The sequence below is a fragment of the Podarcis muralis genome, chromosome 12 (genome assembly GCF_964188315.1).
Source record: "Podarcis muralis chromosome 12, rPodMur119.hap1.1, whole genome shotgun sequence".
Classification (NCBI taxonomy): domain Eukaryota; kingdom Metazoa; phylum Chordata; class Lepidosauria; order Squamata; family Lacertidae; genus Podarcis; species Podarcis muralis.
In genome coordinates, this window is record NC_135666.1 from 63170949 (window position 1) to 63242654 (window position 71706).

The 71706-nt window shown below is 48.7% G+C and overlaps 1 protein-coding gene across 1 annotated transcript; it reads right to left on the bottom strand.

Moving 5' to 3' along the window:
* Positions 1-7077: 7077 nt before the first annotated feature.
* On the bottom strand, positions 7078-55428 carry LOC114607218 (alpha-lactalbumin-like). The gene is given in 6 exon segments (XM_077936611.1): positions 7078-9091; positions 44278-44345; positions 47513-47720; positions 48634-48714; positions 48716-49042; positions 55192-55428. Coding segments are annotated over 5 exon segments (549 nt in total). The 5' UTR covers positions 48761-49042; positions 55192-55428; the 3' UTR covers positions 7078-8944.
* Positions 55429-71706: the final 16278 nt, after the last annotated feature.

Genomic DNA, 71706 nt, shown 5'->3' on the forward strand with positions numbered 1-71706 from the left:
TCCTTGCCGAAATGGCCCGCGCTGGGTGCGTCGTGCAACTGGTGCAGAACCTTTGCGCGAAGATCGTCCCCTGGCACGTAGAGGGCACCTTTACGAGTTAACAGCCCGTCGCGTATCTGGAACTCGTCGTCTCTCGTTGTACCTCTGCGCAGCTCTTCCATCTTGGATTGTGCAAACTGATCCGTCTGCAGCGCGCGTCGCACCGCGTCCAGGTCGACGGCGACTGAAGCGCACGCCCACGCCTGCGGTGCGAAAATGTGCTTGGCTGCTACTGTTGCCGCTTCCTCGAGATATTGCGGTTTCCTTGAGAGCGCATCGGCTATGACATTGGAGTCCCCCGGGATGTACTCTATTCGGAAGTCGAAATCCGCGAAGAATTCCGCTCAGCGCATGTGCCTCTGGCTCTGGAGCTTCGCCGTGCGCCAATACTCTAAGTTCTTGTGGTCCGTGCGGACCTGCACGGTGTGCTTGGCTCCTATGAGAAAGTGCCGCCACGCTTTGAAAGCCGCGTGAATGGCCAACAACTCCCTGTCCCAGATGGTGTAGTTTTGTTCCACCTTGCTGAGCTTCCGGGAGTAGAAAGCACAGGGCCTCCAGTGCCCTTGCGGATCTTCCTGCAAAAGGACTGCCCCTACCGCTCTGTCTGATGCGTCCGTCTCAACCCGCATGGGCCTGCCGGGATTCACGTGCAGCAGCTGTTCCTCGGAGGCGAAGAGGCTTTTAAGCTTCTGAAAAGAGCGCTCCGCCTGGTCCGTCCAAGTGAACTTCTTCTTCTTGGAACTGAGAGTGTCCGTGATTGCTGCTGTCTCCTTCGCGAAACCTCTGATGAACTTGCGGTAAAAGTTGGCGAATCCGACGAACCTCTGGACCTCCTTCCGATTGCGCGGGCTCTTCCAGTCCAACACCGCGCGGACCTTGACGCTGTCCATGGCCAGCCCCTTGTTGGACAGCTTGTAGCCCAGGAAATCCACCTCCGTCACATCGAACTGGCACTTCTCCAACTTGGCGTAGAGTCTGTGTTCCCGTAGTCTCTGCAGGACCTCCTTTATGTCTCTCTCGTGAGCCTCCGGCGATTCTGAGAAGATCAGGATGTCGTCGAGGAAGCGCACGCACTTCTTGTAGAGGAGTCCCGCTAGCACGTGATGCATAAAGGCTTGGAAGCAGTGGGATCCATTTTGGAGACCAAAACGCATAACTCTGTATTCATACGTGCCCAGAGGCGTGAACATGGCCGTCTTCCACTCATCGCCCTCACGCATGCGTATGAGATTGTACGCTCCGCGCAGATCCAACTTGGTGAAGATCCTCCCCTTCCGCACGGTCGCTAGGAGGTCGTCAATCTTGGGCATGGGAAAGGCCTTGGGCTTTGTCATCGAGTTTATGGCTCGATAGTCCACAATGAGTCTCTTCTGGGGCGTGTCCTTCTTCTTCACAAAAAACACAGGACTGCCCCCCACCGCTTTGGATTCCCAAATGAATCCGCGCTTCAAATTGTGCTCTATGAACTCCCTGAGTTCTTGCATCTCATCTTCAGACATGGAATACAGCTTTGCAGTCGGCAGCTTCGCCCCCGGCAACAGGTCAATCGCACAGTCGTAAGGCCTGTGGGGTGGCAGCTGGTCAGCTTCCTTCTCGCAGAAAACCTCCAAAAATCCCTCGTACTTGCGGGGGACTGCCTGTACCATGCCTAGTTGCAGTTGCTGCCCAGCGTCCTCTCCTTGGCTGGACTGGATGCAATGTTGAGCACAGTACGATGAGCAAAAGGTGAGCTGTCGCTGGTACCACGCCACTGCTGGACTGTGTCTGTCTAGCCAGCTCATGCCTAACACTATAGGCGTGTCCGATAGGCGGGTGACGTTGAAGCTAATGACTTCTCGATGATTTCCAATCTGCATCACCATGGGAGGCGTCTGTTGCACAACTTGCCCTCCTAGCAATTTTCTGCCATCGACCGTGACTACGTTCAGGGGCGTCGTAGCTGGCAGAAGCGCTATGCGATGCTGCTTGACGAACTGCACCCCCACAAAGTCCGCGTTGCTTCCAGAGTCGATTGTAATGGGGACTTCCAGGGTGGTTCCATTCGGCAACTGGAGTGTTGCAGTGAGCTGCACCGCTGGCTTAGGTGGTAAGGGGTCTGTGTGCTGCAAAATCGCTGGGGACTGCTCTACAGACTCGCCTGGCTGAGCCCCAGCATCGCTGTCTCCAGCCAGGCACTGTCGTTTCCCTGAAACTGCTCTTCGTGAAGTACGTCTGCTGCGACCGTTGCTAACGCTGCAGTGTGTTTCTGGAGCCTCTGGGGACACTCTTTAGCCATGTGCTGTGCACTGTCACAGATGTAACACTTCCTGTTCCCTCTAGGAGGCTTCGCCTTGACTGCACCGGACGTTGGGGCTCTGGCTGCTGTCTGAGCTCTAGCACCGCCAAGCTCCATTGGTTCCTCCCCCTGCCGCATTAGAGGCGAAGGATGCGCCTGGCCGGGGAGAACAGGGAGTTCCCTGTGCCTCTCTCCCTGAACTCCTGACAGTTGTCTTCCATAAACACGGTTTTTAACAGTGAGTCTGTAAGTGACTGTGGAGGCCAATTCTGGATCCACACATCCTTCCACAGTGGGGAAATAGGTTTCTGGGTGGGAGGTGTTCATGGTAAGGATTTGTCAAATGTGCCTCTTAGCACATTTCTCCCTTTCCAAGGGTGGGTTAATCTTTGCTGTTGGTCATTTGTCAGAATAAATATAGAGCCGTACTTGAATAAAATACAGAAATCACACTCCATGAGAGAACAGTGCTGTCAGGGGCTCAGAGGCAGAGCCACAGGGGAAAGAGGAGTTGGAGAGCGAAGAAGAAGGATCTGAGGGGAGCTTAGGAGGGTATGACAGTGACCTGGGAGATTCTATGAGTCTCTCCAGCGAATCAGAAGATTCCCAGAAAGAGGCGCCCAGGGTCAGGGCAAGGGGGGCCAGCGGTGAGTCCCCAAGCGGCAGCTGGAGATCAGGGCCAGCTTCCCCGCCAGAGCGTAGCGGGGGGGAAGAAGCCCACAGATCAGAACCAGCGTCCTCTCCAGCAGGGAGAGAGAGTCAGAACTGACCACGCCTCCGTCGGAGAGTGGAGGGGCGGAGCGGAGGTCAGTTCCAGCCAGCCCCCCCGAAGGGGGAAGCAGTGACAGGAGCAGTGTAGCCGTTAGGAGGAAAGTGGCCGGCTGGGCGCGCGCGCCAAGTTCAAATGTGCAGGCGCGCGGGTCAGCAGAAAATCCGGATTGGGAGCCAGGTCCCAAAGCCCGCCGGAGACAGGGGGAGGAGTCAGAGGAATCCGCCTCCGAAGAGTCCAGGAAGGGTGGGACCCCAGGGGGCAGGAGGACCCAGAGGAGAAAAGAGCAGAGGAAGAGGTGGAGCAAAGCTCGGGTGTTAAACTGGTGTAGGGGAGGGGAAGAGTCAGACGGAGCTTCGACGGTCTAGAGTTACAGACGTAGGGATGCGCGCCACGGATGTAAAACCAACAATGAACTTCAATAAAGACTTTTGTATATAAAGAGACACTGGCATTGGTCCTTTGTGAGCTGGGACCTGAGGCACCCCTGACAAGTGCGATTCAGTTCATGCTTATGAACCAGGGCTTGAAGTGTTTCCTGGCATGAAGCACATAAAGATGAAAAAAAAGGTAGTAGGGTGGAAAATGTAGTAGGGTGGTAGCAGAGGTCATGCAAGGAGCACACAGGGGTCTGTCATCAAAGCCCACTATTCTGAGCTCTTGTGTCTCAGGCTTTTATAGTTGTCTCTCTGAGTTGTAAAGGGACCCCTGACCATTAGGTCCAGTCGTGATCGACTCTGGGGTTGCGGCGCTCATCTCGCTTTATTGGCTGAGGGTGCCAGCATACAGTCATTGGCCAGCATGACTAAGCCACTTCTGGCGAACCAGAGCAGCGCACGGAAACGCCGTTTACCTTCCCGCCGGAACGGTACCTATTTATCTACTTGCACTTCGATGTGCTTTCGAACTGCTAGGTTGGCAGGAGCTGGGACCAAACAATGGGAGCTCACCCCGTCGCGGGGATTCGAACTGCCGACCTTGTGATTGGCAAGTCCTAGGCTCTGTGATTTAACCTACCACACCAGCTCCTACCTAGAGCTGGCTCTGAAGTCTGATTGTTTGTGAAGTGAGGCACTTGGGGTGCTCAGAGGCCCGATCCCTCCAACAGATGTAAGTTGCAGAGCTGCTGATTTCCATACCCCCTAAGGTACCCATCTCTGCAACTTCACTGTTTCTTCCAAGAAAGTGCCTGGTAGGTTGAGGCACAACCTCTTCAGTTCTTTGCTCTTCATCAAAACTGGCTATCAATTGTATTTAAGGAGGCCATCCAACAGTCGCTTGCCTGAGCTAAGCCAAGCCCCCTTGCCCACCTCACCAGCTTCTTACAGACATTGCCAACCACAGAGATGCCAACTGAGAGTGCCCACAAATGGCAAGTTTAGTTGAGTGTGCTCATACACTATGTCACTGCACTGAATGGTGCCCAAAGCAGCCTGAAACAAAGACCAACTGATTATCAAAACACAGCATCCTTGGAGGTGGCTACTGCTGCTGAAAGCTCTTAACTCTGTCCCTTGATAAAAACAGGGTTATGACAGGAGGGATGCATTCCATTGTCTCTGCAGGCAAGGGCAGAGGAAGGGGGTGCAGTGGTTGTGTGCCACCCTGGGCGTCACCACTGAGGAGGGAGACAAAATGCTGGGAGGCACTCACCACGGGGCCTGCAGCATGCCCAAGCCACCAGTGATCAGGACCTCATTAGCAGGACCAGTGGTCAGGGATGATGGGCCTTGTACTCCCACAACATTGGGTGACCCAAGGTGGAGAAAGGTTGCTCTGCACTGACTGGCAACCACTCTCTATCTCACACAAGGCAGAGATACCTGGGTGCATTGGGTTCGCTGATGTGTTTGGTGCAGAAGTTTCCCCTACGCAGGTTGCTCTCTGTGTGGTCTTTGTGATCTTTAAGAACAGGCAAAAAAGTCCTTTGGCAAACACACATGGCAGAAGTGAAACCAATTGAATCATCTGATGCAAACTTAACAGTAATATAAGGCTATGGCTATATGCACACTAACTTGAAATAAATTTTGTTGAGATCAGTGTGACATTTTGGAACCTGGGTGAAACTATCCTGAAATGGGCAAGTCAGCATAGAGGTTTTTTGTTTTGTTTTGTTTTGTTTTGTTTTGTTGTCTTTACATGGAATGGCTGCAGGTCTGTCCTGCACATTTTTCTGGAAGCAAGTTCCAAATTTATGGGTTCAGGGAAAGGCCCAAAGAAAAAAATCTATGCCAATCTAGGCTATTTGCCGCAGAAAGCCCTTCATTTGGCACCTACACCCAAGCTAAACACTCTGACAGTTTGCCTCAGATTCTAGAGAATTGTAGGCTTCAGAGAGCCCCAAGGGTCATCCAGCCCACCCCCTGCAATGCAGGAAGTACACTTTGATTGCAACTGACACCCAGTCACTGTTACTCATGAGCACCAGAAGCAGGTGTTGTCCCCTTCCAACGAAAACCCACTCTGTTTTTGGAGAGCTCCTGACACACCTCAATGCACACACCTCCTCAGGTTGGGCAGGTGGCCATGTTTCCATTTCACTCTTTCATGAAAAGTATGTGTTGCTTGATTGTAGAACAAAAAACCTTGAAGCAGTTTACAAAACCAGCAAAAGAACAGGCAAGCGCAGCAAAATCCTTGGCAGTGAGCATGGGGCACCGTGGGATTTTCACTTGAGTAAATGCAGGACAGGATGCCAGTATGGCCGAGAAGCATAGCTCTTGCAGGGGGACCTCCTCCATGGACAGATGCAACCTAGCAGGGAATGGGCTAGGCTGGGGAGGGGGGCGAGCGAAGACCAGAAGCTTAACGCTGTGATGCAGCAGCAGCAAAAAAGGCGAATGCTCTTCTCGGCTGCCTCCACAGAAGTCTAGTGTGCAGATCAAGGGAAGTCCGAGTCCGTCTCTTCTGCCGCAATTTAAGAAGGATGCTGCCAAGCCGCAAGGCGGGCCCAGGAGGGTCTGGGCGGCGCTCGAAGGAGGGAGAGGCTGAGGGCCCCTTGGGCGGAGAGCCAAGCCCAGCCCCGTTTGTCCGCCTCCCGCTGCTTCGCTCCCCCAGGGGCGGAGCCAGGATTTCTGTCCGGGGAGGGCATGACTTTCGGGGGGATAGAAGCGACGTGATCGGTCAGTCGTCCCCCCCCCCCCGCGCACTCCTGGCTCCGCCCCTGGCTCCTCCTCTTCTGTCCCCTCAGCTCGGCTCCCGCCGCCCCCTCCGCCCCCTTGCTTGGCTTGGGGAGGGGAGGAGGGGGCGCCGCAGCTCCTCTGGGTCTCGAACTCCTCTCTCTCGGTCCGGCTTCCATTCTTCTCTTCCACAGAATTCAGCTCCTCTGGCTTCGGCAATCTGGGCCTTGGATCAGCAGTGCGATTCTGGCTACCCATAGAAATAAGGTATTCACAAGCCAGAAGAGAAAACCTTCCCCGTCCTAAGGGTTAAAAGCAACGGATCTGCCTTCCTAGAGGAGATGGGAAATCCGGGGTGGGGTGCGGGTCCTCCAGAGCGAAGGTCACCCAAGGAAATCCTCTCGGGATCTGCCTGGGCAGCTTTGGAGAGAGAAAGCTCGGCATTCCAATGGTTAAGAGCAGCTGAGCTGGGTTCCTAGAGGGGACAGGAAACAGTGGAGAAGGAGGAGGTCCTCCGGAGCCAAAAAGGGAGCGCCTGTAGCCTTGGCAACTTCTGCGTGGGCTGAGTCTCCTGTCTCCCCCGCCAGAGGGCGCAGTGGGGAGAAGGGAATCCCCGGGGGGGGCAGGGGACCCCCAAGTCCAGGGAGCAGAGAGACTCTTGCCCCCTTCCTCTCTGCCAAGCCGGGGAGGGGGACCAGGGCATTCCTCGGCATCCCTGGCCCCCTTCAGACCGAGGAATCCGGGCTATCTACTAGCAGACGTCGTAGTGGGAAAGAAAGATTTGTACGTAAAATAGATGCAGAAAGAAAAAAGAAAGAAAGGAGAGCGTGACCCATGCAATCAATTGAGGAAATGCAGTGTAAGCGGTGGAAGTCATTCAATGAAATTTTATTATTATTTGTTTATTGAAATACATGTAGAATAAATTTGGAAGAAATTCTTCCTACTTTCTTCGCTTTCTCTTTTTCTAATTTTTCTTTTTCCTTTTTCTTATTCTTTCTTCTTTTTCATTCTTCTTTTCTATATTTTTCTTTTTTATTAACAGCATTATGGAATTTTGAATATTTGTATGTGATTTATTTATTTATTAATATTGGGGAAATTGCAGGGGTCGGCACACCGGCAGTGCAATAGATGAGCCTTACCCTGGGAAAATCTCCTTCATGATCAAGGTGTCTCCTCTGCCAGGTAAGTATATATGTATGTGATTGTAACACTTTGTTAATTGATTTTGATTTTGTAATAATTATATTAAGGTAATAAAATAAAATTTAAAAAAAGGAATTGAATGTGTTCTGGAGAGTTGTTTTGGGAATTCAGGAAGAAGGGGTAGACCCTGGAGTTCCTTGGAGAAAATGGTGGGAAAGAAATGAAATTAATAAAGAGACGGAGCCCAGCCCGTAATCTGACAGCTGCATTTTGCAGCTGTTTCTGAGTTGTCTTCAAGGGCAGCTGCACATGGAGGGCATTGCAATGATCCCATTGGATCCAGAGCATGGAATACCATGGCCTTGTCCTCTCATCCCAAAGAGACTGGGGCTGGCAAACTAGCCAGAGCTGGAAGGGGGCAATGCTAGTCACTGAGGCCACCTGGGAACCTCTAAGCAGATGTGGTGGTGGGGTTATGCTATGCAACATTATTGTTATTTTAATTATTATAATTAGTAATTACCCATCCTATTATTTACATGCAGTTCACCCTAAGTTCCCAGGGCAGATTTCAACATTAAAACACTATAAAAAAATAGTTTAAAACTAGAGCTAGAAGATTTCTTCTTCTTCTTCCTTTTTTTCTTAAAGAAAGCTCAGAGTCTGGCCTGTGGTGCAGTCCAGTCCTGGTTCCTTCCAAGACTCATCTACACTTGCACAGGGAACCACCTTCTTCTCCTTCCCATTTATCAGTTTTATAACAGAACAGTGTCTTTGTTTCTAGAATTTGCCAGTACCTCTCATTCGTTTGGATGGACAGAACTTAGCAGAAGACCAAGGGGTTCCTTCTGATCTTTTGGAGACTTCCTGATAGCACAGATGGATGAGCAAGACTCAGCTGGCCCTGAAGCAGGAAGAGGCCATGGCATTGACAATGGGAGCAATGGGTTAGCGCCATCGTCTAATGGCGGATTCCCTCTGAGCTCCGGAGGGAATCAGCTCAGCAGGGATTGGGTCCTGTCGCGCCGGCGACGCGGGGACCCTTAAAAACCACGGGCGTGGAAGCCCGTGGACTTGGTGACTCGGTGGGCACCATTAGCGCCCCCCGACCCGCGAAGGAGCCTTTTTTAAGGCTACGGAATGGGGGACGGGGAGCGGCGCGGTGCTGAGAGTCCTCTGCTTCCCCTGCTGAGTGAAGCCGCATACCATGGACGGAGAGCGCTGACTTCTTCCTTTGAACATCTGGATTAAAAGCAACAACCCGTGAGTGATACGGAAATTGGACTTAAAAGAAAAAATTTCTTCTTTGAATTTGGCACGATCGGGGAAGACGCAAAGAGGAAGTCCGTCTCCCCGCCTTGTAAACAACTTAAAGCAAGGACTAGATAACTAAGGTTGAAAGAATATTCTTTCTTTACTGGATAAAAGTTATTAATTTCACGATTGGAAAGTACAAGTAATTTTGCTGGAGGATAAGAGTGGATTTTGAGAACTGAAGTGCAACCCCCCAGGAACCGGGGGGGTCCTTTTCTAACCCATTTCCACATTCTCTATTACAAATCCTTGTTGCTCTTTCAGGAAAAGGATCAGTCAGCAGCAGCGGGTCCTGATCCCTCTGAGGCAGAGAGGACTTCGCTGGACACCAGAGAGAGGCCGCTGGGTAAGGAGGAAGGAGTTGTTTCTCAGTCTGGCCACGTTCTGTTGACATTGGAAGTAATCCCTGGGTTCTTTCAGTATCTGAGGGAAAGACAAGAGATGTATTTTCACATAACTAAAATATGAAATGGGCACAAAGGCCAGAATGCACCTCTGAGAGAAGCACCATGCACTCCTGGCTCCCCTTTGTCTCTTGTAGGTGAAAGAAGGATGCCAGCAAGATCTCCTCCATCTCTTCATCCTGGTGGAGGGGAAACAGTGGCTGAGGAACCGGATCACATAGGGGGAAGGAATCTTGGGGGGAAAGAGGCTGAGGGGTGGGGGAGACAGGGCGTTTCTGGGGGCAAAGGAATCTCCTGCTCTTTTTTCTTCTGTCAAATCTGGAAAACTGGCATGCTTGCACAGACAGAATGATTTGAAGAAATCAACATGGAGTTCCACCCATTTTCCTTAAGACCTGAAAGATTGCTGCGCCATAAATCTTATTAAACAAAGGAGAGCTGGAAGAGAGCCCAGAGCCCTGGAAGATAAAAAACGTGGCCTCGGGGGGTGGGCGGACCACGCTGAAAATCAACCTACGGATAACAACACAGAATAAAATGCTTCTTGCAAGTTAATAGACATATGGATTTGTTAAACACAATAGAAAGTCATATACCAGTGATTGTGATGATAAGACAGTGGGTTAAGATCGGAGTTATGAAATTGGGGGAAAACTTCCAAAAAAAATTCCTTTAAAAGAATCAAGTCTTAAAACAAACAAAAAAGTCCTTAGACAGTATTTAAAAGAATCCTTCCAAAAAAAATTTGCAAAATTGTCCAGTAGCACCTTAGAGACCAATTGGTCTACCTACCTGAATCTGGGGGAAAACAAGAGAAGAACACAGAAACAAGTGAAAGAAACTTTCTCCCGATAGCCAGAACATGGGAAGCCCTCCCAATTTTTTTTAGTTTGGAATGTATTCAATCCATTAATAATTTTTTAGTTCATCTTCAGTGAAGGTTTGCCGGATCATAAATCAGCAAAAATAATGTAACTATAAAAAGAGAACCGAAGGCCCCCCTTCACTTACCTAACAATCCTGTTACGGCAAAGTCCTCTCCAGATCAAAACCTTGGCACACAGTGGCTGATTCATTTAGCAGGTTATCATGTCTCCGTCTTCCAAAACACACCTGTTTCTTAAGTCCAGATTTTTTATCTTAAAAAAAAGAAGTATTCCCGCTCACGGTGGCCACATTGGAGAGTTCTGATTCATGCAGTGCCAAGCACTCAGGGCCCCTGCCCCCTGCATTCCGTCAGAGCGAGAGACAGTCAACGGACAATCCGCCAGTCAAAGCTTGCCCTCCCTGACCCGGGGGGGGGGGGTCACAAGGATAATTACTCTCATATTATCCTTAATTAACTGCATGGTCAGAGTCCGCTTTCATGGGTCCGCTGCACGCCATGGCAGTCCATGACAGAAGTCGCAAATGCAACGTTTTAAGTGCGTTATACAAAGGTGACACTAGATGGCAATGGTGAGCTTATGGCAAATTCAATACATTTTTCAAAATGCTTCTTTTAAAAAGCATTTTCACAGCATTTTTAATATGTGTCTGGATTCCCCCACTCACACAGGGTCAACAGAATTGTTGCCCATCCGAAGATCACAAGGCCTTTTTTGCCTAAATCAACCCCGCAGGTGGTAAAAACAAAGAAGCACAAAATATTTTACACTGTTTTTTTAAAAAGAATTCCAACAATCTGAGGAGCCTTTGCTGTAAGGCTGCGGGGATCTCTACCCATTTACCTGGGAATAAAAGGCATTGAACTTAAAAGAACCTCTGAGTCGATGTGTAAAGGATTGCACTACAAAGGCCTAAAATGTTGAACCAGACTCCAGCTCAGTTGATAGAGCATGAGACTCGTAATCTCAGGGTCGTGGGTTTGAGTCCCATGTTGCGCAAATGATTCCTGCACTGCAGGGGGATGGATTGGATGACCCTTGGGGTCCCTTCTGACTCTACAGTTCAATGATAAGCAAAGTATACATGACTATAACTCTCATAATAATAAATTTTTATTTATACCCCGCCCTCCCTGCCCAGAACTGGGCTCAGGGTGGCTAACACCAATAAAATTACAAGAAAACATAATGGGGGGGCAGTTAATTAAAATAAGGGTTAAAATACAATTTAAAATGTATTAAAGATCTTGTTTGGAGTGTTACTTAAAAAAAAAATAATTGACCGCAATAGATTTTACTCCAAATGATTTTTGCATGAAGTCTATTTCTAGGCATGCAGGTTTTTTTTAGAGAAGACAAGTGGCAAATAAATGGCAACTGTTCTCTGGGCAAGAAACATGACACTTTTCTTCATTTTCTTCCCTTTTCTTTCCGACTTTAAAAGCAGACAAAATCGGCTGCCTTGTCCCAGGATTCAGCCTAAGAGCAGCTGTCCCTGCCCAGCAGAAGACATCCAAGCCTAGACGCGACAAGGTAAGTCCTGAGTATCATAGATGACATGGGGGGGAGGGGGCGGCATACAATCTGAGGAAAGAAGAAGAGAGAAGTTTGACTTTCTTTCTTAGCACAGGCCTTGTACATAGCAGGGAGACACTGAACGAAACATTCAGAGGCAAAGCTCCCTCAGAACTACCAAGCCAATCAGAGTGCAGGCTTCCTGAGTAAGCGTCAGCAAGCAAAAGCTCCACCTTTCCCTCTTTTGGTTATTTGACTTGAACGTGAACACAATTAACCTGGAACGACCTCCTGTTGGAAGCGTGAACTTCGAACAAGACCTTTTCTTGAAGGAGTGCGGGAGGTCATCCCCCCCCCCCTCCTGCTTAGCACACTCAGGCCCTGAGGGACAATCTAGAGGGGCCCATAAAAATCTGGTCTCCAGCTGTTTTTAACTACAATTCCCATTGTCCCTGACCACTGGTCCTGCTAGCTAGGGGTGATGGGAGTTGTAGTCCAAAAACAGCTGGAGACCCAAGTTTGGGAAACCCTGATCTAACACTGTATTGTAAGAAGCTTTAAGGTTCCTGGGGTTCTGTGGGGGAAGCAAGACCATTCATGGGGCATGAGGGTGCTTCTAATGTCTGGTGCAGACGCAACTCCGGTTTCTTCTGAGTTTGAGGGTCCACAGCAATTGGCTCCCCCTTTCCCCCTTTGGGAAAAGAGAGGGGGCAGAGAGTTTGGCAGGTTGACCAACTCTGCCTCTTCTGGCTGTCCTCGCAGGCAATACCAGGAGGTCGTCTGAATGCAACCTGCTGCTCAGGTTTTTTCTCTCTCTCTTGGCAACCAACAACCGTGCTGCAGGTGGAGTGCCACAAAAGAGAACGCCCTCTCCCAATTTCAGTCATGGGGGGAGGGTGGGGAAACCCGTAAGAGGCTGCGGTTGCAGGTATTAGTTCTCTTTGGGTCATCCCCAAAGTACACGCAATACAAAAGTACACTGACCCAAGTTTTTAGGTTAGTTGTCAGATGGTTGGCATTTCTTCAATAGTGGAAGCTAATGGGGGACCCCCAAGGGCCATCTAGTCCAGCCCCCTCCAATGCAGGAATCTTAAGCATCCCTGAGAGATGGCCATCCAACCTCCAATGAAGGAGAGTCCACAGCCTACCAAGGGAGAGTGTTCTGCTGTCAGAAAGCTTTGAATGAAGAACCTCTTAGAGTTTGGAAGACGGGACACCTCTCCAACTGAGGGGAAGGAGCAGAACCCAAGAGAGAAGGCAGTCGGCAGGCTGGGAGAGGCAGAGAGAAAGAGGGGAGAGGTTTCAGCTGCATTCCGGGGCAGGGCAGCTGCCAAATTTGATCTCGTGCAAGGGTTCTTCTGCCTTACGGGAGTGCCTGCTGGTCCCATTCAACTATGTTTTAGAGTAGACCCATTGAATTTAATGAACATGACTAAGTTAGGCCCATTCATTTCGACAGGTCTACTTGAAGCAAAGCATAGCTGTCACTCTCTGTGTTCACCTCCATATATTTGGCAATTAAGCGAATTATTACAAAGGCATAGTAACTGTGTGCGGATCTAACAGTTCCATAACCTGAGGGGGCCTTGGGGTCATGTGCCCCCGACTCTCCAATTCTCCAACCCAGAACCTTTTCCTTCCACTTTTGGGTTAAACCACAGATCCTAGGACTTGCTGATCAGAAGGTCAGCGGTTTGAATCCCCGCAACAGGGTGAGCTCCCGTTGCTCGGTCCCAGCTCCTGCCCACCTAGCAGTTTGAAAGCACGCCAAAGTGCAAGTAAATAAATAGGTACCGCTCCAGCGGGAAGGTAAATGATGTTTCCATGCGCTGCTCTGGTTCTCCAGAAGTGGCTTAGTCATGCTGGCCACATGACCCGGAAGCTGTACGCCGGCTCCCTCAGCCAATAAAGCGAGATGAGCACCGCAACACCAGAGTCGGTAACGACTGGACCTAATGGTCAGGGGTCCCTTTACCCTTTACCTTTAATCCAAGTTTATGCACCAATTACTGGTGCTGAAGAAACTGAAATTGATTAATTCTATGAAGACTTACAACACCTTCTAGAAATGACACCAAAGAAGAATGTTCTTCTCATTATAGGGGATTGGAATGCTAAAGTAGGGAATCAAGAGATAAAAGGAACAACTGGCAAGTTTGGCCTTGGAGTTCAAACCGAAGCAGGGCAAAGGTTAATAGAACAAGCTGGTCATCACAAACACTCTTTTCCAACAACACAAAAGACGACTCTACACATGGACATCACCAGATGGGCAGCATCGAAATTAGATTGATTATATTCTCTGCAGCCAAAGATGGAGAAGCTCTATACAGTCAGCAAAAACAAGACCTGGAGCTGACTGTGGCTCAGATTATCAGCTTCTTATAGCAAAATTCAAGCTTAAACTGAAGAAAGTAGGAAAAACCACTGGGCCGGTAAGATACAATCTAAATCAAATCCCTTATGAATACACAGTGGAAGTGAGGAACAGGTTTAAATTCAAATTTCTTTCTGTAAAAGGGAATTGCAATGAGAATTACCCCTTCTCCTTATGGTACCCCAAATCTTTGCCCTAGTACGGAACCATTGACAACCATCAACTATTAAGAGCCTACCAAGTTCCAATCTAACATGCAAAATTCTTTTCACAGTTTTCCCACTGAGTTTGTCTTTTATCTGGTTGCATTATAGGAACAGCATTCCTGACAGAGTTTTTCACAGGAAATAAAAATTTCCCTTTCAAACAGGATACATGAACCTCTAAGAGAATTCGGACCCACATAAGCAAAATGTTTAATAACTTGCCAATTGTGTTCAAATTAACAAAGGTTTTGTCCCTTCGTTTCTTCCACAGCCAAACTAAATGAAGGAAATTAAATGTAAATGATTATAATATTTAAATGGATGTTATTTACAGCTTCCCAAGAAGAAAATTTTAGAATATTATCTCCTTTCTTGACTATTATCTTCCTCCTTTTAAAAAAAAAAAAACTAATTATGTTTTCAGATCCCCCCCCCCCCCGCAGGCCTATTTTCAAAGGATGCTTTGCGGGAGACCAAATATTAAGACGATCTCCTCACCAGCTAAGCAGCCTGCCAATGCATCACAGTGGCCACAACAATTTCTTCCCATAAGAAGACTTGAGACCAGGCAGACAGATGAAAGACAATATAAGGAATATAATTAATATTTTGGAATATCTGACTGCCAGGAATGAGAAACAAGCGATACTAATGTTTGTGGATGCAGAAAAGGCCTTTGATAATATAGCATGGGATTTTATGTTGAAAAATGTGGATGTGGGAAAGGAGTTCTTTAATGGAATTAAGGCAATATATACAGAGCAGAGAGCCAAATTGATAGTCAATAATGTAATTACGGAAGATATAAAAATATCTAAAGGAACAAGACAGGGTTGTCCACTCTCGCCATTGTTATTTATAACGGTTCTGGAGGTCTTTTTAAGTGCGATTAGACAAAATAGATTAATAAAAGGGGTGACAGTAGGTCAGAATGAATATAAAGTTAAAGCCTTTGCTGATGATCTGGTAATAACGATGGAAGAACCAATGGAGAGTGTAAAAGAAGCAATGGAGGAGATTGAAAAATTTGGAAATATGGCCGGGTTTAGATTGAATAAGAAAAAAACTAAATATGGATCAAAGTATGATAGAAATAATGCAACAACAAACAGAGATGGAGGTGGTGAAAAAGGTAACATATCTAGGAATTTGGTTAACACCTAAAAATATTGACCTGTTCCAGAATAACTATTTCTATCATACTTTGGAAGGAAATAAGGAATGATCTGGAGGTGTGGGGTAGAATGAAACTGTCCTTTTGGGGTAGAATTTCGACGACAAAGATGAGCGTGCTTCCAAAGATGTTATTTTTATTTCAGACTATCCCCATTATAAAGGGGGTAGGGATTTTTAAAGAGTGGCAGAGAGTGGTTATGTAGAAAAAGATTCAAAGTTTCAAACTGAGATAATAAATAATGAATGTAAAACTTTGTCAAAAATGTATAAGATATTGTTGGAATGGTATACGAAAGATGAAGAGGTTAAATCGATAATGATACAATGGGCCAAAGATTTTGGATATAACATTCAATTTGACGATGGGGGAAAATTGTGGAAAGAAAATTTAAAATTTACTGCATGCACGGTGTTGAAGGAAAATATCATGAAAATGTTTTATAGATGGTATATTACACCGGTAAAATTAGCAAAAATGTTTAAGATATGTAATAAGTGTTGGAAATGTAAAGAAAAAGAAGGAACATTTTACCATATATGGTGGGAATGTAAGAAAGTGAAAAACTTCTGGGAAGCGATATATAATGAATTGAAAAAGATGTTAAAATATACTTTTGTAAAGAAACCAGAAGCTTTTCTTTTAGGGATTACAGGAAAGGAAATAAGAAGAAAGGACTGTAAACTCTTCGAGTATACAGTTACAGCAGCAAGAATTTTACCGGCCCAGAAATGGAAACAAGAGGAAATAATGACGATAGAAGAATGGAGAATGAAACTGACAGACTATGCGGAATTGGACAAACTAACTGGGAAAATTAGATACGTGAAAGACCAAAAATTCATCGAAGACTGGGGAAAGTTTGTAAAATATCTGAAAAATGTATGTGATGTGCAAACAACGCTAGCGGGGTTTCAAGAAGCACTGTAAAAGTTGAGATGTATTGTTAAAAAGAAATAGAAGGGGGGGGAGACAAATGGCAATACAAATGAAGGGAATGTGTACTGAAGAGATAAATATGGATGATTGCCAGAGAAGCTGAAGGAAGTCCAAAAAAAGATAATTTGTCAAAATTTGGATAAAAATGTACAATTATATTGGAAAATTAATAAAAATTTATGCATAAAAAGACTTGAGAAACTGACTAATTGAATTTTGAAGGACATTTTATCTCTTTGACCACAACCCAAGAAGGAAAGAACCTAGAAAGCTATTAACATTTCAGCAACATTTGGAAGGGCTCTTAACTTCCTCCCAATGACTCAAAGGCAGGCAAGAAATGCCCTTCTGCCCAAGTTTGGAGATACTTGTAAAAGCAGCAAGAATGGTCTCAAGATCACATTATTCCCTCAAGATATGGTGTAGCATTAATAATTTGTATGTTTTGTGTATTATGTGTTATTATGTAGGAATGCTGAAATGTATCTGATAGTCCCCCCCACAAAGGGGGGGATAAAATTTCTGTGTTAATTGTTTCTGTATAATATAGGGTGCATAACTATGAACAACAGAAGGGTTTGGCTTACACCCCAAGTTTTTTCATGGAGGATTCTCATATATTACATGCTTTCCGATAGAGCAGGCTATATTTAGATTAAGTCAACTGATGATCATATTTGCTTGTCCCACCTGGCACTCTGCAGTGTGCCAACCTTCTCTACCCATTTATTTATTTATTTATTTTAAATTTGTCACCAAAAATATATTTTTTTATTCAAAGGACACAAATAGTGATTTGTTTTTTCTATACATGAAGTTCCCAGAAAGAAATTACCGTATTTTTTTTACTATTTCTTTCTTTCTTTGCAGTCACTTTCTTTCTGTTCCAGAAAACTATTTTGAATCTCTTCTATGACTTCTCTGTATCTCTTGCAGATTCAGTACTGTTAAGTAGCAATTGTTCTGTATTTATTTATTAATCTTGGTTTTCCCGTATAGCTGTGAAATTAATCTAACCACAACCAAGTATTATTCTTGGAACCATATTTTATCAGGTAGTTTTGAGGCAACACTATTATTATTTGGGATGTTTTGATTAGAATGCCAAATGGAAATGGGTGTAGATCATGTCCCAAATTTTATTTATTTATTTGAGGACACAACCACCATACGTGGAATAAGGTTCCTTCACTTTGTTTACATCTCCAACATATTATTCCCCATAATTGCTCTCATTTTTTCATCTCAATTGGACTACCAAATTGTGTGCTTACTCTTCTCTACCGAATTTTGATTTTACCAAGTCCATGAAAGCCCAGATAACAAGAAAAGTGTATATGCCTTGATTTAGCAGGAATGATCCCTTATAGATTTAAATTGACTTATTTGGACAAGTGCCTTATTAAGACTGGTTTTGTTTTAACAGACTGGTTTAGAAAGTTGAGAACCATGGACTCTGTTTGAATTGGGCAAGTGTACCCAGGCTGCAATTAGCTTTTTGGTCCTTTAAGAGCAAGTGAGCAACTTCCCATGAGTACAAGACCAGAGCCTATAATAAAATCCCATAGAAAGGCCAAGGCAAAGACATCTCTCTCATGACGTGTCCAAACCTGTGCCAGCTATGGTGAGTGCCAGGCGACATGGTTAATATGAAAGCCCTAAGTGGATTCACCAAGGATTGCCACTGCTGTACCACTATGCCAGTGTGAGACCAAAGTAGAACTAGCTTGACACCTGAGAACACACAAAAAACTACGCAGGACAAAGCAAACTGCATTTTCAGTCATTAGTGGACCTTCCTGCTAAATGTAAAGCATAGACCAGTATTGAGAAATGTTTCTCCCAAAGAGCTAGAATACAAGTAATTAAGTGCCACTGTATTCTGCTCTGGTCAGACCTCACCTGGAGTACTGTGTCCAGTTCTGGGCACCACAGTTCAAGAAGGACACTGACAAACTGGAACGTGTCCAGAGGAGGGCAACCAAAATGGTCAAAGGCCTGGAAACGATGCCTTATGAGGAATGGCTAAGGGAGCTGGGCATGTTTAGCCTGGAGAAGAGGAGGTTAAGGGGTGATATGATAGCCATGTTCAAATATATAAAAGGATGTCATATAGAGGAGGGAGAAAGGTTGTTTTCTGCTGCTCCAGAGAAGCGGACACGGAGCAATGGATCCAAACTACAAGAAAGAAGATTCCACCTAAACATTAGGAAGAACTTCCTGACAGTAAGAGCTGTTCGACAGTGGAATTTGCTGCCAAGGAGTGTGGTGGAGTCTCCTTCTTTGGAGGTCTTTAAGCAGAGGCTTGACAACCATATGTCAGGAGTGCTCTGATGGTGTTTCCTGCTTGGCAGGGGGTTGGACTCGATGGCCCTTGTGGTCTCTTACAACTCTATGATTCTATGATTCTAAGTAACAAAATACAACAGGTGTTCTTTTTATGTGGTATCCTATATCCAGCTATGTGCACTGCTATACTTGCAAATGACCTTAAGAGGCATGGCTTGGAAGTCCCTTTCAAGTTTACATAAACCCACACATCTGGAACGGTGGATACCAAGTTATTATTTAGTGCATATCTATATAACATACGGGACCAAAGGGGGGTGGGAAATATGTCTATGTCTGAACTGTAGTTAAGTGCAGAGAAAATATTTACGGTTCCTACGGAACCTAAAATGGGACACGGGTGGCGCTGTGGGTAAAACCTCAGTTTTACTTGCCGATCATATGGTCGGCGGTTCGAATCCCCGCGGCGGGGTGAGCTCCCGTCGTTCGGTCCCAGCTCCTGCCCACCTAGCAGTTCGAAAGCATCCTTAAGTGCAAGTAGATAAATAAGTACCGCTTTATAGCAGGAAGGTAACGGCGTTTCCGTGCGCTGCGCTGGTGCTGGCTCGCCAGAGCAGCTTCGTCACGCTGGCCACGTGACCCGGAAGTGTCTCCGGACAGCGCTGGCTCCCGGCCTCTTAAGCGAGATGAGCACGCAACCCCAGAGTCGGTCACGACTGGCCCGTACGGGCAGGGGTACCTTTACCTTACCTGTACGGAACCTAAGCAAATTTATCTCTGAAGGGGGGAAATGTTATGGAAATTACCGGGGGGGGGGGGGGCACATCTTTAAAGTTACATATTACAAATATTATGCCTGAATATATCCTTCCAACTTGACAGCTCAGGGAAGTCACCTAGCTTTAAAAATAATATAAAATCATCTCCTTTACCAGTTTCCTCCATTCCAAAGCTATTTGCCCCTTGAAAAGGGACTCCAGGAAGTTCTCAGAGGTGACAATTGCTGGGCACATTGTTAGCCAAAGGAAGCCAAATCTCATCACCTGGCTCGCCTCAGGCTCCAGACATGCAAAGGAACTTCTATTGTACTTTTGGGTGGTGGGTACTTAAGACATATTTGTCTATGCTAATCTTATACCTGAGTCTTGCCCTGCCATGTCTGCTTATGCTAATCTTGTACCAAGGACTTGTCTGACATGTTTGCCAAGGTTAACCCCTCGCCTTCGAACTGTATTCTGGGATGTGATGGGAAAGTTTTAAAAGTCTTTGTCACCCCATCCTCGGGGTTCAAAACTTGCTCTTTGAACCTATTGCGCAATAAACTTTGGTCTACAGCTATTTGCTCCGGTTGGCTGGACTCCTTCCTTTATTCCACAGGGACCCGCGGGCTCTGCCCGATGAACTGGGTGACTGAGCAGCCTCACACCTAGATTTTTCCCTAACAGTTTGAATGGATCATCTTGTGAAATCAGAGCTGATCCCCACCCACCCCTCAAAAACAATGGAAAAAGAAAAGAGACCAAGAGGAGTTGAGATACAGCCTAAGAAGAAGGACATTGGCCAGAAAATGCAGTCATAAAGATGAAAGGAATTTGGTGGCTGTGGACAAACAGCTGCACAGAGGCTTTAAGGATGGTGGTGAATCAAAAGGAAAGAGCTGCCAGACTACCTGCGGCTACGCTTGAAACAGGCTGAGGAGGAAATGGCAAAGCTTCAAGACTGATCAGCGGGAAGGAGTAGACTGCTATAGTCTGTTGTCTGTCTGGTAGAAGCCAAGCAGTATGGGAGCATTGTGGGATGGAGCTAAACTGAGAAACCTTGAGAAACTCTGGGATTATAGCTCTATCCAAGAGCAGCAGAAGAACCTCAAGGACGTGGCAGCAAACAAAGCCAAGGGTACGAACAGTTGGACATATTAGACTGGCACATGCAGACTGAAAAAAGTCAGAGCTCCTCACTTGAAATTCTTTGAAAAGTGAAATAACATAATAACAGGAACAGAAATCTTTAAGAATGCAGCTGCTATCTAAGTGATTATTATATCAATTGGAATGTAATTAGAAGCTAATAGGAATATGAATCGCAGTAATATAAGAATACGATTAATGCGCTATGGAGCACGGCAAACCACTTTAATTAAATTGAGGTTGTTTGGAGGTTCTAGCAGGGGAGCACAGCTATCGTATACCCTTGACCGAAGAACGGTACACTCCTTCTATCTGGGATGGTCGTCCTCTTCCACGCAACTTCGGAAGGGACACATATGGAGCGGTGAGGAAGGAAGGGGACACCTGCCTAGCCAGCCAGATCAGCCGAATCAACCCTGGCGATCAATGGGGTGACAGATGTCGCAACCAAATTGCCTGTCTGAATTTTGCATTGCTTTGTAACGATTTGTTGGGTCTCTGGACCATAATAAAGATTGATTGATTGATTGATTGATTGATTAAATTGCATTACATAATTTGGAATTAATTGGAATTAATTTGGAATCAATTGGTATTTGTATAATTTGTATAATTGGATTAATATAGGGAAACTAATAAAATAACATATGAAAGAAAAAGGAAGAGCCACCCAGATGATAAAGGAATCTGAAAGCCTTCCACACAAAGAGAGGGGAAGGAAGGAAGGATAATGGGGAACTGGAATTAATGGACCTAACTTAGTCATATTAATTTCAACTGGCTGTGAGTGTCTGGAGGTGGTTGGAGGAAGGATGGTGGTTAACAAATTGAGGCTGAATCCTGACAAGTACTGTTTTGAGGGGATAGGGGGTGGATGGGGGCTAAGACCCTACCTGCCCGCAGACAGAGTGGTCCATACTCCCACTTGGACTTCTGCAAGGCGCTCTATGTGGGGCTACATCTGAAGGTGACTTGGAAACTAAAACCAATCCAAAATTTGGCAGCTAAAGGGTCTTCACTGGCTCACATTTCAGAGCACAATTCAAAGTGCTGGTACTGAACTTTAAAGCCCTCAACAGTGTTGCCCTGTATACCCGAAGGAGCGTCTCTCCCCCCCCCCCCGTTCAGCCCAGACATGGAAGTCCAGCTCCGAGGGTGTTTTGGCGGTTCCCTCACTGTGGGAAGTGATGTTACAGGGAACCTGGCAGAGGGCCTTCTCAGTAGTGGTGCCTGCTAGATGTCAAAGAGATAAATAATTATACAACTTTTAGAAGAAGTTTTGGGAAGTTTTTTATGTTTGATGTTTGATTGTGTTTTTATATGCATTGGAAGCCACCCAGAGTGGGTGGGGTATAAATATTATTAAAATATTAAAATAGTATTAGTAAAGCTAATGAGTCCCACCAGCACAACCGGCTCCCCCCTGTGTGCTCCCGAATTGGCTTGAAGAGATCAGGAGAAACCCCAGGACAATGCATGAGGTTAGGAGAAGGGGAATCATTCCCCCTGACAAGCTGAAATGCATGCACTGATGGAACAATTGCACTATGTTAAATTCCTCCCATAGGGTCCATTCTGGTTATATTCCAACTAGCTTAAGCCTTTAACACTTCTTAATAATAAGAAATAACCTGGTGATCTTGAGTCACACATGGCAAAGGTTTATAAGGAGTCACTTACTATTGCAGGCAATGCTGCATTTGTTCTTCGAGGCTTGCTTCCCATTACTGCACCATTTGGCACCATCCAGTCAGAATAATCCATAGTATGGATGGTCGCCTTCACTTGTAAAGTAGTTGGTAGTCAAGTTACTTGCAAATGTAGCCAAACAGACAACTGGTTATAGAAGCATGGTATAAAAATCAGAAATGTGGAATATATTTTGAATAATAAAGCGAGCTCCAAAACATTGATATAGGATGGGATTTTAAAAATAACTCCAATTTCAGCTCCAGATTCAGTTTAAAAGCTTTAAAATAATTGATATTAACAATTCAGCCTTAACATATGTGATTCGTTCAATCTTTCTTGTTGTAACATTATAAAATAACAAGTAGTATATATCATTTTATTCTATTTGGTTTATATTCTGTCTTTCAAAGGGCTCACAGGGTGACTATAAACATTTCTAACAACTTCTAAAACTTTTCAAATGTTGTGATGCCTCCTTTGAATCTTGCTAGTTTACATTTCACAATTCACAGTTTTGAGAGCTAGCGATTACACAGTTGTGTAATCTTCAGCTGCTGCCCTAAAGCTCTCAAAAATTCACAGTTTTGAGAGCTTTAGGGCAGCAGCTGAAGAAGGAACAAAAAGGGTTTTCTTGTGTGAGTTTCTTGTGGCTGATTAGCTGCTCTCTCTGGGCAAAGGTCAGAGGGGGCAGGGCTTCTGTTGAGGTAGGTGATTAGCTGTGGGAGGAGCTTATCAGAGCTTTAGGGCAGCAGCTGAAGAAGGAACAAAAAGGGTTTTCCTGTGTGAGTTTCTTGTGGCTGTTTAGCTGCTCTCTCTGGGCAAAGGTCAGAGGGGGCAGGGCTTCTGTTGAGGTAGGTGATTAGCTGTGGGAGGAGCTTATCAGAGCTTTAGGGCAGCAGCTGAAGGAACAAAAAGGGTTTTCTTGTGTGAGTTTCTTGTGCCTGATTAGCTGCTCTCTCTGGGCAAAGGTCAGAGGGGGCAGGGCTTCTGTTGAGGTAGGTGATTAGCTGTGGGAGGAGCTTATCAGAGCCTTAGGGCAGCGGCGCGCGCCTAGCGGCGCACACAGTTTGATCCATATTTTAGATTTAGGGGAGCTAGTCGCAAACATTTGTTGGGGGAGACCTAGGTTTTTTGGGAGGGATTTATTTGTCCTGTCTCCACACTTTTTATGATAGAGGACCACTGTAGTCACCCCCAACGACACGTTCCCAAGATGGAGGGTGAGGGAACAGCTGCAGTCGCCTGTGGTTCCTGCGCAATGTTTGCCATCTTGCCAAAGGTTGCAGGCAGCTTTACCTGCAGCAATTGCATGTTGATTGCCCTCTTAAAAGACAAAGTCCAGCAACTGGAGGAACGTGTAGCTACGCTCCAAAGAATTAGAGAGCTGGAACTCTTCTTGGAAGCAACAGAGCACACCGTCTCCACCAAGGAAGAGACAGGGGACTCCCCTGAGAAGGTGGCTAGTTCACCAACACAGGAGTCAGATATATGGAGAAACGTGACTCAAAGAAGTAGGAGGCCCAGGGTTCGCTCTGATTGTTTAGAAATACGCAATCGCTTTGAGGTCCTTTCCCCTAGCATGGAAGACGAAGAGCAGACTCCATTTGAGGATCTCTCCCTCATTACAGTCGATCAGGTATATGAAGACGAGGAGCAAAGGCAGTCCTCTGGGAATGTCCAGGCGACCTTGGAACCGACAGCTCACAGAAGAACCCCGACCAGACCTAAGAGGAGGCGTGTAGTGGTGATAGGGGATTCCCTACTGAGGGGAACAGAAGCAGTGATCTGTGGGCCTGACAAGATGTCTCGGGAAGTGTGCTGTCTCCCCGGGGCTAAGATCCAAGATGTAACTGAACGACTGCAAGGAATCATAAAACCCACTGACAAATACCCCTTCCTCTTGGTTCATGTGGGAACCAATGACACTGCAAGCAATAGCCTCCAGAAGATCAAAAGAGATTATGAGGCTCTGGGCAGGAAATTGAAGCAATTAAATGCACAAATTGTCATCTCATCTGTCCTCCCAGTTGAACGACGTGGCCCAGGGAGAGAGGGAAAAATAGTGGAAGTGAACAACTGGCTTTGCAAATGGTGCAAACAGGAACGGTTTGGATTCTTAGATCACGGAATGCAGTTTCTTGAAGATGGACTTCTGGCAAGCGATGGGCTGCACCTCACAACGGTTGGGAGGAATGTTTTTGCAAAAAATCTCAGAAACCTCATCAGGAGGGCTTTAAACTGACTAATGTGGGGGAGGGAGACAGTGCTCCTGAAGGTAGGAGTCTATCAATTGATGAAGATGATCATCCAAATGTCATAGACCGAATGGAGCAAAGAGCATGCAGACCTAGTGGTGGGAGGAGAAAATCCTTAAATAAGAGACACGGGGGAATGATTAATGGACTTCAATGTCTGTACACTAATGCGCAAAGCATGGGAAATAAACAAGATGAGCTTGAGCTCCTGGTACAGCAAACTAAATATGACATAATAGGAATCACTGAAACCTGGTGGGATAAATCCCACGATTGGAATGTAATAATGGAGGGATACAATCTATTTCAAAGAAACAGACCAGACAAGAAAGGAGGAGGAGTGGCGTTATATGTCAGGGATGTGTATACCTGTGAAGAGATCCAAGATTTAGAACCTCAAAGCCAAAGTGAGAGCATTTGGGTGAAAATTAAGGGAGAGAAGAATAACAGTGACCTCATTGTGGGAGTTTACTATAGATCCCCAAGCCAAACGGAGGACATAGATGATGCCTTCCTGGAACAGATGGCCAAGCATGCAAAAGGAAGGGAGATAGTAGTAATGGGGGACTTCAATTACCCGGATATTTGTTGGATGTCAAACTCAGCCAAGAGCATAAGGTCAAACAGATTCCTCACTGCCCTTGCAGACAACTTCATTGTCCAGAAAGTGGGAGAAGCAACAAGAGGAACAGCCATTTTAGATCTGGTCCTAACCAATGTTGATGACCTGGTTAGTGGGGTAGAAGTGGAAGGATCATTAGGCGCGAGTGATCATGCTCTTCTGAAGTTTACTATATAGCGGAAAGGAGCAGCCAAGCATACTAGGACTCAATTTCTCGACTTTAAGAAAGCCGACTTCATAAAGCTTAGGGAAGTGCTGGGTGAGATCCCATGGACAGTAATACTAAAAGGAAAGGGAGTTCAAGATGGCTGGGAGTTTGTTAAGAGGGAGATAGTAAAAGCACAACTTCAGGCAATATCAATGAGACGGAAACATGGAAGGTGCCTAAAGAAGCCAGGGTGGCTATCTAAAGAACTTTTAACTGAGTTAAGATTAAAAAAGGATGTGTACAAAAAATGGAAAAGGGGGGAAACCACCAAAGAGGAATTCAAACAAATAGCCAGCACGTGTAGACACAAAGTCAGAAAAGCTAAAGCACAAAATGAACTCAGGCTTGCTAGAGAGGTTAAAAGCAACAAAAAAGGCTTTTATGGGTATGTTCGTAGCAAAAGGAAGAACAAAGAAACCGTGGGGTCACTCAGAGGAGAAGATGGTGAAATGCAAACAGGGGACACAGAAAGGGCTGAACTCCCCAATGCCTTCTTTGCCTCAGTCTTCTCCGATAAAGAAAACAATGCCCGACCTGAAGAATTTGGAGCAAATGATTCAGCAGAGGAAACACAGCCCAGAATAACTAAGGAGATAGTACAAGAATACTTGGCTAGTCTAGATGTATTCAAGTCTCCAGGGCCAGATGAACTGCATCCAAGAGTATTAAAAGAACTGGCAGATGTGATTTCAGAACCACTGGCAGTCATCCTTGAGAATTCCTGGAGAACAGGCGAAGTCCCGGCAGACTGGAGGAGGGCAAATGTTGTCCCTATTTTCAAAAAGGGGAAAAGAGAGGACCCAAATAATTACCGCCCAGTCAGTCTGACATCAATACCAGGGAAGATTCTGGAGCAGATCATTAAGCAAACAGTCTGTGAGCACCTAGAAAGGAATGCTGTGATCACCAATAGTCAGCATGGATTTCTGAAAAATAAGTCATGTCAGACTAACCTGATCTCGTTTTTTGACAGAATTACAAGCCTGGTAGATGAAGGGAACGCAGTGGATGTAGTCTACCTTGATTTCAGCAAGGCATTTGACAAGGTGCCCCATGATATTCTTGTAAAGAAGCTGGTAAAATGCGGTCTTGACTATGCTACCACTCAGTGGATTTGTAACTGGCTGACTGACCGAACCCAAAGGGTGCTCATCAATGGTTCCTCTTCATCCTGGAGAAGAGTGACTAGTGGGGTGCCACAGGGTTCTGTCTTGGGCCCGGTCTTATTCAACATCTTTATCAACGACTTGGATGATGGACTCAAGGGCATCCTGATCAAATTTGCAGATGACACCAAACTGGGAGGGGTGGCTAACACCCCAGAGGACAGGATCACACTTCAAAACGACCTTGACAGATTAGAGAACTGGGCCAAAACAAACAAGATGAATTTTAACAGGGAGAAATGTAAAGTATTGCACTTGGGCAAAAAAAATGAGAGGCACAAATACAAGATGGGTGACACCTGGCTTGAGAGCAGTACGTGTGAAAAGGATCTAGGAGTCTTGGTTGACCACAAACTTGACATGAGCCAACAGTGTGACACGGCAGCTAAAAAAGCCAATGCAATTCTGGGCCTCATCAATAGGAGTATAGCATCTAGATCAAGGGAAGTAATAGTGCCACTGTATTCTGCTCTGGTCAGACCTCACCTGGAGTACTGTGTCCAGTTCTGGGCACCACAGTTCAAGAAGGACACTGACAAACTGGAACGTGTCCAGAGGAGGGCAACCAAAATGGTCAAAGGCCTGGAAATGATGCCTTATGAGGAACGGCTAAGGGAGCTGGGCATGTTTAGCCTGGAGAAGAGGAGGTTAAGGGGTGATATGATAGCCATGTTCAAATATATAAAAGGATGTCACATAGAGGAGGGAGAAAGGTTGTTTTCTGCTGCTCCAGAGAAGCGGACACGGAGCAATGGATCCAAACTACAAGAAAGAAGATTCCACCTAAACATTAGGAAGAACTTCCTGACAGTAAGAGCTGTTCGACAGTGGAATTTGCTGCCAAGGAGTGTGGTGGAGTCTCCTTCTTTGGAGGTCTTTAAGCAGAGGCTTGACAACCATATGTCAGGAGTGCTCTGATGGTGTTTCCTGCTTGGCAGGGGGTTGGACTCGATGGCCCTTGTGGTCTCTTCCAACTCTATGATTCTATGATTCAAAATCCTGCCTTTCCTTGTAAAATAATAGGGAGTACACACCACAACATTTCTAACAGCTTTTAAGACTTTGCTACAATATTACAAATTTCTTTCTCATGGTTCTTGCAAGTTCTATAGATTAATTTCCAATTTCACCACACTATTTGAAACAGGATCGTAAGCGTTAATAAGGATAATTACTTTTAAACAAAAAAATATATGCATGATAATGCATGACACACACTTTCTTCAGAAAAGCGAAACGGGAGGAAATTGAAATCACATACAGTGGTGCCCCGCAAGACGAACGCCCCGCAAGACGGAAAACCCGCTAGACGAAAGGGTTTTCCGTTTTGGAGGCGCTTCGCAAAACGAATTTCCCTATGGGCTTGCTTGGAGGCGCTTCGCAAAACGAATTTCCCTATGGGCTTGCTTCGCAAGACAAATTTCCCTATGGGCTTGCTTCGCAAGTCTTTGTCCCCCCTTCCTGCCTTCCCAGGGGCTTTTAAATCGCCCCGGACAGTGGAGAAGTCCTCCGCTGTCCCTGGGGCAATTTTAAAATGCCGCCCGCCAGCATTTTAAGATCGCCCCGGACAGCGGAGAAGTCCTCCGCTGTCCCGGGGTTTTTTAAAATGCTGGGGGTGGGAAGAAAAGCCCTTGTCCCCCCCCCCCCCAGCCCTCAGAAGAGGTCGGGGACAGACTGTCCCCGGACCTGGTCTGAAGGCGGTTTCCATAGGAACGCATTAATTGATTTTCAATGCATTCCTATGGGAAACCGTGCATCGCAAGACGAAAAACTCGCAAGACGAAGAGACTTGCGGAACGAATTAATTTCATCTTGCGAGGCACCACTGTACTGCAAAATGCATCTAAGTTAATCATACCAGTAGGGTGGAAGTTGTATACCCCATGAACTCACATTGATGTAAACCAGTCCGTGTAGAGTCCATTCCATAACTTCTCAGTAGATAAAACAGTTCACAGGCATCAAACACTTTGGTCTCATGGCCTACAATGAGCAGGTAGAATATGGAGTGGCCTTCATTGCTGCTGGTCTTTGCAGAACAGTGTGTCCAGAGCCCAGGTTTTATAGTCCCTGGCTGTAGGCTGTTCATTCCATCTGCAAGTGTTCTTCTTGTTCCATCTCATTGGAACATCAAAATCTGCCTTATATGGAGTCAGGTGCATGGGCCCATCCAGGTCAGTACTGCTTACAGTGACTGGCAGTGGCTCTCCAGGGTTGCAGACAGGGGTCTCTCCCAGTCCTTCCTGGAGATGCTGGGGATTGAATCTGGGCCCTTCGGCATGCAAGGCAGATGCCCCTGATGCTGAGCTATATGGCCCGCTCTTATAGGGTAGCAACAGCCATTACATGGAGCCAATTCCACTTCTAAAAACTGTCAAAGGAAGCACTGGGTTTACAGCTGCCATCAGACCTGTTCCTACACCCACCTTCAAAATACTCATGCAACTGGCCCTACAGGTCTGGGAAACCTAGCTGAGCCTCGTTCCAAAATAGCTGTACATGGGCATTCAATGCATATGTACTATTGTGTGTGACAGTGAGTGGCAAGCAGACATGATATACCGTATTTTTCGCACCATAGGACGCACTTTTCCCCTCCTAAAAAGCAAGGGAAAATGTGTGTGCGTCCTATGGAGCGAATGCAGGGGGGGAGGCAGGCGGGAAAAGCCCCCAAGAGCCGCACACAAGCTCCGTGCGCTCTTGCGGGCTTTTCCACAGGAGGGAGAAGGGACTGACTGGCCGCATCAGTCCCTTCTCCCACCTCCCAGGAAAGCCAGGAGAAGCTGTGCAGCCCTTTTAAAGTGCACGCGGCTTCTGCCGGTTTTGCGGGAGGTGGGGGAATTCCCCCACCTCCCAGAAAAGCCAGGAGAAGCCGCGCAGCCCCTTTAAAGAGCTCACGGCTTCTGCGGGCTTTTGCGAGAGGTGAGGGAATCCCCCCACCTCCCAGGAAAGCCAGAAGAAGCCGTGCAGCCCTTTTAAAGTGCGCGCGTCTTCTGCCGGTTTTGCGGGAGGTGGGGGAATTCCCCCACCTCCCAGAAAAGCCAGGAAAGCCCTGCGCAGCATCTCCCGGCAAGGAGAGGCTGCGCGGGGCTAAAGGGGAAGGCAAAACAGCGAGCGGGATCCATCCCGCTCGCTGCCTTGCCTTCTTCCATAGCCGCGCGCAACCCCTCCGCAAGGAGAGGCTGCACGGGGCTAAAGGAGAAGGCAAAACAGCGAGCGGGATCCATCCCGCTCGCTGCCTTGCCTTCTTCCATAGCCGCGCGCAACCCCTCCGCAAGGAGAGGCTGCGCGGGGCTAAAGGGGAAGGCAAAACAGCGAGCGGGATCCATCCCGCTCGCTGCCTTGCCTTCTTCCATAGCCACGCGCAACCCCTCCGCAAGGAGAGGCTGCACGGGGCTAAAGGAGAAGGCAAAACAGCGAGCGGGATCCATCCCGCTCGCTGCCTTGCCTTCTTCCATAGCCGCGCGCAACCCCTCCGCAAGGAGAGGCTGCGCGGGGCTAAAGGGGAAGGCAAAACAGCGAGCGGGATCCATCCCGCTCGCTGCCTTGCCTTCTTCCATAGCCGCGTGCAACCCCTCCGCAAGGAGAGGCTGCGCGGGGCTAAAGGGGAAGGCAAAACAGCGAGCGGGATCCATCCCGCTTGCTGCCTTGCCTTCTTCCATAGCTGCGCGCAACCCCTCCGCAAGGAGAGGCTGCATGGGGCTAAAGGGGAAGCCAAAACCTGGCTTGCTCCATAGCTGCTCGCAACCCCTCCGGCAGGGAGAGGTTGGCGCACCCTGTACGCTGCTCTTTGGGGCTGGGGGGGGAAAGATTTTTTTCTTGATTTCCCCCCCTAAAAACTGGGTGCGCCCTATGGTCCGGTGCGTCCTATGGTGCGAAAAATACGGTATTTTCTGACACCACAAGGCAAGCCTGGTGTTCATTTCAGCAGTGGTAGTATGATGCGGGAGGTAGTGGAGGACAGAGGTGCCTGGCGTGCTCTGGTCCATGGGGTCACGAAGAGTCGGACACGACTAAACGACTAAACAACAACAACAACAGTATGATGCCTTTCTTGATGCCTTTTGGCATCAAGTAAGAATCTCTTTCTCAACTGGAAGCATTTAATCTCAACTGGAAGCATTTAATCTCAACTGGAAGCATTTAATCTTCAACCCTCTGCTTGATGTCATTCACAGGAGCCACCTCCTAGGGCCTGAGGGATATTTGCCCCCCCCCCCTCATAAAAAAAATCTGAGTGGGCCAGCCACCCCCCAAGCTAATAGACATTGCCATTCAAATGGTGTGCGTGCACCACACCATGTGATTCATTATTTTATTTAAGATGGTACCCCTGGTGTCACTCAAATATAGTAATTTTACATATTTACTTCAGTGTTTTGAAAATATTTGTATCCTGCTTTCTGCTTAGCAGGCTTTGAAAGCAGTTGGCAACAACAGCAATTAAAAATGACGAACATAATTTTTAAAAATAAAAAAATCACAGCCAATATATATAAAAATTACATAGCAGTAACCAACAAGGAGAATGTCACAACAAAATAGAGCTAGCCCTCTTCCCAAATTCCTTCGGAAATGGGATACTGTTTGCACCTTCTGTGGCTCAACCTAACTTCCTAACTGCCACTTTTTTCAGGTCCTGCACACCTGGTCTCCTCATGAGTAGCATTGCTACCATTTACGGGAAGGGAAAGGGGCAAGTTGGCAGAGAAGTTGGGGCTGTGCAGGTGCGCAGTAGATGCCATCTGGTGCTCGTGCCTGCATATCTGCACAGTTCCAACCTCCCTACTGCCTTCCTCCTCTCCCTCCGGGCTGTTTTCCCTTTTTCTAGTTGAAACTTCTGAGCACTTCTGATGCTGCTGGACTACAGTCAGGGATATGTGAACATGCCAACATTCCTTTGCATACCCATCCTTTATTTTAAATTCTGATGCAATTGATTTACTTGTGCAAGTATTTCTTCCATTTCATTGTCCACAGAAATATATGCATCTTCTTTTTTTACATATAGTGTACACATAGCTGAGCCATCAAAAAATATTTACATGCTGTTACCTTCCCTGAATACTGCCTTTCAGTTGTAGCAAAAATAATGAGTCTTGTGGTACCTTAAAGACAAAACCATCTATTTCACAATCTTGATTTCTCAGTCCAGTAGAAGCATGTCATGTTCTCTCACTTCCTTCACATAGGCATCAGGGAAGGACAGTTTAACACTCTGTGGACATTTTTCACCTATTATCTTGGATTGTAGAAATTCCTCTGGGCATATTATACATTTGACAGGCATGCTCCTCCACTCAGTGTGATGCCACATGTGTGATTAAGCCCCCCTTTTATTGGAATGTTTTAACTGTGTATTTTACAAAGAAAATGGTCGTTTGTGTGCATCTGCTGAAATAACTCTCAAGCTAATTTATTTTTAAATGTATTTGCAGCAAACATGAAATTGTGTTTGACAGCTTGAAATCCCCCCCTTTTTTGTGCCAATGTATTTTCTAGCCCTCTTCCCAAATAAGGGATGTGGGTGGCGCTGTGGTCTAAACCACTGAGCCCAGGGCTTCCCGATCAGAAGGTTGGCGGTTCAAATCCCTGCGAGTGACGGGGTGAGCTCCCATTACTCGGTCCCAGCTCCTGCCAACCTAACAGTTCGAAAGCATGCAAAAAAAAAAGGTGCAAGTAGATAAATAGGTGCTGCTCCAGTGGGAAGGTAAACAGCGTTTCCGTGTGCTGCTGTGGTTTCGTCAGAAGTGGCTTAGTCATGCTGGCCACATGACCCAGATAAACTGTCTGCGGACAAAAGCCGGATCCCTCGGCCTGTAAAGTGAGATGAGCGCTGCTACCCCAGAATCGTCTGCAACTGGACTTAACTGTCAGGGGGTCCTTTACCTTTATTTCTGCCATGTGAAAAAAAATATTGGATGATTGATTGGTTCATTTTCAAATTCACAGTACAAAAGGGATTGATTGAATAGATCAATCAATCTATTCAAGGTTGCTGCCTCCAGCAAAGAACAAGTTCTTTGGAGAGAGAGGCATTGTATAGAAGTGTTTATACACTAATACTAGAAGCCTTCACACTAAGATGGGATAGCTGGAGCATCTGGTCTTAGAGGAGCACAGAATGAATATAACAAAACTGGTGAAAAGAAGTGAACAATCCATGCAAACAGCTGATCAGAATTAACTGCCTTAAGAGGTCCAGTTTGGTGCAGTCATTTTGTATGACATGTTGGGGTGGTACTTTTGGCAGGCCAGCAGCTCACAGCTGCAGTGTACCATGAATGCAATCCTCCAACGCCCTTGGGAAATTGTAGTTCATGATACAGCAGCACAGTTTCTTTTTCAAGGAGGAATGTACAGAAAATGAAATGGCTGCCCCTTTGGGCACTAGGGACTTCTGGTACAGAAATTCAGAAAAGAAAAACAAGTTTACCACCTGCTGGACACTAGGAATGGAAAGATCAGACGATTTCACTCCATTTCTGGTCCATCTCCTTTTTTTTTTACACATCTCATTGCATTCCAGATTTAAAAAAAACTAAAAATAAAACTGCACTTAGATTGCAACTTACATTATTACCAAACTCGTGGGTGGGGAACACAGGGATTCTTGGATGTTGTTGGACTCCAACTCCCATTAACCCCAAGCCAGTATGGATAATGGTAACAGTTTATGGGAGTTGTAGTCCATCCAGCAACATCATAAGGTGCCCATCTCTGACTTGCGTACCACCTGATGCTTCAAGCTACTAGGAAGCTGCTCACAGTATGGATAGAATTTTCTGAAAATGTTGAGCTTGTCCTTTACAGTTCTTGCATATTGTACACATCATTATTACATGAATATTATATGCATGTACCTTGGGAGAAAAGCAATGACAAACCTAGACAGCATCTTAAAAAGCAGAGACATCACCTTGCCAACAAAGGTCCGTATAGTTAAAGCTATGGTTTTCCCAGTAGTGATGTATGGAAGGGAGAGCTAGACCATAAAGAAGGCTGATCACCAAAGAATTGGTGTTTTTGAATTATGGTGCTGGAGGAGACTCTTGAGAGTCCCATGGACTGCAAGAAGATCAAACCTATCCATTCTGAAGGAAATCAGCCTTGAGTGCTCACTGGAAGGACAGGTCATGAAGCTGAGGCTCCAATACTTTGGCCACCTCGTGAGAAGAGAAGACTCCCTGGAGAAGACACTGATGTTGGGAAAGATGGAGGGCACAAGGAGAAGTGGACAACAGAGGACGAGATGGTTGGATAGTGTTCTCAAAGCTACCAGCATGAGTTTGACCAAACGGCGGGAGGCAGTGGAAGACAGGAGTGCCTGGTGTGCTCTGGTCCAGTGTTTCCCAACCTTTTTTGGGCAAAGGCACACTTGTTTGATGAAAAAAATCTCGAGGCACACCACCATTACAGCCCCGTGACGTCAGCGCGCAGCGTCACGCCGGGAGGGACGCACGAAAGTGTAACTTTCAATTTTTTCCCCTCCCCCTTGCCGGGGAACCTCCAAGCTTTGGGGGTGGGGGGGGGAGGAGGCAGCAAAGCGAGGGACTGAGGGACTCCTCCAACGACAAGGGTTGGGGAAGAAGAGAAAGGGCTATTCCGCTCCAGTCACGGGAGGGGAATATGTACTGGCCCAACTGGTGTGCGGTCTTCGGAAAGCGGGGTGCGGGAAGGAAGCCTAGGCTCGGGGTCATAGAATCATAGAGTTGGAAGAGACCACAAGGGCCATCGAGTCCAACCCCCTGCCAAGCAGGAAACACCATCAGAGCACTCCTGACATATGGTTGTCAAGCCTCTGCTTAAAGACCTCCAAAGAAGGAGACTCCACCACACTCCTTGGCAGCAAATTCCACTGTCGAACAGCTCTTACTGTCAGGAAGTTCTTCCTAATGTTTAGGTGGAATCTTCTTTCTTGTAGTTTGGATCCATTGCTCCGTGTCCGCTTCTCTGGAGCAGCAGAAAACAACCTTTCTCCCTCCTCTATGTGACATCCTTTTATATATTTGAACATGGCTATCATATCACCCCTTAACCTCCTCTTCTCCAGGCTAAACATGCCCAGCTCCCTTAGCCGTTCCTCATAAGGCATCGTTTCCAGGCCTTTGATCATTTTGGTTGCCCTCCTCTGGACACGTTCCAGTTTGTCAGTGTCCTTCTTGAACTATGGTGCCCAGAACTGGACACAGTACTCCAGGTGAGGTCTGACCAGAGCAGAATACAGTGGCACTATTACTTCCCTTGATCTAGATGCTATACTCCTATTGATGCAGCCCAGAATTGCATTGGCTTTTTTAGCTGCCGCGTCACACTGTTGGCTCATGTCCACCGGGCGCAAGGTCCACCGACCTCGGCGGAGAAAGGCAACAACCGGAGCCGATGACCAGTGGCGTAGCGTGGGTTGTCAGCACCCGGGGCAAGGCAAATAATTTGTGCCCCCTAACCCGTGGATTTTAGCACTCGAGTGCGAGCGTGCCCCCCGCCAAGATGTTACGCCAGGCCCCCCTGCACCCCCACGCTACGCCACTGCTTCAGGTCCCCCAATAAAACATTTGAGGGGGCCAGTCCCCCAGTTGATGGGCATTGCCAATGTGATCAACTATGCAGGGCGGGGTTTACTTGCCTCCCCCCCCCCAATATCATACTGTATTCACATTGGCACCCCTGATGAACTCAGCGGGGCTTACTTCTGCCCCGCAAGCCTTTGCACCTCCGTGTCTCCTTTCCTCTCTATATGTAAGAGGGTGAAGGTCAGGCTGGCAGTGCAAATAAGGGCCCCGCTGCTGAAGGCCTCGCCCGCCGCGACCTCCTGGTCCACGGGCAGGGCAAGAAAGTGCCTTTTCCTTGGGGGGGGGAGTCTTAAATTTCAAACCATTATTATTATTATGAATATCTAATGTGCGTGGTTTCTCTACCTCCACCGACGACTCGCCACGTGCGAGGAGGAAGGCGGGCTCCCTTCACCTCCCCGTCCCCTCAAGGGAAAGGGAAAACGACGTGAGGAAAAGCGACGCGGGACAGCGAGCGAGGTTCTCCTCAGAGCCTTTTCCCGCCGCCCCCTCGCAAGACAGCCCTGAAGCCGAGCGCAGAGTGAGGGGCGGGGCCCGGCAGAGTCTCACTGCCCCCCAACGCCTCTCGAGGCGGCATGAGGGGCCAGTGGTGTAGCGTGGGTTGTCAGCACCCGGGGCAAGGCAAGTAATTTGCGCCCCCTAACCCGTGGATTTTAGCACTCGAGTGCGAGCGCGCCCCCCCCAGATGTTGCAGCCGGCCCCCCTGCACCCCCCCCCATGCTACGCCACTGGGGCTGGGGGCGAGCGAAGGAGCCAAGGACCCCCCCAAAGGCTCAGCAGGAATTTATTAAATTTATTATTTGCAGAGCCCCCGCGGGCCGAGGCAGCCGAAACCCCTCCCCTTGCGCGCCTCCCCGCCCCCTCCTCTCCTTGGGCTGTAGGTGGAGCCCGTGCTCCGAGGCGCTCCAGATCCGGGCTTGGCGAGCGCCTCTCCTCCTCCCGGCCGGGTCCGGGGGCTTCCAGCCGCGCTCCGTCCTCGCCCCCCCCCCCCCCGCGGCTGAGACTTGCGCTGAGAGCCGGAGCCAGCGGCGCCCCCTTCCGCCGGGAGACCCTCGCCCGCCCACCAGCTTCCTCTCGGAGGGTTTTGGGGAGTGCAGGGCGCGGCGAGGCCCCTCAGAGCTCTCCTCCCTCCCAGTCGGCAGAAGCAGCCGCCGCCTGTGGCTGGGCCGAGGGGATGGCGTCGGCGTCGGGGTGCGGAGGCTGCCCGTGCCCGGCCAGGCGTCGGTGGCAGCGTCGGCGCTGCTGCAGCGGCTGCTCCTCCTGCGAGCAGTGAGTGGAGCGCAGCCGCAGCGGCGGCAGGGGGCGCGCACGCCCTAGGGCGCAAGGCTGGCGGTGGCGGCGGGGAGCCCGGCGGAGGAAGGAACTTGTCCCTTCCCTCTGGACTCGCGCCCCCCCCCGATGTTGCGCCCGGTGCGGCCGGCACCCCTGGCACCCCCCACGCTACGCCACTGTGAGGGGCGCCGCGTCAAGGGCGCCGGCGGGCGCAGCGGCAGCTCCTGTCAGGGCACGAGGCGGGCCCGGCGCCTCTCCCCCACCCACCCCGTCCGCCCACCCATATCCCGCTCAGGAGGGGCCGGTAGGCTGGCAAGCGCCTCACAGCAGCAGCACCAGAGAGGGAGAGAAGTCCGCCTCCCGCTGCCGCCGCCTCTTCATCCCCAGCAGCAACTTCCCTGCCCGGCTCCCCGCCGCCACCGCCTCTCCCTGCTTTGCAGTAGCAGCCGCCGCCGCCGCGGCACACCAGGCAACATCTCGTGGAACACTAGTGTGCCGCGGAACACCGGTTGGGAAACACTGCTCTGGTCCATGGGGTCACGAAGAGTCGGACATGACTAAACAACAACAACATATGCATGTACACTCCAGGTTTCCTAAAGTAACCAGCAATATAAACAGATTTGTGCAGCAATGCATATAATTGTACACAACATATGTTGGACACCCTTCTGTTGAAATGGAAGCATCTTGTGTTTTCAGTTTTCCCAAATGCTTGTCAGCTTCATTCCTGACAGCGGCTGGGAATCAAAGCAGGCAGAGAGAGATAAGGACACTGGAATGTGAGCTGGAATGTGAGAGGGAGGAGGGGCAGCCAAGTGGCAGAGCTTCAGAGAGCAGAGAGCAAGCAGAAGATAAAAAAGTTATAAACACCAATCTTAGCTCAGAGACAGAAGGGGAGAGGCCGGGAATAGCTAGCCCCAAAACTCGAAGGCGCGAAAAGGTCAGTGAGAGGACGGAAAAAGAGTGGAAGCTGAAGACTTTTTTCCCCTGTTGGAAGAAGAGGAAGGGGTGGAGTTTAGACTCGGCAACTGCAAACTTGGAGTCAGACACAGAGTGAAGGAGCTATGGAGTGATTTATGTGTTTGAGCAATAAACCTGAGATAATTACTGCCGGTGTCTCGCTTCTGTAGGAGAGCCAAGCCATTACAGATTGCCGAGTCTTATCTTAATCTCTCATGCTGGAGGACATCAAAGACCGTGATGGATGGGCAAGTACCGGACGTGGGAAGTGCGGCTGGGGGAGCAATGAGAGGGGCAGCAGAACCTACAGACCCCATAACAGAATTAAGAAGCTACACATGGCAGCTCAAAAGCCAACTAGATATTTTGGCAGGAGCACTGCAGCAACAGAGATTGACTTCAGAACAGGAAAGGAACCTCAGAGGCAGCAGGGGGCCTGGACTGAACCCGGCTAAATACAATGGAGTTACAGAAAGTTATGCAGCCTTTAGAACTGAAGCCAGATACATTTTGGACTTGAGATCAGCTGAATTCAGCTCAGATAAGCAGTGTGTTGCATGTCTGATCAGTTGGCTGGGGGGAACAGCTAAGGACTGGGCTATCACCCTTATGGAGACCCAACACAGTGCTCTAGGGAACCTGCAGGAGTTCTGGAGACTGATGGATGCCATGTTCAAGAGCCCACTAGAGCACGCCACTGCAGAACAGCAGCTACTGAACTTGCGACAAGGGGATGACTGTGGCCTCTTACTGGACTACCTTCAATTCACTAGTGCACAAGGTGGGCTGGGGACAGAACACGGCCCCTTGCTGCCATGTATCGTGCAGGGCTGAGTCCTTCGATCCTGGACAAGATGGCGAAGATGCAACCCATGCAGTCGCTGGAAGAGATAGTTCAAGCATCCTTACAGCTAGGGCTACGCCAACAGCAGAGGAAGCTAGAGAAGAGGGGGGCAGGGGGGCCCTTGGGGGGTAAGGGCCTACACTCCCAAGCTTCTGGAACAGGGGGTTGGCAGCACACCTAGTCAGGGAGAAGCTGTTGAACCGATGCAGATTGGATTGGTGGAAGGGGAGAGAACCAGGAAGGCATGGAAGGGAGTCAGCAGCGTTGGGAGACGTGCACTTGCTTTGTGTGCTCCAGGCAGGGGCATTTGGCTAAACAGTGTCCTGATAGGAAGACAGGGGGGTCCCTTTTAGGAGCCAGGGTGGAGGAAAAACCCAAACCTCAAGCAGAACAGTCGTGAAACGGCCAATCCCAGCCCTTAAGAGAGGCCAGGGGCTGGGATACAAGTCAGTAGAGGGGCCTCAAATGGAACCAGTCATTCCTGGGATAGCTCTGCCTGTGACGCTACAACTCCCAGATGGCCGCAGGGTGCAAGGGCAAGCGTTGGTGGATTCGGGGGCTTCGCTAGACTTTGTAGATGCAGATTTTGCAAAGCAACACAACCTTGGGACACGGCAACTAGACTCCCCAATACAGTACAGACGATAGATGGTAGACCCTTAATGGGGGGGAGGTGGTTCAAGCCACACAACCGTTAGGGGTGGAGGTGGTGGGGCACAAGGAGACAATGAGGTTCCATATCACTAAGTTAGCGACACACCCCATAGTCCTAGGAATGACGTGGCTCACAAAACACAATCCGGTCGTGGCCTGGTTTCAACGCTCCTTAACGTTCGCGCCAGCCTTTTGCCAAGCAAACTGCTTGAGGCGTGAAGTACCTAGAGAGGTGGGAGCGAAGGGGGCAGAGGTAGGAGGGAAACTCACGGGAGAAGAGAGTTCCATACCCCCGCAGTATAAGACCTTCAGAGACGTGTTCTGCGTGAAGGAGGCAGACCAGTTACCCCCACACCGCCCTTATGACCACAAAATAGACTTGGTGCCAGGGGCCCAGATGCCCACCAGTTGCCTCTATTCCATGTCAGAGATGGAACTAGCTGAGCTGAGGGAGTTCTTGCAGAAGAATTTGGCAAGGGGTTTTATCCGACCAACAAAGGCACCAGAGGGAGCCCCAGTTTTCTTCGTAAGCAAGAGGGACACCCCAGAAAAAAGGCTCGTTGTGGACCAACAAGCTCATGATTCCCAGCCGATACCCCTTGCCACGTATTGGGCCCGGCCTTGGCTGGGAAGGGCGGGGTATAAATAAAAAATATTATTATTATTTATCTGCTGGAGAGGTTGAGATCAGCAAAAATTTCCACCAAGTACTTAGTGATGCCGTTTGGGTTGCAATCAGGCACAGCCACCTTCCAGGCCTTCATCAATCATGTTTTGGCAGACTTCCTAGACAGGAACGTGGTATCTTACCTTGATGATCTTTTGATATACTCAGAAAGTCCTGAAAAGCATGTGCGACACATAAGGGAGGTGTTGCAACGGCTGAGGGCACATAGACTCTACGCCAAGTTGGAGAAGTGCCAGTTCCACGTGACAGAGGTGGAATTTTTTGGGTATCGTGTGTCTCCTGTGCATATGGATCCAGCGAAGGTGAAAGTGGTGTTGGAGTGGCAGAAGCCTAAGACCAAGAAGGACTTGCAGAGGTTCTTGGGCTTCGCTAACTACTACAGGAAGTTCGTGCCTAACTAATCGCAACTCACCACACCCCTCACTGACTGCTTGGGGGCAAGAAGCCGTTCGTCTGGACGGAGGAGGCGCAGTGAGCGTTTGAGAGGCTCGAGATGTTCGCTGCGGAGGAGTACCTGCACCACGTAGATCCGTACAGACCGATGGTAGTGGAGATGGATGCTTCTGAAAGGGCAGTAGGAGCTGTGCTGCTGCAGGAAGACAGCCACGGGGACTTACGGCCATGTGCATTCCACTCGCGGAAGCTGAACGCCTCAGAACAGAACTACACCATTTTGGAAAGGGAGCTGCTGGCTATAAAAGAGGCCTTGGAAACATGGAGGCATTTCCTAGAAGGTGCACAACACCAAGTGGAAGTGCGCACTGATCACAAGAACTTGGAATATTGGCAGACCGCGAGACAACTGAACCAGAGACAGATCAGGTGGTTGCAGTTCTTTGCCTGCTTCAACTTCCGCATACAATATGTACCGGGGCACCTGAACAAGAGGGCAGACGCCTTGTCCCAGAAACCGGAATACATGAGGGGAGAACAGAAGCAAGAATTGAAACACATTCTGAAGCCAGAATAGTTGCAACTAGCGGCGACGTCAATTGTCGGAGTAGAGGAGTTCAAGCGCCAAACACATGGAGATGAATTTACGCAGCAGAAACTGGCAGCGATACATAACAAGGAGAATAGCGCTGAAGGATTCACTGAAAGGGAAGGCCTCTTGTTTAAGGGTGAGGTGCTCTACGTGCCATCAGGGGATTTGCGGGCACGAGTCATGCGGCAGTGCCACGACAACCTGACGGCGGGTCACTTTGGGCAGTACAAGACCGTAGATCAACTAAGGAGATGGTTTTGGTGGCCCAGGATGAGAGAAGAGGCCCAGGAGTATGTCAGGGCATGTGACACTTGCCAACGAGCAAAAACACCTAGAGCAGCAGTAGCGGGACTTCTGCAACTGCTTCCGACTCCACAAGGACCTTGGGAGGCGATCACGATGGATTTTATCACAGACATGTCACCTTCTCGAAAGCAGACAGTGATCTGGGTCGTGGTGGACTTGTACACGAAAATGGCGCACTTCGTGCCATGCCCAAAGCTGCCGTCGGCACAGGAAACGGCCCAGATGTTTGTAGACCACGTGTTCAAACTGCACAGGCTGCCGTCGCGAGTGATTTTGGACAGAGGAACACAATTTACCTCACAGTTTTGGAGGAAGCTGATCCAGCTTTTGGAAGTTGAAGTGTGTCTGACATCAGCGAGACACGCTCAAACCAATGGAGAGTCAGAGAGGACCAATGCTACGTTGCAGCAATACCTTCGTTGCTACGTGAACTATCAGCAAGAGGACTGGGTGGATAAATTGGGACTAGCATAATTCGCGTATAACAATGCGGTACACGCGTCTACGCAACAAACACCGTTTCTGGCCAACTATGGATGACATCCGAGGGTGTTTCCTTAACCAGAGGACACCTTGTTGGTGCCGGCAGCAGAACAGTTCGTAGGGGAGATGTAGGTGTTACACAAACTACTGAGAGAAAAGCTGGACGCAGCTAAAAATGTGTATAAGAGGAATGCTGATGAACGTAGACAGCAGGGAGAAGAGATCAAGGTGGGGGGTAAGGTGTGGTTGTCGGCCAAGGACTTACCAACAAAGGGGAAGTACAAGAAGTTAGGTACAAGGCGGTTGGCGCCATTTGAAGTGGTAGAACAGGTAAACCCTGTAGCGTTCAAATTGAGATTGCCTGCCTCAATGAAGATGCATCCTGTATTTCACAGGGCTCTCCTGTCACCATACCTTCCTGCACATCCCTACCAGGAACCTAAAAAGACACCTCTTCCAGTCATGGTGGAGGATCAGGAGAAGTTTGAGATCCAACAGATTTTAGACTCAAGACTGTGTAGAAGACAGTTACAGTATTTTGTGCCATGGAAAGGTTATGGACCTGAAGAAAACTCCTCGGTACAAAGCCAGGATTTACACGCCCCAGACCTGCAACAAACCCAAGCCCAGAGGGTGGGAGGAAGAGGACGACCTTAGCGAAGAAGAAGCTGAGGAGAGTGGCACATGGTGGGCACCAGAGCAGAGAGAGCCCTCCGAGACAGGTAACGAAGCCAAGGAGGAGGAAGGGGGGCTTAGAGGAGGGGGTGATGTCAGCTTCGTTCCGGAGCTGACAGCAGCTGGGAATCAAAGCAGGCAGAGAGAGATAAGGACACTGGAATGTGAGCTGGTATGTGAGAGGGAGGAGGGGCAGCTGAGTGGCATAGCTTCAGAGAACAGAGAGAGAGCAGGCAGCAGATACCAATCTTAGCTCAGAGACAGAAGTGGAGAGGCCAGGAATAGCTAGCCCCAAAGCTCGAAGGCGCGAAAAGGTCAGTGAGAGGACGGAAAAAGAGTGGAAGCTGAAGACTTTTTTCCCCTGTTGGAAGAAGAGGAAGGGGCGGAGTTTAGACTCGGCAACTGCAAACTTGGAGTCAGACACAGAGCGAAGGAGCTATGGAGTGATTTATGTGTTTGAGCAATAAACCTGAGATAATTACTGCCGGTGTCTCGCTTCTGTGGGAGGGCCAAGCCATTATAATGCTTAGCTTTGGAGCATACAAAACAACTCATCCTCCGTTCCTTCCCAAGGGCCTTCTCCAGAGTAACCCTAGGAGCCAATCCTCGGTGACTGACTCACTTCCTTTCACTCTGATTGGCTCCAACCAGCACAAAGGGTGAGAAGACTTATTTCTGTGGCTAGAAAGCTTTCATCTCATGCTGAAGACAAGGACCTTGCTAGATCCCTGCTGCTGAAATAGAAATGAGTCTTTGACCCCCTGCAACCCCAGACCACCACAGCCCTGCTCTTTGGTGTCCAGTCATGACTGAGAACTGCATGAATGAAGCAAGACCCCCTTAAACAGGCACCAGCATACACAACCCTGATTGGATGAACTATTGAATGTAAAACAGCTGGTTATCTTTCTGTACCTGTTTCATCCCTTCTTAGGCATGGAGGCAAAATTATCCCACCTAGGATGCTGCAGCTGCCAATTGTGAGGAAAAAATACAAGTAGCTGGATGGAATCTATTTTGATTAATAATGGCCTCGATCTTATTCACAAAGCACTGGAAACCACAGAGGCTTCCATCTTCAGAAGAATAGCGAAGATGTGAGGTCAAGCTGTGCTAGACATCCTTAGCATAAAAGCCCAAGTTTACAAAGACAAGAGAAGTCATCAAGCACTTTTATCATTGATTGGCTTTTATTTCTTTTTGGAAGAGACTTAAAACACAATGAAAGAATTCCCAGTTAGTTTTTTTAATTAAAATGTATGTGGACTTCCTTTTTCTTCCCGTACAATACTAAGTTTTTGAACCAGGACTGATATTCCAAAAAATAAGAGCATGAGAGATGCAGAATGCTGAGGGCTCCTCTGCTGCAGTTTACTTGATAATGTGTCCTAAAGGCACAGAAAAAGAGGGGAGGGGTTGCACATCAGCATTCTTTATGAGCAGGATGTGACCAATGTACACACGGGAACATTACAAACAAGAAAATAATATTGATGACGCAGTAAAAACTGGGCTTGAACTTTTCAGTGCTGCAGCCCAAAACTAGAGGTAGAACAATAAATTGGGACATGCTCCCCATGTGCAGGCATGCTGCCTCTGATACTGTAGTTGTCATGACTAGTAGCCATTGACAGTCCTCTTATCTTCTGTGGGCCAGCCCCGATGTAAAACCATAAATCAGGGCAGGTCCAGGCTTGTCCTAGCAGAACAAAACACATTGGGGGCGATTTGTGAGTGCCTGGTGATGTGAAAGGTGAATTTAGCAGAATAATAACCTCAAATTATTATTATCTCCCCAAAGCTTGAACCTACTGACTGGATAGTATGCCAGAACTCACTGAGGGAAATTTATATTTTGCACTCAGAACTAAAACTCTGCCAAGGTAATAGGAAAGAAGGCAGGTGCAAGAGATTTAATAGCAAAGAAATGAGTATCCATATTTATTTTCTACTTAGCAAAATAATTGTCACGAGCCTCACAGTGGGATCAGGCTTGGGTTGGCAGGATCTGACACCGAGGAGGGAGGAAACACAGGGGGAAAGGAAACCTGGGCTGGAGGAACACCCTGACTTCAGCTGACTTTTCCTCACTTACATGGAGGAGCCTTTGCCCGTGTATTTTGGACATGAGGCCGGGCAATAAACACCCTCATCTTGCATGAGCAGCACCTATTCCAAAACAAACTACCCTGTATGGAAATGCCCTTAATATTCATCATGTATCGTATTTCGTCAACCCTTTTCATAACAGAATGACCCAAAGGAACTTCTATGTGTTGGTGTACCTTCCTTAAGCATATGAGGATTTTGAAGTCAAAAGATTGCAGATTTACTTTATCATGAGAGATCTTGCATATATCTCTTAAACTATATTTACTTACTACAAAAAGAATGATTTGTGTCTCTTACTTTCATCCCTTAATAAAGGGCCTTTAAAAACAGTTTTTTGCTTTCTGCTTTGACTTGATTACATCATTTTCCCCAGCTGCTCATTCTGATAAAGCAGGAAAGCTGATGTCACTCACCAGCCCTTTCTCGGTGATAACCTTCTTAAGGCACCTTACATCATCTGCAATATCATCATCGGGGAGATCTGTAGAGGAGAATGATGAAGACAAGTTAACCAAGAACAAACCTGAGCCCAGATATAGATACCAACTGAGGCCTCAAAGGCACAAGAATTATATCTCTGGTGATAGGGGGTCATAGACATGCAGTGATTCAGAGAAAGCTTATCTCCTCCCAGTTTGTTTCCTCCTGGTTGACATGATAAGGCATGATGCTTCATAATAACAATGAACATAACCTCCAACATGTTGAGCCCCCAAACCAGGCTGTGTTTCTTCCTGGTCGTGCTCCCACGTGAGTTACATCACCTGCACGAGATCACAGAACCCAAAAGACTCACTTTTTCCAGTGCTGTGCTCTCCTGGCATGCAAAAACGTGTGTCATGGTGCTGCAAGAGATTGTGGCCCCGAAAAAGTGCTTTTTTCAGGATGATATTGCAGCACTCAAAATGGCCACCATGCTCTTGCGCGAAAAAACGGGATGTCCTGGGACACTTGCAAGGTATGAACAAATATCATAAGAATGACAAACAGATTAATATGCAGTAAGAAACCACCCTGCATGTCAACAAGCATAGGGGCCCTCTAGGGTGGTCAGCAACCTTTTTCTTTCTTTTTTTAATAAAGTTTTTAATTTATACAACAAGAAAAAAAACAGGAAAAAAACACAAATACCAAATTACACACAAATTACAAAAATAACCATAGACACATAATTTTCTTAGCAAACAATAAAACATCTATTGGTCACTAAAGACCCAACCTCCCGTCTATTCCATATTTCAAATTCAGATTACTTAATAATACAGTGGTGCCCCGCAAGACGAACGCCTCGCAAGACGGAAAACCCGCTAGACGAAAGGGTTTTCCGTTTTGGAGGCGCTTCGCAAAACGAATTTCCCTATGGGCTTCCTTTGCAAGACGAAAGCCCATAGGGAAATCTCTGGGACAGCGGGGAAGCGCAGCGCGTCTTCCCCACTGTCCTCGGACCTCCTCCGAAGGCTGGCGGCGGGGCGGAGAGACCTCCTCCCGCCGCCAGCCTTTGGAAGGCTGCTCCGAAGGCTGGCGGCGGGAGGAGGGTTTTCCTTCCCACCGCCAACATTCAGAATGCTGTTCTGAATGTTGGGGGTGGGGAGGAAAAACCCTCCTCCCACCGCAAGCCCCGGGAACAGAGGAGAAGCGCTGTGCGCCTTCCCCTCTGTTCCCGTACCTGTCCTGAAGGCTTGCGGTGGGGAGAAAAGCCCTTCTCCGCACCGCCAGCCTGGCAAGCGGTCTCCATAGGAACGCATTAATTGATTTTCAATGCATTCCTATGGGAAACCGTGCTTCGCAAGACGAAAAACTCGCAAGAACTTGCGGAACGAATTAATTTCGTCTTGCGAGGCACCACTGTAATAATAATAATAATAATAATAATAATAATAATAATAATAATAATAATAATAATAATAAAATTTATTTATATCCCGCCCTCCCCAGCTGAAGCCGGGCTCAGGGCAGCTAACAACAATAAAACAGTACAAAAGTACAGCATAAACAACATTCTAAAATCATTCATTATAAAATTAATTAATTCAAGCCACTGGCAACCATTGGGCCAGAGCTCCGCGAAGATTGCCGAGGGAGGGTGTCAGGCTGTGCCCTAGCCAAAGGCCTGGTGGAACAGCTCTGTCTTGCAGGCCCTGCGGAAAGATGTCAAGTCCCGCAGGGCCCTGGTCTCTTGTTGCCAACACACACTTTTATCATAATTAAACTTATTCTCAATAAATCTAACTTCTTATATCTACCTTGGAACTATTACTGAAGTTCCTTGAATGCTGCAACAGAATTTGAACTACTATATTTATTTTTCAGATATTCTTTGAAAACCTCCGATTTAGAAACAAATTCCTGTTTTGATTTATTCTTTGTTTTTTCTGATAAACCATCTAATTCGGCATATTCTGTCAGCTTTTGGATCCAATCTTGTATAGAGGTAATTTCATTACTCTTCCATTTTGCTGCAGTAATGGTTCTTGATAATTTTCCCCGGGCCGGCCCGCCCCCCCCCCCCCCCCCCCCGTTTGAGGGCAGTTCAGGGGCCATAAAAAGAGGGACAGCACCAGGGGCCTTGAAGGTCTCTAATCACTTCTACACTTCAGGCTACCTTATTCTGCTATGCAGGTAAACCAGGCCTCCCTTACCAGATAGGAAACTTGCATACTGATCACAGTTCGGGTGGCCATGTATATCCTCCCCTCTACTTAAAGTGTTGCCTGGTCTAAGTTCAGTTTAGAGATAAACAACCCTAAGAAGCAAGAACTGAAGAGGTCTTGAAGTTGCCCATCAGGACCTGGCGTCTGCTGAGCACGAGTCACTTGATGTATTCCACACTGTGGCAATATGTTTTTCTATTTAAATAATAGTAATTTAAATTAAATGTACATTAATTAAATTAAATTTGTTTTCTTGTAATTATACGAGTAATTTCATAACAATTATATCTAAATTTGCATATATACAAATAAACTGCCATATGCAAATTTTGTGCAGACTGATAACCTTAAAAAAAATTCCTTTAGGGATGCATGGTGGGCTGCTTTTATTTTTGGAACAGGGCACTGAAGCAGAAGGTCCCTCTCAGAACCTGGCCTAGGTCTCCAACATATATGTATGTATGAAATAATAGGCTATAAAGTCTCATTACATAATTACCATTTGTTTCACAGTTCATGCTCTAACCTGCATCCTGCCCTTCTGGAAGTCTGCTTAGGTTCTTCCCCCCCCCCCCTCCCAAATTGCACCAGGCAACTTCAAACCTGCTCAGGTTATCAAGTGGGGATTGCATCAGTCTGGTGAATCATGCACCTGTTGGTTAATGTGCTCAGGATGTCCAAGCTGTCTTGGAGTATAGGCTTTAGAGTAGGAAGTGTGGAACCTGGGGCCCAGAGGCCAAATCCAGCTCTCTTTATCCTGCTTTCAAGACTTTCCTCAGGCCAAGCACGCACACACACCGCTTTAGCATGGTTCATCATTAATGCCTGTTTGTGCATGCTTTCTCCCTAATAGATGCACTTTTGCATAAGTTTACTGGCTGGAGTATTGCATTGCAAAATTTGGGGAAATATCCATGGCCTGTCTCTTTTTAGAAATAAGCCACTCATCTTGAGACATACAGTACATGGCACAAGCAGGAAAAAAAGGGTGACTCACAATCACAGGAAATGTTGCATTTGTTCTGTGATGGCCGCCTCTCATTAAAGCACCATTCCTGGCTGCTCAGATGGAATAGCCTGTGGTGTGGGACACCCTCTTCTGTCTCGTAGTATTCAGTGTTGTAATTAGCTGGGAATCCAGTCATACAGACATCTGGTAGGGAAGCAAAGTATAAAAACCAGGGACTCATAGTGTCCTTTCTTTCCTAAAATCAGTTCCCAAACACAGAAACAGAAAAGTATTTTTAAAACTTCTCCAAAAATCCTGCTGTTTAAACACTTTCAAAACATTGACTTACCCTTTCTTGCTTTTGACATTCTGAGTTTTGAAATGCTGTTGTTTCTATTTCAGTATTCTTAAAATAGCAATGTTTTTAACAGCTTTTAACATTTTCCTAAAACATTCTGAATTATCCAGTGCTACCTTTAATCTTGAGGACGCGGGTGGCGCTGTGGGTTAAACCACAGAGCCTACAACTTGCCAATCATAAGGTCGGCGGTTCGAATCCCCGAGACGGGGTGAGCTCCCGTTGCTTGGTCCCTGCTCCTGGCAACCTAGCAGTTCAAAAGCACGTCAAAGTGCAAGCAGATAAATGGGTATCGCTCCGGTGGGAAGGTAAAAGGCATTTCTGTGCCAGAACTCTCTGGTTTGCCAGAAGTGGCTTAGTCATGCTGGCCACATGACCTGGAAGCTGTACACCGGCTGCCTTGGCCAATAAAGCAAGATGAGCGCCGCAACCCCAGGGTCGGTCACGACTGGACCTAATGGTCAGGAGTCCCTTTACCTTTACCTTTAATCTTGCAACTGATGAAGTTCATGAAAATTTATTATATCATAAATGTGTCAGCCTTTAAGGTGCCACAAGACTCTTTATTTTCAATCTTGCCTGCTCTGTCAGTTCTCATTTTTCAGATATGCCACATTATTTTAAAATGGTCAAAGATAATAATAATACTGTAAACAAAAAACCCAAACAAATCCATATAAATTGCTACACATGTCATCTAGAAATGAGAAACCAAAGGGAGGTTGGGATCCACAACAAATTGGGTGTAAATTTATCCTAACAGAGCAGCTGGACATTGTATGTCCAACAAACAAGACTCACATTGTTTTACGTCAATACCGCGAAAGCCATCCAGCCCAAGATCTCTCAGCTTGTAAAACAATTCACAATCCTCAAACTTCCTTGTCTCGTTTTGCTACCATGAGCAGACAGAATGACAGAAGGTGAAGTGTCTTCATTGCCGCACGTCTCTCAAGTCCAGAGCCTCAGCTTTTTATGGCCCCTGCCTTTGGACTGTAGGCTGCCCAATCCATGTTAAATTGCATCATGAGTTGGTTCCTGTTAGTCCTTCTTCAAGTAGCTCTTCTGAAATCACTACTTTCAGTGGCCCCCTCACAAATGTTTGTGATTCTTTTCTTTTTTTCTTTTTAATATGAGCAAATTAAAAAGAATTCTCAAAGTATGTCCAAATGAGCCAACCCTTCTCAGGCATCTGATACCTTGTGGCCACATCCCTGGAACTAGAGACAAAGCATGTTTCTCATTTACCGTCAAAATAAATTAAAACAATTCTTTAAAAAGATAGTTAAAAAGACTCTTCTTAAAAACCTAAAAATTCCCTTAAAAGAATCAAGTCTTCAAAAAAAGTTATATGATCTAAGAAAGTTTAAAAGAACCCTTCCAAAAGAATTTAAAAATTATAATGTAGCACCTTAGAGACCAACTGAGTAGTTTTTGTGTGCATGCACACTTCTTCAGATACACTGAAACAGAAGTCACCAGACCCTTCTTCAGGTATACCCAGAACAAACTTAGTTGGTCTCTAAGGTGCTACTGGACATTTTTAAAATTTTTAAATTTATTTCTCTCAGTAGTTAGAGAAATAAAAGAAGCAAATCCTCTTTGCCAAAACAGCCCCTATTGGAATCAATGATTCATTCATTCACTTATTCAAGTTATATCCCACTTTGCCAACTCTATAGGGAGAGATTGACTATGTCATTAAGTTATTATTAATTGAGATTAGGAATACACTAGGGATTAGGGGAGATGCGATTCAGGAAACGTTATTTTTTAGTGGAAGATCCAGCCTGCACCCCAGGCCACAGATGATGGCATGCCCAGTGGGCCACAGATGATGGCATGCCCAGTGGCCTGTAATCCAAATGTGCACCATAACGTCTCCTGAAAGCAAAAGAAGGTAACAAAGCCAGGTCAGGTATACCATGAACAATCATGAGGTCTTACGAATATATCCCTTAAAAGTATCAGACTTCCACCGCCCCAAGTCCTTCATCCATTCAGCTGAGAGTCCCAAATGCATTGCTGTGCTGGTGGCCCCAATCCGAAAGGAGTTGGCTGCGTATTCAGCTGGGGGTAAACCACAGGCAGCAATCGCCCTTCACATAGCGTGCATGAACTGATGCCGTGCAAGGCGGGAGCCATCCAAATGTATGAGGAATGGGCCTGAGACGGTTGGTCTCACATACATGAAATGTCTAGTACTCTTTACTGGGCATGGCCCATTGTGACTAGTTGCTTAGAGCCGAATAAGGGCCCCCTTTTTCCCTGCTGATCAGTTTTGGAACACCGGACATGCAGGACTAAATTGGATCTGGACAAGGTCAGGTCTCTCAAACTTCCCCGAGCAGCGGAATCTTGTTGGCCCTCACAAACCACTTCGCCAACGCGCAGAGCGCCAAAGGAGGCGATGGTGTAGCCTTATTAGACTTTACTGATTGGTGGGCTCTGCGTTGCTCCCGGACGGGAGGAAGGAAGTCAAATGACACCAAGGGTTGGTTCACAGAAAGAGTTCTTTTATTCTCTCCAGATAGCAGAAGGCACTTGCATGGTCAGTCCACAGCAAGTCCAAAGAAATTAGAAATTTCATGCAGTATATATATCCTCCAGGCACCCTCTCCCTCCTTCCCCAGGAATCCAACCACATCAGCCTATACACGCAGGTTGACATCACATATGTTCCTGCTCCGGTATTCTTAACCATAAAAGGATATTCCTTCCTATACTTCTGACCATAAAAGGGTATTCCTGTTCCTACTCTTATCTTGGAGCAAGAGGTCACCAACTCCAAGAACACACTCTGGTGCTGTTCCCAGACTAGGTCTGTGCGTCAGGACGTAAGATAAGACCTAGACATGTCATCCCTACTCCACTAGAACAGCCAAGGTCATCCTTGCCGTCACAAACTGATAAAGAAGAGGGCTCTGAGCACTTGTTTATACAGCTGGGTTTTGGCTCAAGAGCTCAAGTTAAAGCATTCTAGAAATGCTCCCTTGGAAAAGGAAAAAAGTGGATTTTGGGTCCCTGCACAGAAACCCATTCCTTCAATGGGCAGCCGAAAAATAACCGGGCCTTGTACTTGGACCAACAGATACTTCTTAACTTTTATTGTTGTTGTTGTTATTTGGATTTGGCATAGAATGTCATAAGTTATGGGCCTTCTACCATCACTGCTGGGAGGCTGCAGCCTGCACCAGCCCCCCAGTGCCCTTCGCACTAAGAAATCCGCACAAGGGTCTATGGAGTAAATAGCCTTACAGAAGGAGGAGATTGCAGCTGACTGGATGTTTAAGAGTCTTTGCTGCGCGACCCAGCTCCCTCAAATGTACCAAGTATTGCAGAACTTCAGCCTTGGTAGGGTGTGTGTCAAGCCTAGCATTTTTTAATTTGCCTTGAAACTCCATAAAGTCCAACCAAGCCTTTTTATAATGTCTAAGCGTGGGTGGGACTACTGAAGCCAATACTCCCTTCAGGACATCGTGTTCCCAAGGCTCCAAAGGTGCTCCAGGAATGGCTATGGTAATTGCTGCGCCTCTGGTGCTAATGAGCGGAAACAGTCCATCTGAAAATGAGACAGAGCATGCGCGATGTCATTGTTAACCCTAGGTGTAAATTTGGCAGAGAAATAGGTGATTAATTCTAAGCACAAAAGGACAAAGCACCGGAGCATGTTTGCCACCCTAGGAGAGTGTGATGATTGTTTAGACAGGACACTGACAACCGCTTGATTGTCAATCCAGAAGCATACCTGGTGATTCCCGAACTCATCAGCCCACAAGTACACCAGAACTACGATAGGAAAATTCTAAGAAGGTGAGGTTACGCGTGATAGGTTTTCCTTGCCAGCTGGTAGGCCAACGCTGAGCACACCAGCATCCCCTAAAGTAGACACCAAACCCCAGGGAACCAACTGCATCAGACTGTACCTGAAAGTCTGAACGCAGCATCAAATTGTCCTGCCACAAAGAATTCCCCTGTACTTATCCAGGAACTTTAACCAAACCTCCAGGTCTGACTTGACCACTTTAGAGAGGCGCACTCTGTGTTGAGGAGCATTGCAGTCCCGCTGACAGCTTAGCCAATCGCCCACAAAAGGGGCAGCCAGGGGGCACTACCCGGCATGCAAAGTTGAGGTGACCCAAGAGTGATCGACTCTACCTAAGGGTGACCTTCTTGAGAGGAAGAAGTTACAGAATTAATTCCTTAAGTGCTGCTAGCTTCTCCCTTGGTAGGCTGATGTCCGTGCGATTGTGTCCAATTCAATACCCAAAATAGGTTATGGTCGAAACTGGACCCTCTGTTTTGTCTGCCACCAAAGGTACCCCAAGCTCCTCAGCCAGGGAGGTGAAAGCCTCTAAAGAGAAGCGCAATCAGGGCTATTACTAGTGATGAGAGAAAAGTTATCGAGGTAATGGGTCACCCTTTCAGAACCAGTTCTAAAGCAAAGGGCCCAGTCTAAAATTGTACTAAATGACTCAAAAGCTGCACAAGCTACTGAGCACCCTATCGGCATAAATTTGTCTATGAATAAGCCCTAAACCTAAAACCTAGCCACAGAAAGTCCTCTGGGTGAATTGGCAGGAGGCGGAAGGCGGACTCAATGACACACTTAGCCAAGAGCGCCCCCCTGCTGAACCTGTGAGTAAACTTTATAGCCTGATCAAAGGAGGCATATTTCACAGAACAAGGCTCCTGTGGTATTGCAGCATTGACTGAGCCACCTCTAGGGTAGGATGGGTTGTGGATCATACGATACTCTTTTCATACGATACTCTTTTTAGGGATGATGCCTAAAGGTGAAATGTGTAAAGCCACTATAGGCGGCTCCCTGAAGGGGCCAGCCACCCTCCCAGCCAGAATTTATTTGTTTATTTTCTTTTTGCAATAGCTAGCATTTCCCTAACTGGTTGGGTTGGTTGGTTGGTTGGTTTCATTGGCCCAATGGCCAATGAAACTAGGTTAAGACCAGGTACGCAGGTTAAAGGCCGCAGGCCTCCACCTTCCCTTCCCTTCCCAAACCAATTCCCCCTTTCTTTCTTTCTTTTTATTCTTGCTTTTGTTTTTGTTTTTTTGGTTTTTTTGTTTGTTTTTAAAGAATACACTATAGACCAGCAAGCCTAGTTCAACACCGTTTACACTGCTTATAGGCAAAATATAGATAAGAATTCATAGGCAACAACTAGTAAATACAATAGCCAATGAAATTAGGTTAATTAGAATGCGAAAGGAAGAACCATTTGTTTATTATTTGCGTATTTTAAAAGGGTCATCTAGTCCAGCCCCCTGCAAGGCAGGAATCTTTTGCCCAATATGGGGCTCGAGCCACAACTCTGAGATTAAGAGCCTCATGCTCTATGAAGTGAAAGAGTATGTTAATGATTGGTTACATTATTATCAGGTCAATGAAATGTTTAAACAAGACTTTAAAGAAAAAGGTTTTTATGAAAAAGAATCGAAGTTTCAACAAGAGATACTGAATAATGATTTAAAAATTTTGTCCAAAATGTACAAATTGCTGCTTGAATGGCACTTGAAAGATGAGGAGGTTAAGTCGGTTATGATTCATTGGGCCAAAGATTTTGGGTATAACATACAGTTGAGTGATTGGATAAAATTATGGAAGGAAGGCTTAAAATTTACTGCATGTAATGCACTAAAAGAAAATGTGATGAAAATGATGTATAGATGGTATATTACACTAGTGAAGTTAGCAAAAATGTATAAAGTCAGTAATAAATGTTGGAAATGTAAAGAAAAAGAGGGAACATTTTATCACATGTGGGAATGTAAAAAGGTGAAATGCTTCTGGGAGATGATATATAATGAGTTGAAAAAAATGTTGAAATATACATTTATAAAGAAATCAGAAGCATTTCTCTTGGGTATTGTTGTAAACGATATAAATAGAAAGGAATGTAAGCTTTTTCTATATGCAGTAACAGCAGCAAGAATACTTAAATGTTAAAAACCAACAAAAAATATTTATTTAAAAAAAAAGAGCCTCATGCTCTACTGACTGAGCTAACCCAGCTGCTTCAAGGTTATAAACAACTCAATATTGAACAGAGTTGTATTACCTTTCCCCCCAAAAGGGGACATGAAAGATACTAAAACAAACATCGGCCTTCATGAACAAATAACTCCAAATCACTTATAATAAATTAATGTATTCAAGTAAACTGTGCCAGGCGTAAGGCAATAAAATTGCAATGATATAATTAAATTTTATTATTATTACTATTATTGCTAAAAATTTTATTTATTTTATTTTTATGCTGTGCAGTCAGCTGCGTTCGTTTCTCCCTATTAACTTTAATGAAAAGCACTGTAGTGTGTGTGTGTGTGTGTGTGTGTGTGTGTGTATATATATATATAATTGCTTGAAAATATATATATATATATATGTGTGTGTGTGTGTGTATATATATATATATATATATTCATATATATATATAAAATCTATTTATCTATTTATTATTTTTAGCCCCAGAATCAGCCCCAGAAAACCCACGCGTGCTATCAATTTGTGCCACAACCACCAACTACCCAAGCATTCAGAACCAACAATGTATTAGTATTTAGTAGCAACAAGCTGAAGGCAAGCCGCAATGTAACGATAGGGACTGCAGGCTAAGAAACGTGATGCAATTAAATACCAATGCCACAATATATGTCACAATATAAAGCTACTAGCACGGAGAAACCAAGCTAGATTATAAACAATATAGCCCACAGGAGGTAAGTAAAGGTGATGGTCAGATAAATTCAAGTTCCCAGAGGGCTCGCATGCAACGGAGCTTAATAAAAAACCCCAAAATGCATCGGACATGAAAAAAGGGGCCTGCCTCTCCTAAAATGGCTGCCCGTGCTGGACCACGTGGTGAAAACAAAATGGTGACGGCCAGGGAGCCGTAACCCTGACAACAATAAACAACCAGCAGCACGAGAGCCATGGGGGGGGGGGAATTAGGCTGAAACCTGATAAACGGGCTGGTAATGCAGTCCCCAGAACAATCCCTTTTTCCTGCTTACCTCACTCGCCCCCCAAGCAAGAATAATGTACACACAAAGCAACCCCAGTGCTCCCTGACCTTGTCCTACAGTGACCAATTTAAAAGCTCCACGTGCTGCGCTGCCCCTAGCAACAGCAAACAGGCTTTTGCCCTTGGGCGACCCAGCCACCAATAGCTTAAACTGCTGCAGCAAATTACTCCCCAACTAGTTCTGCAGTCCCTCCTGGTCAGCCCCACACCAACTCCAAACCTTAGGAAGCGGCGGCTCCAAAGCACTCAGGGTGAAATGAGGGGAGGGCTCCAAAGCCGGGGAAAGAGACTTGCAGCAGAGGGCTGCCGGACAAAGCGCTACTCACAGGAAAAGAAAGGGCTCCTGCTGGCAAACAGCAGCTCTTAAGGCGAAAGCAGCAGCCGGAAAAGGCAGGCAGCAGCAGGCACAGCAACTAAAAGCAAAGGGGAAGATTAAAGCAAAAGAACAAGCAGGCGCACGTGCTCCAGAGCAGGCAACGCGGAGATAAGATCTCCGACAAACTGGAGCAGCTGGAAGCGGCAAAGAGGGAGATCCCAGGCCACCCCTGGGTGGAGCAGGCCACGCCCCCCAAGCCATCCGATTGGCTGGTCAGGGGATGATGCGATCGGGATTCCCGCAATCGCGCAGAGGCTGAGGCGCGTGCATGGTGGGAGGGTGAAGCCCCAACCCCACCTCCTTCTACGTCGGAAGTGGCTTTGCAGAAAAACAGATATTTTATTATAAATTGACATGGATATTTGCACGCACAGAAAAAACAGCTTTGTGTTTTCTCCAAAATTCTAAAAGGCAGTTCACAATATTGCATTGTCAACACAATGTCCCCTGTATGTATGTATGTATGTATGGGTATCTATGAAACTTCATCTGTGGATGTTTGATCATACCAAGCTCATGGAAATGTTCCTGAATGCAACCCAAAGCCCCTTCTGCACAATCACGGATTTGCATCAATGTTACATAAGCACATTAACAAGGCAGCAGATATGAACAGTTAACCCAAAGAAGTCAACAAAACTTTTAAGCACATTTCTATTGCATTTATTTTGATAAGAAATTTACAGACATTTGTAACTAGATTCCAACTTATTCTTATTGCCTTGGTCTCCCCCTTTTTCTCCAAGTGATTCTCCCCACTAATTATTCCCTACAACAACCCTGCGAGGTTTGCTAAGAGGAGGCAACTGACACCAAGGTCACCCATTGAGCTTCTGGACTGAGTGGGGATTCGAACCCTGATCTCCCAGGTCTGACACCACACTGCCTTCCTAGAGCACTTCTGCGATATAAATAGGGGGGAAAGCAGAATGTCCCTTGGCAGAAGGAGCTGAAATATTTTCCTTGAGGGTGCCATTGGGAGGGATCCCCAAAGCAGCATTGCTCTGGATGATCCTGTCTCCTGGTTGCATGCAGCAAAGCAGTAAGGAAAAAAGGAGTAGAAATGAGGCTCCTGTTCTCTTTATGATAATTCTTTCTTATTCTAATTGCCCCTGCTAATTTTTTTTTGCAGATTTGGCTGCCAGAGCTTCTACTGCCTGGGCCTTTGCTGGTGCAAATGTTGCCTCCACCGCCAGAGCCTCTACCGCCTGGGCATCTGCTGCTGCTGCTGCTGTTGCCTCTGCCGCCAGAGCCTCTGCCACCTGGGTCTCTGTAGCTGCTGCTGGTGCCTCCGCCTTCAGAGCCTCTACCGCCTGGTCCACTGCCGCTGGTGCCTCAACGCCAGAGCCTCTATTGCCTTGCCGCTGCCGCTTCCGATGGTGCCTCTAACGCCAAGGCCTCTGCCGCTGCCACTGCCGCTGGTTCCTCCGCCACCTGGGCCTTGGACGCAGCCACTGGTGCCTCCGCCTGGCCCTCTGCCGCTGCTGCTGGTGCCACCACTGCCATTGCCTAAGCCGCCTTGGCTGCTGCTGCAGCTGCTGGGGCTTCTACCACCTGGGCCTCTGCTGCTGCCCCTGCCGATGGTGCCTCTAATGCCAAGGCCTCTGCCACTGCCGCTGGTGCCCCCACCACCTGGGATTCTACCGCCTGGGCCTCTGCTGCTGTCGCTGTTGCCTCCGCTGCCAGATCCTCTGCCGCCTGGGTCTATGTCGCTGCCGTTGGTGTCTCTGCCGCCAGAGCCTCTACTGCCTGGGCCTCTCCCGCTGCCGCTGGTGCCTCCGCCGCCAGAGCCTCTTCTGCCTGGGCCTCTGCGGCTGCCACTGGTGCCTCTACCGCCAAAGCCTCTACCGCCTGGGCCTCTGCAACTCCTGCTGGTTCCTCCGCCGCCCAGGCTGCATCGTCTGGGCCTCTGCCGCTGCCGCTTGTGAATTCGCCATGAGAGACCTTTGCCTCTGCCGCTGGTGCCTCCGCTGCGAGAATCTCTACCGCCTAGGCCTCTGCTGCCTCAGCCTCTAGCATGTGGAAGCATATTCACCCAAAAAACAAAGCGGTCAAAGAAGCCCAAAGCAAAACTGGAATTTTTTGTACCGCTATGCATACAAAGAAGTATTAATTGGGTATCTTTAGCTTGGTTATTCAGGTGTACACCAAAAAACCGCAAAGCGATGTGAAAGCATCTCAAAGAAAGGAAAACTCGTTGTTTTGCCTCCATGTGCAGAGAAGGAAGACCAATAAGCTTATTTGAGTTGATTTCACTTAGTTCTTTAGGTGTGCATGTATATTCACCCAAAAAACAGAAAGCGAAGTGAAACAAGCCCAAGCAAAGCAAAACTGGGTTTTTTTGCGTCCATCTGCAGAAAAGGAAGAACAATAAGCTTATTTGGGTTGATTTCACTTGGTTCTTTAGTTGTGCATTCATATGGGCCCAAAAAACAAGAATAAGCCTATACGGGTTGATTTCACTTGGTTTTATGGGTGTGCATGCTTATTCATCCAATATTCGCACAGCGAAGTGAAAGAATCTCGAACAAAGCAAAAGGGATTTTTTTGGTTTCAAAGAAGACAAATAAGCTTATTAGGGTTGATTTCACTTGGTTCTTTAGGTGTTCATGCATATTTGCCCCAAAACCAATGTCAGAGCTGCCCCAGGTCCCAGCTCACAGAGGACCAACGCCAGTCCGTTGTTATATTAAATAGTCTTTATTGAAGTTCAGTTTCTCATTTACAGCCACGGCGCGCAGCTCTACGTCTGAAACCCTAGACCGCCGAAGCTCCGTCTGAGTCTCCTCTCCCCAGACACCAGTTTAAGACCCTAGCCTTGCTCCACCTCTTCCTTTGTTCTTTCCTCCTCTGGGTCCGCCTGTCCGCCGGGGTTTTCCCCTTTCTAGACTCTTCTGACGCTGAGTCCCCCGAGTCTTCCCCCTCCCTCCGGCGGGCTTTAGGACCTGGTTCCCAATCCGGGCTTCCTGCTGTCCCGCGCGCCTGTACATTTGAACTTGGCGCGTGCGCCCAGCCTGCCACCTTCCTTCTGACCGTTATACTGCTCCTGTCGCTGCTCCCCTCTTCGGGGACGCTAGCTGGGCCTGACTCCTCCTCCCTGCTTGCCGGAGGAGACGCTGACTCTGACCTATGGGGCTCTTCCCCCCCACTACGCTCTGGTGGGGAAGCTGGCCCTGATTTCCAGCTACTGCTTTGGGAGTCTCCGCTGGCCCCCTGCTTCTGGTGTGTCCCCCCTGGGACCCCCCTTGCCCTGGCCATTGGCGCCCCCTTCTGGGAATCTTCTGATTCACTGGAGAGGCTCATGGAATCTCTCGGGTCACTGTCATTCTGCCCTCCGCTGCCCTCAGATTCCTCCCCCTCGCTCTCCATTTCCTCTCTCCCCTGTGCCTCTGCTCCTGAGCCCCTGACATCCATCCCCCCCTCGAAGCCCCCCTTCCCCCTCCCTCTCTTCGGGTGCGGGTTCCGGTTGCTCCAGTGCTGCGGGGTGAATGCGGGATACCGTTCTCTCCCCCTGATGCGCAGCCGGCCATCTGGATCCGGCCAGCTCGTAATAGGCTCGTCGACCTCGATCTCCTCTGCTTCCATCTCTCTGCAGCTGTGCTCGAATGCAGGATCCTCCCCCAACCCGTCCATGTCCGTCTCTCCCCCTGGCACCTCGGGCGAGGTTGCGTGTAAGAGTCCCCTGCTCCACCCAACTTCCGGTTGATTGTCCCACCAATAAGAGCGGTCCGTGCCAAACCCCGAGAGCGATCCCTCTGGGGAGCTTGTGTCTGGCGCCGGTTCCTCCACTGATGAGAACCCCTGGAACGTGCTGGCGGAGAGTGTGGGTGTGAAAAGCTAGTCGTCAAAAAAATCTGCCAGCATAGGTCTGTGAGGGAAGAGTGCATGGAACTCGTCTTTGAGGTATCGCTCCTCCAAGGCATAGTCCGGTACCCACCTGTTGGCGCTGGCCGGGGTACCTTCCTCGGCGAGGAGATATTCAACTCCCTCTTCCCCCCATCTAGAGTCCAAAATCTCTGTGACCTCGTTGAGTGGTGCCGCCCTCGGTGACCCCTCCCCTGTTGGTGATTTGCTGAGTGGGTCTGGTGCGGCCCTTGGGGTCGGAAACCTGTGGGGTTCCTTGTAGGGTGTGAGCACCGACCTGTGAAAGACCGGGTGCATTCTGGAACCCTCCGGGAGCGTCAACCGGAATGCCACTGGATTGATCTGCGCCTCGACTTGGTAAGGCCCTAGCTGCTTGTGTCCAAGCTACTTCTTAGCTAACGTTCTGGCTGGCACTGCCTGGGCTGCTAACCATACCCAGTCCCCCACCTGGATGTCTTCCCCGACTCTCCTGTGCCTGTCTGCCTGCACTTTGTAGGCGTGTTTTGCTAGTTCTAAGTTCCTTCGGAGTTGCTCGTGGACCTCCTGCAACTCTGCTGCCAAGTGCTCTGCCCCCTGTGGCTCCCCCTCCCCCTTCGTCTCTAATCCCGGGAAGGTTCTGGGATGCCGCCCATTGTTGGCGAAGAACGGCGTCACCCCTGTACACGCGTGCTTCGTGTTGTTGTAGGCAAACTCGGCCAGCGGTAGGTAGTCCACCCAGGTCGAGGGTTGTTGGTTCACGTAGCATCGCAGGTACTGCTGCATGATGGCGTTGACCCTCTCCGCTTGTCCGTTGGTCTGCGGGTGTCGTGCCGACGCTAAGTTGATCTTGACGTTCAGGATGCCCAGCAGCTTCTGCCAGAAACTCGAGACGAACTGGCGCCCCCGGTCGGATAGGATGGACCTCGGCAAGCCGTGAACTCTGAACACGTGGTCTATGAACAGCTTGGCGGTTTGTTCTGCCGTGGCCACCTTCGCACAAGGAATGAAATGCGCCATCTTGGTGAACAGTTCTACGACCACGAGCACCACTGTTTTGCCTCTCGAGCTGGGCAGATCTGTGACAAAGTCCAGGGCCACTCTCTCCCACGGTTCAAACGGCGTCTGAAGCGGTTCCAGCAGTCCCGCCGGCGCCCTGTGTACTGGTTTGGCCCTTTGGCATGTGTCACACCGAGCGACGTAATCCTCAACTTCACCCCTCATCTTGGGCCACCAAAAGTCTCTGGCTACTAATTCCGCTGTCTTGTCCTTGCCGAAGTGCCCAGCGCTGGGCGCGTCGTGTAACTGCTGCAGGACTTTCGCGCGGAGGTCGTCCCCCGGCAGGTAGAGCGCCCCTCTGCGGAGGAGTAGTCCGTCGCGTATCTGGAACTCTCCGTCCTTCGCTGTGCCTCTTTGCACCTCCTCCATCTTGGATCGTGCGAACGAGTCCGTCTGCAGCGCGCGACGCACCGTGTCCAGGTCCACTGTGGCTGAAGCACACGCCCACGCTTTCGGTGCGAAAATGTGCTTGGCCGCCACCGGTGCCGCTTCCTCGAGATACTGCGGCTTCCTGGATAGTGCATCCGCCATGACGTTGCTGTCTCCCGGGATGTATTCTATCCGGAAGTCGAAATCCGCAAAGAACTCCGCCCAGCGTATGTGTCTCTGGTTCAGGAACCGCGCCGTGCGCCAGTACTCCAGGTTCTTATGGTCCGTGCGGACCTGCACTGTGTGTCTGGCTCCGATGAGGAAGTGCCGCCACGCTTTGAAGGCTGCTTGAATGGCCAGCAACTCCCTGTCCCAGATGGTGTAGTTCTGTTCTGACTTGCGCACGGCCTCCAATCCCCCTGCGGGTCTTGCTGCAACAGGACCGCCCCCACCGCTCTGTCCGAGGCGTCCGTTTCAACCCGCATTGGTTTGCTGGGGTTTACGTGCAGCAGCTGTTCTTCGGACGCGAAGAGCTGCTTGAGTTTACGAAAGGACTGCTCCGCCTGGTCCGTCCAGGTGAACTTCTTCTTCTTGGAGCTGAGGGTGTCCGTGATGGCCGCCGTTTCCATCGCGAACCCTTTGATGAACTTGCGATAGAAGTTGGCGAAGCCGACGAACTTCTGGACGTCCTTCCTATTGCGCGGGCTCTTCCAGTCCAACACCGAACGGACCTTGGCGCTGTCCATGGCGAGTCCCTTGTCGGATAGCTTGTAGCCCAGGAAATCCACCTCCGTCATGTCAAACTGGCACTTCTCCAGCTTGGCGTAAAGTCTGTGCTCCCGTAATCTCTGCAGGACCTCCTTGACGTCTCCCTCGTGAGCTTCCTGCGATTCCGAGAAGATCAGGATGTCGTCCAGGAAGCAGACGCACTTCTTGTAGAGGAGTCCCGCTAACACGTGGTGCATGAAAGCTTGGAAGCAGTGAGAGCCGTTTTGGAGACCAAATGGCATAACTCGATATTCATAGGTGCCCAAAGGTGTAAACATGGCCGTCTTCCACTCATCGCCTTCCCTCATACGTATAAGGTTGTACGCTCCTCGTAAATCCAACTTGGTGAAGATCCGTCCCTTCCTCACCGTTGCGAGCAGGTCGTCTATCTTGGGCATGGGGAAAGCTGTGGGCTTTGTCTTGGAATTTATGATTCTGTAATCAACTATCAGCCTTTTTTGCGGCGTGTCCTTTTTCTTGACGAAAAACACGGGACTGCCCCCCACTGCTTTGGATTCTTGGATGAATCCCCGCTTCAGGTTGTGATCTATGAACTCCCTGAGTTCTTGTAGTTCATCTTCAGACATGGAATACAGTTTCCCAGTAGGCAGCGTCGCCCCCGGCAGGAGGTCAATCTTGCAGTCGTAGGGCCTGTGGGGCGGCAGCTTGTCCGCTTCCTTCTCGCAGAAGACCTCCAAAAACGCCTTGTACTTGTTCGGTACTGCTTGCACCATGCCTAGGTGTAGCTGTGGTTCATCCTCCTGCCCCTCCCCTTCCTGGCTGGGCTGGATGCAATGTTCCGCGCAGTAGGAGGAGCCGAAGGTCAATTGACGCTGGTACCATGCCAATGCTGGGCTGTGCCTATCCAGCCAACTCATGCCCAACACTATGGGTGTGTCCGACAGGTGGGTGAAGCTTATGATTTCGCGGTGATTTCGAATTTGCATCACCATAGGGGGCGTTTGTTGTGCCACCTGTCCTCCCAGTAGCTCCCTGCCATCGACCGTGACTACGTTCAGGGGCATTGTGGCTGGTAAGAGCGCTATGCGATGTTGCCGGATAAAGTCCACTCCTATAAAATCTGTATTACTGCCAGAGTCAATGGTAATAGGAACTTCCAGGGTGAGTCCATTTGGCAGTTGGAGCGATGCGGTGAGTTGCACCACTGGCTTGGGTGGGAGGGGATCTGTGGGCTGTAAAATCTCTGGGGACTGCTTCACTGACTTGCCTGGCTGGGCCCCAGCGCCTCTCCCTCCAACCAGGCTTCATCGTTTCCCTGTAGCTGTTCCTCCTGTCGATCTGCCCCCCTTACTGTTGCTGAGGCTGCAGTGTGCTTCTGGATCCTCTGGGGACACTCTTTGGCCATGTGCTGCGCACTGTCGCAGATGTAGCACTTCCTGTTCCCTCTAGGAGTCTTCGCCTTGACTGTTCCTGGTGTTTGGGCTCTGGTTGCTGTCTGAGCCCTAGCACCGCCTATCTCCATTGGTTCTTCTCCCCTCCCCAATGGAGGCGTGGTTTCCGCGCGTCCCGTCTCTCTGGGCAGGAAAGGAGTTGTCCTGGCTTGTGTGCGCCCTAAACCTCCCTCATTCCTGTTCCAAGGGCGTTCTTCCAGGCGCACTCCTACCGCTAGGGCTCTTTGTATGACCTCCGTGGTGGTGGTGGGTCTCTCCCCCCTTGCCAGCTCGTCTTTCACAGCCCCATTTAGTCCTTCCCAGAACAGATCTCTCACGGCAGCGGAATTCTTCTCCCACCCGAGCACATTTACCAATCCAAAAAAGTGGGAGTGATATTGTCTTACAGTGCTTTTGCCCTGTTTCAACCCATGCATTTCCCTCCTGGCGACATCCACATCTACCGTCGATTTAAAACAAGCATCCATAGCTTTGAGAAATGCGTCTGAATCATTGAGGGCGGGGTCATTTTCGCGCCATAAAGTGCGCAGCCACAATTTAGCTTCCCCATGCAGATGAGTTATTATGAAGCCCACTTTCTCCTCCTCATCTCTAAAGTCTTTCCGAAGCAATTTAAGCGCAAAGACTATGTCTGCTCTGAAGTTTGGATACTGCTGCAGGTTTCCGTCAAAATGGGCTACGATGCTGCCCCCCCTCTTCCCGAGGCCAACTCCCTCCGGTTTGGGTCCTGGCAGCCCCTCCTTGCCCAATTTTTCCCACCTTGCTCGCAGATCCTCGCAGACCGCTGCTGCTGCTTCCTCTCTCTTCCTGGAAAGCTCCACTTGTGCGTAAAGTGTCTGAACAGCTTGTTCCAGCTCTTGCACCTTCACCTCTGTAGTCATTTTTCCCTCTCTTCGTGAGCTCGCAAAACACCAAGTTTTGCCCCCCGCTGCGACAACTCGCGTTGCGAGGGTTAAATTATAGAGATGGAGCTTACTGTCAGGGCTGCCTCAGGTCCCAGCTCACAGAGGACCAATGCCAGTCCGTTGTTATATTAAATAGTCTTTATTAAAGTTCAGTCTCTCATTTACACCCACGGCGCGCAGCTCTACGTCTTGAACCTAGACCACCGAAGCTCCATCTGAATCTCCTCCCCCCCAGGCACCAGTTCAAGACCCTAGCCTTGCTCCACCTCTTCCTCTGCTCCCTTTTCCTCTGGGTCCTCCTGTCCGTCAGGGCTTTCCCCTTTCTAGACTCTTCCGACGCTAACTCTCCCGAGTCCTCCCCCTCCCTACGGCGAGCTTTAGGACCTGGTTCCCAATCCTGGTTTCCTGCTGTCCCGCTCGCCTGCACATTTGAACTTGGCACGCGCGCCCAGCCTGCCACCTTCCTTCTGACCGTTATGCTGCTCCTGTCACTGCTCCCCTCTTCGGGAATGCTAGCTGGGCTTGACTCCTCCTCCCTGCTTGCTGGAGGAGACGTTGGCCCTGACCTATGAGACAATTCCCCCCCACTACGCTCCGGTGGGGAAGCTGGTCCTGATTTCCAGCTACTGCTCTGGGAGTCTCCGCTGGCCCCCTGCTTCTGGTGTGTCCCCCCTGGGACCCCCCCTTGCCCTGGCCATCGGCGCCCCCTTCTGGGAATCTTCTGATTCACTGGAGAGGCTCATGGAATCTCTCGGGTCACTGTCATTCTGCCCTCCGCTGCCCTCAGATTCCTCCCCTTCGCTCTCCATTTCCTCTCTCCCCTGCGCCTCTGCTCCTGAGCCCCTGACAGTTGCATTAACACCAAAGAACACAACTTGAAATAAGCGACATCCAAGATTCTTGTTTCGATGTAGCTGGAACGCAAAACAAACTGTTTTGCTCTGTTTTAGCTTACTACACTTTGCTTTGCTATTTGTTGGTGAATGAACACCCAATGAAAAAATCCCAGCTTCGTCTTGTTTCTATTGAGATGGAACCAAAACACGTATGCTTAATTTGGGCTGATAACAAACATTACACTGCATGATTTTTGGGTGAATGTGCATTCGAATCCGAAAAGCAACAATTGGAAGTAAGCGCAATCAAAGCTTATTCGTCTTCTTTCTGCGCATATGGTAGCGAAAAGACGGTGTTTTGTCATTTGGGTCTCATTACATACACTTTGCGATTTCTGGGTTAATGTTGCATTAACACCAAAGAACACAACTTGAAATAAGCGACATCCAAGATTCTTGTTTCGATGTAGCTGGAACGCAAAACAACCTGTTTTGCTCTGTTTTAGCTTACTACACTTTGCTTTGCTATTTGTTGGTGAATGAACACCCAATGAAAAAATCCCAGCTTCTTCGTCTTGTTTCTATTGAGATGGAACCAAAACACGTATGCTTAATTTGGGCTAATAACAAACATTACACTGCATGATTTTTGGGTGAATGTGCATTCGAATCCGAAAAGCAACAATTGGAAGTAAGCGCAATCAAAGCTTATTCGTCTTCTTTCTGCGCATATGGTAGCGAAAAGACGGTGTTTTGTCATTTGGGTCTCATTACATACACTTTGCGATTTCTGGGTTAATGTTGCATTAACACCAAAGAACACAACTTGAAATAAGCGACATCCAAGATTCTTGTTTCGATGTAGCTGGAACGCAAAACAACCTGTTTTGCTCTGTTTTAGCTTAGTACACTTTGCTTTGCTATTTGTTGGTGAATGAACACCCAATGAAAAAATCCCAGCTTCTTCGTCTTGTTTCTGTTGAGATAGAACCAAAACACGTATGCTTAATTTGGGCTGATAACAAACATTTCACTGCGTGGTTTTTGGGTGAATGTGCATTCTAATCCAAAATGCAACAATTGGAAGTAAGCGCAATCAAAGCTTATGTCAGAGACTGCCTCCCGGTCTCAGCTCACAGAAGACCAACGCTAGCCATTAGAACTGTACAGAAGTCTTTATTGACATTTAGTTTCCATTTTCCAGCACTAGCGTGCGTCTCTACGTCTAGACCCTAGACCAGCGAAGCCTCGTCTGAGTCTCCGCCCCCTGTACACCAGCTTAAGACTCTAGCCTTACTCCACCTTCTACGTTTCTCCTTCCTCCTCTGGGTCCTACTACCCCCCTGGGTGCCTTCCTTCCTGGATGCCTCGGAAGCGGACCCTTCGGACTCCTCCCCTTCTCTCCGGCGGGCTTTGGGACCCGGCTCTCTCTCCGGACTGCCCATTGCGCCCCCCTCTTGTACATTTGAACTTGGCGCGCGCGCGCTGCCCCTGACCTTCCTTTTGACCGTTACCTCGCTCTCTGATGCAGGCGTGGCTAACCCTGACTCCTGTCCTTCCGCTGACGGAAGGCTGCCTGCTGCCGATGTTTGGGACTCCTCCCCCTTACTGCTCTCCGGTGGGGAAGCTGGTCCCGATTTCCAGCTGCTGCTCTCTGAGTCCCCTCTGGCCCCTCCTTCCTGGGGTGTTCCCTCTGGCAACCCCCTGGCTCTGACCACTGGGGCCGCTTTCTGTGAATCCTCTGATTCACTGGAGAGACTTAGAGACCTCGGATGGCTACCCTCGCTGACTTCTCCCTCAGATTCCTCTCCCTCGGTCTCTACTTCCTCCCTTTCCTGTCCCTCTGCTCCTGAACCCCTGACAGCTTATTTGTCTTCTTTCTGCGCATATGGTAGCGAAAAGACGGTGTTTTGTCATTTGGGTCTCATTACATACACTTTGCGATTTCTGGGTTAATGTTGCATTAACACCAAAGAACACAACTTGAAATAAGCGACATCCAAGATTCTTGTTTCGATGTAGCTGGAACGCAAAACAACCTGTTTTGCTCTGTTTTAGCTTACTACACTTTGCTTTGCTATTTGTTGGTGAATGAACACCCAATGAAAAAATCCCAGCTTCTTCGTCTTGTTTCTGTTGAGATAGAACCAAAACACGTATGCTTAATTTGGGCTGATAACAAACATTTCACTGCGTGGTTTTTGGGTGAATGTGCATTCTAATCCAAAAAGCAACAATTGGAAGTAAGCGCAATTGTCAGAGACTGCCTCCAGGTCCCAGCTCACAGAAGACCAACGCTAGCCAGCAGAACTGTACAAAAGTCTTTATTGAAGTTTAGTTCCCATTTTCAAGCCCTAGCGTGCGTCTCTACGTCTAGACCCTAGACCAGCGAAGCCTCGTCTGAGTCTCCGCCCCCTGTACACCAGTTTAAGACTCTAGCCTTACTCCACCTTCTTCGTTTCTCCTTCCGCCTCTGGGTCCTACTACCCCCCGGGGTGCCTTCCTTCCTGGACGCCTCGGATGCGGACCCCTCGGACTCCTCCCCCTCTCTTCGGCGGGCTTTGGGACCCGGCTCCCTCTCCGGGCTGCTCATTGCGCCACCCTCTTGTACATTTGAACTTGGCGCGCGCACGCTGCCCCTGACCTTCCTTTTGACCGTTTCCTCGCTCTCTGATGCAGGCGTGGCTAACCCTGACTCATGTCCTTCCGCTGACGGAAAGCTGCCTGCTGCCGATGCCTGGGGCTCCTCCCCCCTACTGCTCTCCGGTGGGGAGGCTGGTCCCGATTTCCAGCTGCTGCTCTCTGAGTCCCCTCTGGCTCCTCCTTCCTGAGTTGTTCCCTCTGGCAACCCCCTAGCTCTGACCACGGGAGCCCCTTTCTGTGAATCCTCTGATTCGCTGGAGAGACTTAGAGACCTCGGACGGCTATCATCGCTGACCTCTCCCTCGGATTCCTCTCCCTCGGTCTCTAATTCCTCCCTTTCCTGTCCCTCTGCTCCTGAACCCCTGACATCCATCCCCCCCTCGAAGCCCCCCCTTCCCCCCTCCCCTCCTTCCGGTGTGGGTACTGGGTGCTCCGTCGTAGCGGGGGTGCGTGCAGGATACAGTTCGTCCCCCATGTACTCGTCGACGTCGCTCTCCTCTGCTTCCATCTCTCTGTCTCCGTGCTCGAACCCCACGTCTTCCCCCAACACGTCCATGTCCGTCTCGCCCCCTCCCCCTCTTCGGGTGGTCCCAGCCAAGGACCCTTCAGCCACTTCCTGCGCCACTGCTCCTCTGGTCGATCGTCCCACCAATAAGAGCTGTCAGAGGCAGACCCCGGTGGCGAACCCACCTGGGAGCTCGTGACTGGGGCCTGTTCTTCGTCCGAGGCGAACCCCTGGAATGTGCTGGCTGAAAGAGTGGGTGTGAAGAGCCAGTCGTCGAAATACTCGGCTGGCATGGGCCTGTGTGGGAAGAGGGCATGAAACTCCTCTTTGAGCAGAGGCTCCTCCAAAGCATAGTCCGGTACCCAGCTGTTGGCACTGGCCGGGGTACCCTCTCTGGCTAGGAGATATTCTACTCCCTCTTCCCCCCATCTCGAGTCTAAAATCTCTGTGACCTCGTTGATGTGCCCCCTCCTTGGCGACCCCCCCTTTCTGGGCCCTTCTCTGAGCGGGTCTGGTGCTGTGTCTGGCTCCTGAAATCTATGAGGTGCTTTGTAGGGCGTGAGCACCGATCTATGGAACACCGGATGCATTCTGGAACCCTCCGGAAGAGCCAACCGGAAGGCCACTGGATTGACCTGTGCCTGGACTTGGTAAGGTCCTATCTGCTTATGCCCTAGCTTCTTCTTCGCTAACGATCTGGTCGGCACTGCTTGCGCTGCTAACCAGACCCAGTCTCCCACCTGTATGTCTTCCCCAACTCTTCTGTGTCTGTCGGCCTGCACTTTGTATGCGTGTTTTGCTAGTTCTAACTGCCTCCTGAGCTGTTCGTGGACTTCCTGCAACTCCGACGCTAAGGCTTCCGCTGCCTGTGGCTCCCCCTCCCCCACTCTCTCTAAACTCGGGAAGGTTCTGGGATGCCACCCGTTGTTGGCGAAGAATGGCGTCACCCCCGTCGACACGTGCTTCGTATTGTTGTAAGCGAATTCGGCGAGTGGCAGGTAGTCCACCCATGTCGTGGGCTGCTGATTGGCGTAGCATCTCAGGTACTGTTGCATGATGGCGTTGACCCTCTCCGCTTGCCCGTTGGTCTGTGGGTGTCTCGCCGACGCCAAATTGACTTTGACGTTCAGAATGCCCATCAGCTGCTGCCAGAAGTTCGAGATGAACTGTCGCCCCCGGTCGGAGAGAATAGACCGTGGCAGACCGTGGACTTTGAACACGTGGTCTATGAACAGTTTGGCGGTCTGCTCTGCCGTGGCTACCTTCGCACACGGAATGAAGTGTGCCATTTTAGTAAACATGTCCACCACCACTAGCACTGCTGTCTTCCCCCTCGAACTGGGCAGATCCGTGACGAAGTCCAGGGCCACCCTCTCCCACGGTTCAGACGGTGTCTGCAGCGGTTCCAGCAGTCCCGCCGGCGGTTTGTGAACTGACTTGGCCCTTTGGCAGGTGTCACATCTCGAGACGTACTCCGCTACTTCCCCCCGCATCTTGGGCCACCAAAAGTCTCTGGCTACTAGTTCGACAGTCTTTTCTTTGCCAAAGTGCCCGGCGGTGGGAGCGTCGTGTAGCTGCTGCAGTACCCTTGCGCGGAGGTCGTCTCCCGGCACGTAGAGTGCTCCCTTGTGGAGGAGCAACCCATCGCGTATCTGGAACTCGTCGGCCTTCGCTGTGCCCCTGTGCACCTCCTCCATCTTGGCTTGTGCGAAGGGGTCTTCCCGCAGCGCGCGACGTACGGCGTCCAGGTCCACGGTTGCCGACGCGCATGCCCACGCTTCCGGTGCGAAAATGTGCTTGGCCGCCGACGGTGCCGCCTCCTCAAGGTATTGCGGCTTTCTGGACAATGCATCCGCCATCACGTTGTTGTCGCCTGGAATGTACTCTATCTTGAAGTCGAAGTCCGCGAAGAACTCTGCCCATCTAATGTGTCTCTGGTTGAGGAACCTAGCCGTGCGCCAGTACTCCAGATTCTTGTGGTCCGTGTGGACCTGCACTGTGTGTCTGGCTCCGATAAGAAAGTGCCGCCATGCCTTGAACGCTGCATGGATGGCTAGCAACTCCCTGTCCCAGATGGTATAATTCTGCTCCGACTTGCTGAGCTTCCTCGAGTAGAAGGCGCACGGCCTCCAGTCCCCCTGCTGGTCTTGTTGCAACAGGACAGCTCCCACGGCTCTGTCTGAGGCGTCTGTCTCCACCCTCATGGGTCTGCTGGGATTCACATGCAGCAGCTGCTCTTCGGACGCGAAGAGACGCTTGAGTTTCTGAAAGGACTGCTCCGCTTGCTCCGTCCAGATGAATTTCTTCTTCTTGGAGCTGAGCGTGTCGGTGATGGCCGCTGTCTGCATGGCAAATCCCTTGATGAACTTGCGGTAAAAGTTGGCAAAGCCGACAAACCGCTGGACTTCCTTCCGATTGCGTGGGCTTTTCCAGTCTAAAACTGCGCGAACCTTGGCGCTGTCCATGGCGAGCCCCGTGTCCGACAACTTGTAGCCCAGGAAATCCACCTCCGTCATGTCGAACTGGCACTTCTCCAGCTTGGCGTACAGCCTGTGCTCCTTCAGTCTCTGCAGAACTTCCCTGACATCCCTCTCGTGCGCCTCTCGCGATTCTGAAAAAATCAGGATGTCGTCCAGGAAGCATACGCACTTCTTGTAAAGGAGCCCCGCCAGCACATGATGCATAAAGGCTTGGAAACAGTGAGAGCCATTTTGTAATCCGAAGGGCATAACTCTGTATTCGTAGGTGCCCAGTGGCGTGAACATGGCCGTCTTCCACTCGTCGCCTTCGCGCATGCGAATCAGGTTGTACGCCCCACGTAGATCCAACTTGGTGAAAACGCGTCCTTTCCGCACCGTCGCGAGCAGGTCGTCTATCTTGGGCATGGGGAAGGCTGAGGGCTTGGTTTTCGAGTTTAAAATTCGATAGTCCACCACCAGCCTCTTTTGGGGCGTGTCCCGCTTCTTCACAAAGAATACTGGACTGCCTCCCACCGCTTTTGACTCCCGGATGAACCCACGCTTCAAATTGTGATCTATGAACTCCCTGAGTTCCTGCAGTTCATCCTCAGACATGGAGTACAGTTTCCCAGTTGGCAGCGTCGCCCCCGGCAGGAGGTCAATCTTGCAGTCATAGGGTCTGTGAGGAGGTAGCTTGTCCGCCTCCTTCTCGCAGAATACCTCCAAAAATTCCGCATACTTGTGGGGTACTGCTTGCAGCGTGCCCAACTGTAACTGCGGGTCTTCCTCTTCCCCTTCTGGGCTGGGTATAATGCAGTGTTCCGCACAGTAGGAGGATCCAAAAGTCAGTCGGCGCTGGTACCAAGCCAATGCTGGGCTGTGCCTGTGCAGCCAACTCATGCCTAATACTACCGGCGTGTCCGACAGTTGGGTGACATTGAAGCTGATGACCTCCATGTGATTCCCAATTTGCATCACCATCGGCGGCGTCTGCTGCACCACCTGCCCCCCTAGCAGTTCCCTGCCATCCACCGTGACAACCTTCAGGGGCAGCGTGGCTGGCAGTAATGCTACGTTGTGTTGTTGAATGAACTCCAGTCCTATAAAGTCTGCATTACTGCCAGAGTCAATTGTAATAGGCACTTCTACGGTGAGTCCATTGGGCAGCTGGAGCGATGCGGTGAGCTGCGCCACTGGTTTGGGCGGGAGGGGGTCTGTGGGCTGCAAAATCTCTGGGGACTTCCTCACTGACTCGTCTGGCTGGGCCCCAGTGCCTCCTATTCCAGCCAGACTTCGTCGTTTCCCTGCTGTGGTTCTCTCTGCTGAGTTGTTTCCAATACTGTCACTGAAGCTGCAGTGTGCTTGTGGATCCTCTGGGGACACTCTTTCGCCATGTGCTCTCCACTCTCACATATATAGCACTTCCTGTTCCTTCTAGGCAGCTTCGGTTTTACTGCTCCCGGTGTTAAGGCTCTGGTAGCTGAGTGAGCCCTAGCACCGCCAATCTCCATCTGCTCTTCGCCCCCTCCCTGTGGAGGCGTGGACTGCGCACGCGCTGCCTCTCTGGGCAAGAGGGGGGGCACTCTCGCTGGTGTGCGTCCCCAACGCCCTTCTTCTTTGCTCCATGGGCGTTCTTCCTGCCTCACCCCAATCGACAACGCTCTTTCAA